General features: G+C 45.7%; 2 protein-coding genes, 2 long non-coding RNA genes and 1 pseudogene across 4 annotated transcripts; 3 read left to right on the top strand and 2 right to left on the bottom strand.

Moving 5' to 3' along the window:
• The first annotated feature begins 8894 nt into the window (after positions 1-8894).
• LOC146201900 (kinesin-like protein KIF11) lies at positions 8895-20733 on the top strand (annotated as a pseudogene).
• On the top strand, positions 14734-19498 carry LOC146201901 (uncharacterized). The gene is made up of 3 exons (XR_014703599.1): positions 14734-14754; positions 15238-15404; positions 19327-19498. It is a non-coding gene; the product is annotated as an uncharacterized LOC146201901 (long non-coding RNA).
• A 16384-nt stretch (positions 20734-37117) lies between the features above and the next one.
• LOC146201899 (uncharacterized) lies at positions 37118-46662 on the bottom strand. The gene is made up of 4 exons (XM_084599678.1): positions 46621-46662; positions 42487-42626; positions 39811-40295; positions 37118-37464 (listed from the first exon to the last, which is right to left on the bottom strand). The coding sequence occupies exons 1-4, from the start codon at positions 46660-46662 to the stop codon at positions 37118-37120; spliced, it is 1014 nt and encodes a 337-aa protein (XP_084455804.1).
• Positions 46663-51535: 4873 nt separating this feature from the next.
• On the bottom strand, positions 51536-56611 carry LOC146201898 (uncharacterized). Its single transcript, XR_014701845.1, has 3 exons — positions 56526-56611; positions 54796-54881; positions 51536-51684 (listed from the first exon to the last, which is right to left on the bottom strand). It is a non-coding gene; the product is annotated as an uncharacterized LOC146201898 (long non-coding RNA).
• A 10180-nt stretch (positions 56612-66791) lies between these two features.
• On the top strand, positions 66792-70786 carry LOC146201897 (histone H3.3A). The gene is made up of 3 exons (XM_084587840.1): positions 66792-66906; positions 67959-68271; positions 69492-70786. Exons 2-3 carry the CDS (start codon positions 67990-67992, stop codon positions 69618-69620), a joined length of 411 nt encoding a protein of 136 aa, XP_084443966.1. The 5' UTR covers positions 66792-66906; positions 67959-67989; the 3' UTR covers positions 69621-70786.
• Positions 70787-72089: the final 1303 nt, after the last annotated feature.

Genomic DNA, 72089 nt, shown 5'->3' with positions numbered 1-72089 from the left:
GCCGTCTGCCGTCGCACACGGATTGAACCCATACTGTGGGGTCCATTCCGGATCTCTCCATCTTCGACATCCTATAGCTTACGTTGACACGAACGCTTCCTCCTGCTCCGTTCGTTTTCTTTCTTTTCTCTGTGCGATTCTTCGTCTTCAACTCCCGATGGAACGTGTTGCGGACAAGGCATTTTCACGAGTAATTTCTTTGGAATGATATCCGCAAAACACCAGGAATCACTCATTTTAATGCGCCATTAGCATTTAAAATTGTACTATATTAAAAATAAATTTGAAAATAATTTGTGACTGAATATATTCTACCATATGTTTGTTTCACTCTAAGCAGGCTAACAATAGGCGTAAGTCATCACGGGCAGGGTTGAAATCAAGTGAGGTGTTATAAAAAGAAAAGGTGATAGGTGCTTCATTTTTTCAGAGTCAAGCAGCCGCCGCTCGTCGGATTAGAGAATACCGCGCGCATATAGGCAGACGTCCAGCTATTGTGGGCCTTGATTTTTAAAAAGCCTAAGCATTATTCTGTACTGAAATCAAATGAATATTCTTCGGAGTCTTGTAATGTACCCATTGGCAACTACGTAACAGATGTTTTCTTCTTTTTTTTTTTTAGTTTGCGAGGGGGCTAAAAGGACAGAACACTAGAATTTAGGTCTCAAATTTTTTTTTGCCGCAATGGTAACGACTAAAATTATCGATTCCGCAGCAGATTTGGTAATAACGCTGTAGAACGTTTTTACCTGTAACTTTTAGATCGGGGCTTGCGGCCGCTTTTATGTAGTCCGATGCTGGAAACCATGAGCAGCGACCGCGATGATGGCTTGCGGTCGACAAAAGAGACGTACCGAAAAAAAATGTACATTTCACTCGCCAGACAGTAATTACACATTTTTGCTTAGAGTAACGTCGTTTTCAGTTCCACACTCAAGGTTGTTACGGCACAATAACGCATGCCTCGTCGACGAAAGTTTTAATGGGAACTATCAATTCATTCACGGAATTTCAAACACAGTGGCGCCATCTAGAGGCAGAACCTGAAAGCATGGCTCTTGCGGAGACTATTAATAAACTCTGAAAACCCGTTCTTACAAGACCTCAGTTATAACCAGGCTTAACCAAGCTAAGCCACTGCCAATATTTTTTAACTTTAACAGTGACATGCCTTGCAAATTGGCAGGTGCATAGCACAAACACAAGTGCTTTTTTTTACTTCAAATAATTCTGGCTAACTATAGTTAGTAATTTACTTTTGGAATGCAGGGCATATTGGAAAAGTATGAATTCGGGTGCTTCGTAATATCAGAAGGAGCCGCGAATAGCAACATTTTGAAAAGACAGCTTTACTTAGTCTAAGTGCTTTCTTTCTCACAGCCTCAGTGAAGCTTGCAGAAATAGAAATGCCCACAGAAGAGCACTATTTTGAGCATTCTGCGTCCAGCAGCGCATTGCCTAGGTGCTTCTAGGTAATCGCAGCCAAATTTGCTATAAAGGCATACGTGCTGCCAAGGTGCCCGAACCATTACAGTTTTGAATACATGCGTATTCAGGTTCCACGAACTTTCTTCAAACTGTGGAAATGACATTCAAAATGAAGCTTTTAGAGACAAATTATTTGAGGTTTTTTAGGCACCCCACTGCTTTCTGGTTACAACTTTTCAGCGCCCCTTGCATTCGGTAAGTTAATTATATATTCAACTGGTTATTTTGGCTAATAATAACCACCCTGCTTTCATTAGGCAACTGCCAGATGTGCTGCTTCAGCTTGATTGCTCTGGTGTGTACCAGCATATATTTTTATTCTTACCACACACACGTATGTACAAAATTCTAGCATCCATGTCAATGGGCATAAAAGCAATAGGAGCTTGAAATCTCTTTTGCAAAGTACAATATGTCGTCAAACATTTAATTTTGTAATTTATTTAGCCAAAATATCCAAGGAAAACTTAAGCTTATAGTGAAATTCATATCCTGGATGAAATTATAACTTTGAGATGTATGATGATTGTGAAAGTACTTGTTTTCAATAGCAGCTAAGAAGTGCCTTTCACTGTAGATGCAAAAAAGAGGCAAAAAAGTGCCACTGACAGGTGGTCTAAAAGCAAATGATTGATAAAAATGCAAGTTATCATCCCTTATGCTTTCATACTGTGATATAAATGCTGTTCTTGCCGTGAAAGCTTTGGTAAAGAAAATTTTAATGTAGTTTCCTTTATGGGCCAGTGTTCACGCCCAAAGTTGATTCGCAGGACTCACACCATTACGTAACAAGTTATAGCAAGCCAATTTCAAGCTACAGTTAATAATCACAATGAAAGTAGTGACATACACTACTGCAGTATATGCTACCTGCTAGCATCTGCTTTCCTTACTTCGTTCTTAATATAATTTTTGTTATGGCCAGCTTCCTGACGATATTAAGCTGCTATTCAATCCTAGCTGTAATACTTCCGACAGGCTTTAGGTATCAAAAAGGAAGTAAAACGAGCACATCTCAAAGACATGAGGCTGTTGAACAAGTTTTCTTCAAAAAAGTGGTTCCTTACTTGTGGGAGCTCTTTGTTATGGTCAGTGGACCATATGCCTTTTAAGCAGCGAAATGGCCTTGCCAAGGGCGTTGTAGTAGGACAGTGTAACTCCAAACAGGAGGAGGAGGGAGATGAGGAGGAAAGGCAAACTCCAAACAAGCTCGGGATAAACTTACCATCAGATGTGGAGCACTATCTTCAGCAGGCTCCATGCCTGAGCCCTCAAAATATTCCAGTGCATCTACTTGCTGGTGTTTTGTCTGCAAGAGTCACACAGTACACATTTGATCAGCCTTAAAACCTGTGTATAGAAGCTGGATGGTTAGGCACCAAACAAAAAAGTCTAACCAGCGCACACTGAATCACGTGTTTGATTTTTCAAGCTCAGCTCTTGTTTCTAGTCAGCCAGCATTGAAAAATATAAAATTATGTATAGAACACAACTAATTTTTTTTACATCATCACATCACTTATTTCTAGGGCCGCGCCAATATACAAAACTTAGAATACAAACCAAAGGGGTTTGCTATTGTATTCGAGGATTTCTGAGAACTCGGCAGCGGCGCAACCAGTTCCAACGCTTCAATTTGACCCACTGAACAGCCGGCAGGTAAGGATGCGACCAGCACACCCTCTTTTTGAAGCCGTGCACGAGCTGCACGTGCCCACTCCTCGAGGGTCAGCCCACTCGCGGCGAGCGGTGTGCCACCAGTAGTAGTTAGCACTTCGCTTCAGGATGTGCGCCGCTGGCGCACGAGCGTTGTATTCACGCTTTTGGGTTACAGAGAAGCTCATCTGCTGGGATGTTCTATATATCGAATTATCGGTATACCGAATTATTTCGCGATCCCCTTCAAGTTCGATATATCCGGGTTTGAATGTACTTCCATCTTTCATTAAGCTGACTGAGGCAAATTAACCCCCTGGGCAGTTTTTCCAGAGGTCGAGTTTAAAGTGCAAGGGGGAAACCAGTTCAAAGGCGTCCTCTTCGTTTTCTTCCTGTCGCTTATCGCGTGGTCTTGTCGCATTCGAGCGCTGCTATGCTTGGCGCTGAATCTAAATCGCGCAAAGTTGGCGCGAGTTTGCTTTATCGCATACCAAAAATTCAGAATGACTCGACCACCCAGCTGCTTCCAACAACCGCTGCGGGGAAGCGCGCGGTTTTTGTTTGATTCACATTACGCTCATACCTATAGTGGCTGTCACTCGCCTCGTCGCCTTCACAGTGCTTGTAGCGTGATCTCGTTTAGGTCAACTAAGATATGCGGGAAAGCCCTTTTGCGGGATCCCGCATGGGGCTCTCGGCGGTGGTATGCCGGTCGAGGTGTCACCGGCGGAACAAGCGTTTCCGTAATAATTCCGCGTTTATAGCAAGTGTGCACCCCTGACATGCGCGTAACGGGAGGCGTGATGGTGATAGGGTAGCGTGTGTCAATAGGTCAAAATTTTAGGGCTAGGCCACTGCAGAAACTGCACTGGGAGAATGGAAAGCATCAGCACTGTAGCAACATTTCTGTAATTTTTACTTGTTCATTTTGTTAAGTTTTATTTCAATCTTTTTATTCCTCACTGTCAGTAATTATCATTAATTATTATTAGTAGTGTCATCAATTACTCTCATTCACTAATTATTATTATTATTTATCTTTACATAGCCTACTATGGTTTACAGGAAAGGCGCCGTATGTGTCGCACTTTGTGGACATCTGAACCGCCACCGTCCACATTTAGGCCTCGCCAACATAGCCCGCATTAATAAATAGAATGGCCGCGTGGTTTCGGTTCTTGAACTTCGGCCACCAGCCCGCGTCGACGGCGGCTTAATTAAAACCACGCGACGGCGAACCGTCCGAACTCAGATGCGCGCCGCTGTCAGTCGCCGACTGCGCCTCGCCGGTCATTTCTCGTCGTTCTGATGCCAGTGCAACATATTTCCCTCGCGCTATGTTCTTCCAGCTCGCCGGAACAGTCCTTGACTGCTCGTCGTTTTGTGCGATGGAGCCTCCTCACAAAACTTCGCAGCATTTTCGCGTTTCTGACCGTTTTATTTATTTTTTTTTCTGCGGCGGAGTGCATCCAATAGCCCGATCAACCGGAGGATAGGCCTTGAAGTATGCCAATTTTAACACACACGCACAACGCTCCTGTTTCTCAACACTTCAACAGAGGCGAAAAAGGTCGGTACTACAGCAGAAATACTGGCTCTGCAAGGCTATAGTGGAAGGTGCATTTTCAGGGCATGAGTTGAAAGAGAGATATCTTCGTCAGAATTCGCGCAGCAGCCGGGTTCCCAAGCTGCATTTAAGCACCGAGCACGGGGCTCTCATACAAGTACGAAGCGCGCTTTTATCTCAGGCTGCGAGCGGTTCCCTAGGCAACGAAGGTGACCGCACGAGAACGCAATTTGAGGTACTAAGCTGTAGGGCGTCAATGTTGCCGTCTCCGCGACAGTGGCAAGGACACTGGTGGACTCTTTCGCAGTATACGTCAGTTATTGTTTCGCGGCTTGTTTAAAATTTTCTCAACTCTTAACGGCACATCCTGCGTGTCTTTACGCCCTAATCAGCTTCGCCCCTGCTCACGGCGAGGCGCCTAATTGGTTAACTCGTCGCGACAAGCGGCGGGTGGCCTTACCCAGGACTCCAAATCCCTTGCAAGTTCCGAGACCTGTGTGGGCAAAGAGAAAAACAGAAAATAACGCGCTTTATTATATAACGCTCTTGCAGTGCCGGCTCGCCCGCCGTGCCTGTGTGCACGGCGCAGAGGTCTATGCGCGCTATGCGCTCGGAGCTTGTCCGCGTCGGCCGCGTTGATGAATGCAGATCCACGCGCCGCCATCGGCGGCCGCGCCCTAACGACCAGCGGCGCGTAATCCCTAATTAATGAAATGCCCCCTTTGGCCGTTGTAATCGTCAGGCGCCGTTATGACGACGAAAAATCAAAGATTTATGCAGCAAAGCGCGCACGCCGCCACGGCTCTAGCGGCAACGTCTAATGAATCGCCAAGAAGGACCCAGCGACGCAACCTGGCCACAGCTGCTGCAGGTTGCTTGCGCAGGGTGCGGTGAGCTAGAGCGCTCGGACTGCGACGCGAGAGCCGTTCTGCTCGGCAGCTCACTTCTGGTAGGATTTGCTTATGGAGACTGGAACCCGGACACTATGTGGGAGAAACTTTAAGGAAAAGTTTCATCCAGGTATCTCGGTCGTTCAGCTGAGGCACCCACCTTTGATGCAGACGCGAGTTGATAGGGTTTCTCTCACAACAGCACGGGCGTGCCGCGCTCTTTTGCCGCCTCAATGTTGGGCTGCGCCACTGACATTTCGGGTTTTAGCCCTGCGATGTGCCCCCGCTATAAGAACTTGTAAGAAATTTCGGGACATATGAGAGTTCGGCCGTTTGTGATTCCCGATTTGCTCAAATCAAAATAAAGGTAAATATCATTCATTGAGGAATGAAATATTGGGCACTCGAAAGCTAGCAATACTAAGCTAACTTCTGAATGCTTAAGGAAACTGCCCATATGCTTCGATGAATGGAAGTAATGAGAATTGACACGAAATAAGTTTTGGCAGAAAAAAAAAGTAATAAACATAAAACTGCGCAGCCCGCACTGCATGGAGTACAGAGGACTTAATCGGTATTGGCAATCAGAATCATTCACACGGCTGCTGATTTATCAGTACGCACCAAATTATCTTGCTGCGTACCTCCTGTATTCATTGCAGCTGGCACTGAAGCCACGTACTGAAATACGGTAGTAAAAACACTGAAACGATGTGAAGAGCAGTGCTTGTGCTACCACCAATTAATTGCGAAATTCAGTCGACGATATGGAACACTCTCCGAATCCTCAAAGAAGCATGATGTCTAGGGACCGTTTTGTCGCGGTGCAATCAGAACTCGGTATGAGTCCAAGTCGCCAATTGAAACACGCTCTTCGGTTTCGCGGAGCAATAAAACTTGCTCCGTATTGACCACAACAATTTGACATAAGAGATTGTGTTGTGCGGGCAGAAATATACGGGAATGGGCGAGGAAAAGGAAGAGGCCCTGGAATGATTTTTTTTTTCTTTTTGAAGGACCAGTACGCAACTGTGCCGACGCATATGTCATTTTGCACCGCGCAGATTGAACTCTCAGCTATTGGTCGGCACCTCTGTCATGCTCTTCTCCTCGTGTAGCTCTGTTGCTGTATCTAACTAAAAAATTTCCAACGCACCTATCCGTGGGCGGCGCGTGACGTCACGGGCGAAACAATACGTGCATGCCTCCTGAAGGGCTATTTTGAGGGTGAAATGACCCGACGCTGATTGGTCGCCGAGTTTTATTACGTCACGAAACTACGTCACCGGGGAGAAGCTCACAACTGTGGTAGCTCCTATAAAATAGAAATCGAATCTACAAGGGACCCGGCTTGCATCCTGAGTCAGGCACGCTACACCTAAGTCACGTACGCATGTTCGTAAGAATTGTTTAAAGCAGGACTTCTAACACGGGTGGTCCTTAATATGATGCTCGAGATAACAGAGGCGCAAATTAAAAGATTACCGATCAACCGGGTAGCCAAGTTCATGTACGCGAATTAGGGTCCAAACTCCTACTGGGACCTAAATAAGGTATGCAGTGGTGCCAGATAAATAAAGGAAGCCGCGCCGACGGGAACCATTAATTAACAATATCGAGTTTAACAATTAACAATATCGAAGTTTAAGTGGGCTTCAGTTATCTGTGTGTTCAGTTTATTGTCGGGAAGTCTGCAGGTAATGCTGCAGGGTTTTATTATGCTGCCTTACGCTATAAGGGAAATGGAAGTACTAGTATTGCCCGTGTTTTGGGCGATACGCAAGACATTACTGCATAAAAGTGGAAATCTTTTTAGCTCCCCCCCCCCCAAAAAAAAAAAAGAAAAAGTGAGCAAAATACAGAACGAGTAGTGAGTGAAGAGTATGGGATCACGAAACACACGGGTGGAGTAGGCGCGGCTATTGCATATTAAAGGAAAACCGAGGACAAATTGAATCTGGCGTGTATGACGGTTGGTTACCACTTTCTATTGACAAACTGCCCACTATCGCCGAAAACAGAGCTTTTATGATCTGGTACACTGGCCGGAAGGACGAAAATCAAAAGCTCACACCACCGTTCACAGCATGCGATCGCAGAGGCCATAATTTTCACACCATCATCATCATCGCCAGATTTATTCTTTTTTGATCTCTAAATTTACAAGTAATAAATACCTAGTTGGCTGCCGTCTTAGCGCCAAGAGAGAGAAAAAAAAACCAAAGATCGAATTTTAGGTAGGAACAAAATTTGTGTGGCGTAACGTTTTCGGCATCCCTTTAATGTAGAAAACATCCATCAGTTGATTCTGCAGACCTCGCTTCGCTCGGATTCTTTCGCCCAATCTAACCTTATGGGTTCTGTGAACATTTGCGCGTTGTGTTGACGACAGTCCTGGAATCGGGAAGGCACCGAAACGACTGTAAAAGAAACCTCATGGAGCTATCTCACCCCCGCACAGAAGGAACAATTAGGCTGCGGTGATAGCGACAGATGTGCTCGACTGTGCCTGCAGCTCTCGGTTGCGCTCAATTTAAAGCTGGCAAGAAAATCTGTCCGATAAGGAGCGAAAGGCAACTATAACAATCTAGAGCAAGTGGCGGAAGTCACGCGTTGCTCCGATCATACGAGCTAAATCCTGGCGCACGAGCGTTACAAAGGAAGTGATACGGCCGCATCTTAGCGTTATTGAGCGCTAACAACCAAAGCTGAACGAAACTTCGGGGCAATATTAAACCGCAATGGTTGAAGGGACGCTGGTGTAAAAACAGCGGAGGGTTCAAACTGAAAGCCACGAAGTTGAAGTTTGGGTTGTGCGGGGAGGCGGCAAGCAGTCACGTTTTTTTTTTTTTTTTTGAAGATTTTTTTACCAGAACTGATTCCTAATTCATAATTTATATATCATACAGCCTAAGTTCGGATCAAGTAATCCTTTCTTGTGCCTGAACTGAATTCCGACCAATCCGCTACAGTGGGTACGTGCTTGAGGAGACAAGAAGACAGATTCGAACGTTAGTGCAAATTTACAAACTTAGTTCAATCTTTTTTTTTTTTTTTTCATTTTACTTACATCTACGATCTTGTATCGTAGTTATTTTTTTTTCTTTAGCTGATAATGGATTTGTTACGGTAATCCAGTATATGCAGTGCATTTGGCTCTCCACACAGAACCATAGGTAATCCCCCCTCGTGGGTATATGCGCCGTTCACCAAGAAAGAAGAAGACGAAGAGGAAGAAGAAGAATGCGTCAGCGGCGGTGCATGTTGGTGTTCCTGCTTTTCCGCTTCGTCTGATGAGCGCCACGGCTACGAAGAAGCTGGGGAACCAGCACATTCAAGTTTTTGTACGGTGGCGGCCCCCGAACCCACTGGAGAAGAAGTGCGGCTACACAAGTGCAGTCGAGGTGGTCGCGGACAAGAGAGAGATCCTTGTAAATGACCGCGTCATTCCGGAACGTTCTCTCCGCAAGTCATTCACTTTTGACAAGGTGTTTGGACCCGAAGCAAAGCAGATCGACGTGCACCGGGCGGTCATGGGGCCCACCATAGCCCAGGTCATGATGGGCTACAACTGTACTGCGTTCGCGTATGGCCAAATGTGGTCTGGCTACACCTTCATAAAGAGTCAACGATCAAATGCGCATCTGGGCTGGGCTAATGACCAGCTTGCCGGGATTATTCCCCGCACTATGCATCAGGTCTTCGAAGAGCTCCAATCACCAGACCTCGAGTCCACTATCGAGGTCTCCTTCCTCCAGTTATACAATGGGGATCTGTTGAGTGCACACGAGGACACGTCGATACTTAAGGTTTACGAGGACTCTACTAGAAAGGGATCCGTGATAATCCAAGCCCTTGAAGAAATCACTCTGCGCAACCGTGAAGAGGTCTTCATTCTCGAGAAGGGTGCAGCTAAGCGCCAGACTGCGGCCACACTGCTCAACGCAACTTCGTCACGCAGTCACGCTGTCTTCGCAGTCATTGTCCGCATCCGCGAAATGACTGATGATGGCGATGAGTTGGTCAAAACTGGACAACTCAGCCTTGCGAGCAGCGAGAACATAGGCTGCCTTGGCGGTGTTGACCGAGGAGCCCTGAAGCAGGCAACGGCGACCAATCTCTTCTTACTTTCGGCCGTGTCATAACTTCGGTGGACAATGCAGTATGTGTGCTTTACGGGGAAAGCAATATGACGCGGCTGCTGCAGGGCTCCTTGGGCAGCCGCTCCATGACTTCCATCACTGTGACCATCTCACCCGACATGCCCAACCTTGAGAAGACCTCGAGCACCTTTACTATACGCCCACCGGGCCAAGAGCATAAACAATCGGCCAGAGGTAAACCAAAATATGACCAAAAAGGCTCTTATAAGAAGTACAGAGAGTATATAGAAAGGATGCGGATGGGCCTCGCAGCAACCATGCAGTGACAAGAATGGGATCTTTGTAGACCAGGAAAACTAGGTACAGGAACATGGAATGCAGATGGAACGGCCAGTCACAGGAGATTCTGGAGAAGGAAGCCCAGACTGGGTCTCCAACAGAAAAGCTATCGGCAGTTAATCAGCTGCAAAAAAAAAAGGCAGTTTTAGTCACATCTGAACGGTTCCTAGCAACTGCTGCTGCACTTCGGCAAAAGAAGATGAGCTAGGATGCCACTGATCAGGTGCCGTCTAAGACATGTCGATTGAGAGAGACGGCAGGCTGGCCTTGTTCGCGTCCGGAAGCTGCACTGACTACAGCTGCTGAGGAGCTTGTGTGAGTTGCTAAGTCTACAATGATCGACATTGACCTGCTGTATCATAAGCTTCAGTGAACATCTGTCATCGATCACACCAATAAGGAAAGACAGTCTGAATTCGTGGAGACTTCAAAGGACCGCTTCAGCCAGGTTGAGAGTCACTAATCTGTAATTATGGCACTGTATAATTGTTTCGATTGGATCCGCGTATATGTGCCTGTGCTGCCTATTTTTTCTTGTATAGAATATATGATGTACCCACTCTGCTCTGTGACGCCCAAACCGAGCTCTGAGGGTACTTCAAATAAACTGCATTGAATAGGTCGCCACTCGGCGTCATTTCTTAGAGGCGTTGGAAGATCATTTGCCACCATCTGCAGCAGATTCGAGGAACTGCTGTTGTGGCATATACATTTCAAAAGCCAAGGGATTTGCTGATGAAGGTGCTGCAGCCAACATGTGCACCCATTGCTACAGCCTGGACTGTGGACAATACCGTGCAACATGTTTAGGACGCTATCATGCGCTCTGATGACCCCCTGTTTCTTTTTGGTCTTTTTCTTTTCTCGACAACCTTAAACAGCTGCGTGCTGCGAGTCGGGTGGCAAGAGGTGTCGGGCAGGAATATAGGCCGCTATCTCATTTGTGGCCGTTGCGTGCAACTCCAAGCTTTTGTCTTTTTAATGTCCTTGCTCAGGTTACCTAATTCGTTTAGCAAGGTGATTATTTATCGTATAGATCAACATAACCCTGTGATTCCCAGCATTGCATGAAATGTGGATAATCTTCGTTTCTGCTCCTATAACTGTCTGCATTGCCAGTACGTTTGAAGTAATGGTCTTTTTCAGCATACTTATCAACGCAACGACAAAGTGTCAGCTGTCAGAGATGCAGGAGGCCCGTGAAATGATAAGCTGGTTTAAAAGCTGCCCCTAACCGCAAACCAGCCTGCCGTAATGTTGCATATACAGATTATAAAGCAGTTTTGAATTCACTGAATGCGCCTGCGTATTTTCACATGATTTTGTCGCCCTTGGATATTCAAAAATTTATAAAACAAATTAACGACGATTACTGTACTTCTTAATACGAAATTTGAGCGCAGCTGATGAGCTGTTTCAGCTTTCAGATAAAATTCGAGCAACACATGTATGTGCAATTACAGACAAACGGTTACGAGGGACAAAGGCGATGGTGATGCCGACGGCAATGAAGACGCGAAACCCAGAAACGGGTGCCAAAGAGCTTAATGCTTAAACGATGCCAGCGTTCTTCTTCTTGTTGTACTTGTTATTCTCCTTGTTCTTCTTCTTGTTCTTCTCCTGCTCTTTTTGTACTTCGCGGCTTTTCAGGGTCATTCATGACTGCGGCCACGGACTACGCGACGGGCTGAAACCTGGCGTTGTACAATCCACAAACACACCATTTTTCAGCGAAGGATCTCGTAAATCCGTCCCGCAGTTGTTTGGAAAATGGCCCGTGTGTGGTGGGGGTAACACCGGTAAGCCGTAGTATATCGGCGCGGCTATTGTATATAAAATGAACGCCTAGGAGAAATTGAATCTGGTGTGTATGATGGTAGGTTACCACTATCCATTGACAAACAACTCACCATCGCCGAAACGGAGCTTTTATGGTCTAGTACACCAGCCGGAAGGACGAAAATCAAAAGCTCACACCACCGTCCACATCCATAGTTGGCGATCGCAGAGTCCATAATTTTTACATCATCATCATCATCATCATCATCGTCAGATTTATTCTCTTATCACCCCCAAATTTACAAGTAATGAATACCTAGTTTGCTCCCGTCCTAGCGCTAAGAGAGAGAAAAAATGCCAACGATCGAAGTTTATGTAGGAACAAAATTTGCGGCGTAACTGTTTCAGCGTCCCTTTAAAGCAGAAAACATCCATCAGTTGATTGTGCGAAACCCTCTTCGCTCGGGTTCTTTCGCCGAATCTAACATCATGGGTTCTCTGAGTATATTCGCGTTGTGTTGACGGCAGACCTAGAGTCGGGAAGGTACCATACGAATGTGAAAAAAAAGAAAACCTTTTATGGAGCTATCTCGCCCCAGCATAGAAAGGAACACTTTGGCTGCGGCGATAGCGAGTCGTGCTCGATGGTGCCTGCTGCTCTCGGTTGCGGTCAATTTAAAGCTGGCAAGAAAAGCTGTCCGATAAGGAGCGAAAGGCAACTATAACAATCTAGAGCAAGTGGCAGAAGCCACGCGTTGCTCCGATCATACGAGATAAACCCGGGCGCACGCACCCCAGACGGCCACTGACGTCCGACGGACAACCGAACTCGGCCCCAATTCGGCGGCCGATTTCGGACGTCCGCCGGAATTCCGGCGTACGTACGAAAGCGGATTGTTGAATCCGTTCGCCCAGCGGACAGCCGCCGTACGTCCGCCACTGGATTTTCTTTTACACAGCTATAATATAGTTTGTAGTCGTCGTGCTCGTCTGAACTGCGTATAAATCAGTAATGCCGTCAAGTGTGCATTATATGATGCCAGAGCGAATCAATGCGATAGAAAGCGTTTCCATTAAACAGTTTTTTTTATTTTCCGCATGTTTCATCGTTGAATTCTTCCATCAAAAATTTTTGATTAAAAGTTAAATGACCATTAAACATTTTTCTATCATGATGCTTCGGTGAAATTTTAATCAGTGGCTGAATAGACGCAGCAAGCAGCAAGCTCAAAAAGAACGAAACCGAACCTATCCTCAAAAAAATCTGAAATGAGCCAATCCAATCCACCTGACAAGTAGAAGTTTAGTCATGGAAGATGGCTTCACGTTTCCGTGTTCCGCGTTTTCTGCGCAGTTACAAATACCTACAGCTGTAATGCACTGCTAGCATTGTTTTTGCTGTGGCTTGGTGTGGCTGGCACACTTTGTTCACCCGCCGATTCCAAAGTAAGTATTTCACCGAACTTTTGTTTCTTTAGTGGAACTTTTCGATGCACCGATGGTGCTGAGCTTTTGGGTAAGGAAACAGCTCTGTACAGCAGCCGAACGGTCGAGTGTTTTAGGCGAGACTGACAGGATGGCTCCGCGCCGATTAACTAAAGTGCAGCCTCAAATCTGAGGGCCATCTTTCTCGGCATTACTGGACGCTGCGCCAGTAAGCCGCGCAACATCTCTGTCTCTGATAAAGGAGTGCCTGCCCGAGCTTTAAAGGAGTTAATTTGTTAACCATGCGCAACGTGCTGAGTTGTAAAAACTATACGAGAAAACTTTTGCACTCCTCGAGCCTATCGTGCGACATGCCTACACTTGTGAAAACGTCGCGAGTGTTGTTTTTTTTTTTAATTGGACACCCGCTGATCTTTCTCTCTTGAGCTTTACGGCAACTACAGTTTCTAGAAGGAACGGCTGTAGCTACTAAATAACTAAAGGTTTAGTACTCTCCTTCAGCTTTGACAAACCAGGACAGCACCTTGCGCATGGTTGTTATGCATGTGGGACCGAACCGCGCAGAACAACCGGACAAGAAGATGAGAGAAAAAAAAAAGTCAGCACTTGTCTCTTTCTTGACCCGTTGTTCTGCGCTGTTCTGGCACGAATTTGACATACCGCCGCCGCGATAGACTTGGGCTGTGAGCTCTGGTGCCTGCAACGCCTTCTTTTATGCAAAACAGGCATACTGGGAGGTCATGCGAGCCGCGGGCTCAAAAAAAAAAAAAACGAGCTGAGCAAAAGTGAGATGAAAACAAAATTGTTGTTGCTTTGTCCTTACAGATATTCAAAGGCTCCTCAGAACTTCACTGCATTACTGACAGCGAGATAATGCCAAAGCTACACTAGAGCCATGCAGCACCTTATAGTGCATGATACTGAGCTTATGTCTCGCACTGAAAGCTCTTACCATGTTCTTAGATTATCATATTAAAGTAGCTTTAAACCCATGCTTGTTAATACAGTGATAGCCATAAATTGAATCTAGGGCATCATGCTCACATACAAGGCTTCTGATAACCGCTGGTAACATGATGTGGGCTATAGCAGAAACCTGTACCTGGTCATCTTACAAGCATTTGTGCAATTGATGCTTTTAATGTGTTGTAAAAGTTTTTGTGTTCTGTTTCTGTATGGGAATGCTTTCCTTATTGAAGGCTAACATTTGGCTTGCTACAGCAAAACCTGTACCTAGTCATCCTAAAAACAGCACCGCAGTTGGTGCTTTTAGTGTGTTGTAAAAGTATTTGTGTTCTGCTTCTGTATGGCAATGCTTTTCTGGTTGAAGACTAGCATGAGGCTTCCAAAAAAATTTCAGATGCCATTTGCTGTAGCCGATTTTGTAGGCCAACAGGAAGCAGCACTTTGAGCATGGAAAACTGTCATCCACGGGGAAAAAACAGCAACATCCCTTTGCATTTTCATTTCTTTGGTATGGCTAAAAGTGAGTATTGTATCATTATCTATATTATTAATATTGAATCATGATTGTCAGTGTTGAAGTTGTTTGAGCGTGATGATTTTAAACACACAGGACATCCCTTCGACATTAAGGTTTTAGCTTGTTTACATGTAGGATGTAGAACTGGTTGCAACAAACTTTATGCAGCAAATTCTTTTTACATTGTCCACCATGTTACTTTTTGTCATTGTCCATTGAAGTAAATAACCAGTATTTTACGTTTACACAGTCGTCCACTCTTAGCTTGAATGAGAATGTGTGGCATGCAGTTTGCAAAATAGCAATGCATCCGTCACAGCCATGCATCAAGGCTAAGTGGCTTGCGCGTAGAGGGACCAGCCGCTCCAGCTTCACGTCATCTGCCTCTTTGCTCCGGTGTGCAGACGTGCATTGAGGCAAAGTGGTTTATGTGTAGGGAAACCAGGAGCTTCTTTGTCACATCTGGCTGTTTGTTACGGTGTGCAGATGCGCATCGAGGCAAAATGGCTGATGTGTAGAGGGACCAGGAGCTGCTGCTTAACGTCCTTCGCCTCTTTACTACAGTGCACAGCCGTGCATTGATGCTAAGTGGCTTGTGCATGGAGGGCCCAGGAGCTGCAGCTTCACGTCTGCCTCTTCGCTCAGGTACGCAGGTGCGTATTGAAGCAAAATGGCTTATGCATAGAGGGACCAGGAGCTGCTGTGTGGCGTAGTCTGTATATTTGCTATCGTGCGTATCGAAGTACAATGGGGGGGCTCATGTATAAAGGTACCATGAGCTGCTGCGTCATGTCGTCTGCCTCTTTACTATGGTGCGCAGGCATGCATCAAGGCAAAGTGGCTTATGCGTAGAAGGACCAGGAGCTGTTGCTTCACATCTGCTATGATGCGCAGCTGCGTATTGTGGGTGGTGGTGGAAAACATTTCCATCAGATACAAATACAGGAGGTTACTCACTAGCTTACCCTGAGGGGGCCTGTCCTGAAAAAAACAAGGGGTCCCTAGTTTGGGACCCCAGTGGTGGTAGAGGGACTAGAGGCTGGTACTTCACGCTGTCTGCCTCTTCGCTACGGTGTGCGGCTGCGATGGATGCAGTGGCATCTCAAAAAGTGCATGCCACGCACTCGCATTTTCAGCCTGAGTGGACGACTGTGTACCTGCTATAGCTTTGTTATTCATGGAATAAACCTAGGCCAAGTTGGAAAAATTATAGCTCACCTCATATGTGGTCAGCAAAGAAAAGCCACTCCAGAAAATCGGATGCATTTACTGTCATAGGATTCTTATTCATATACATGCTACTGACAAGTCAGATTCTTCACCCTCAGAAATGCCAGAAAAACAACCAAGGGTGCTTCTGTAATAGTCTAGCTTGCTCTTTCTCTGCAGAGTTGAGTCAGATGTGTGTTCCATTGCTGTGGGTGGGACAGGTGTGAATCTTTGATTTTAAGCTTGCAACAAGTATGTTATTGTAGTTTAAAGGCAAAATGGTACTAATAATCGTAGCCCCCCGTGGCCTTTATCCTCTTTTAATGGTGTTGCTAGACACTGAATTATTAGTTTACTCTGCACTGTTTCTGTCTAGTTAATGTGCGGAGATGTACATATATTTATATGACTTGGAGTTGTCGACTTTGCACTTAGAAACATTGTAGCGTTATCTGATGTGTTGCTTTCATTTCTTTAATGATTTCTGTAAGGGATAGGTGGGTATGCTAGGCACCATTATTAGTCTGCTCTTTTTGGGTCACCTGTTCAATGCCCAGCTGCGGCCGTCTCCCACTTGCCCTCGGACAGGAGGCGGAGAGACGCGCACAGAGAGGCAGCTACAGCAGCTACAGTGCTTAACGGAAACGTAGGCAGAGAGGGAAAGAAGTCCCCTCTTCCGAGGACTTTGCTGTCGCACTCGAAGACGTGGGGACAGGCAATTTGTTCTCGTTGCTGTGTCATGTAGGGGGCTCATTTTTATTTAAGGAGCTTTACGAACAGTATACAACTAAGGGGTCCTTAGTACGCTGACTGGACCCATCACCCGGAGGCAGCACAGCTTTGAAACGAGCACCTCTTTTGGAAGAACTGCTTATCGTTCGAAGAAAAAACACTGTCAGATTGAAGGGTGTAAGGCCCTCTTCCTTGTTGGGGAGCCCATAAAAGTGACAATTATTCAGTGCAGGCGCGCTGAGTGGGGTCTCGTTGAGGATTCCAACCCTGGATGTCAACAATGGTGGGAGATGGCGGCGTTGAAAAACGGCAAGTGTGTAACAGTTGCGGTATGATGTGGAGCGGGAGGATGTGGGTTGGCTCTTCTGATGTGGTCCGCAATGGTGCTGACTCGGACGCCAATAATTGCAGTAATTGCCCTGTAAAAGGAGCCGCCAAGGGTGCAAGCTTTGGGCAATGGTTGCGCACGTGGGACACCGTTTTGATGGGTTCTAATTTTTTTTTTCTTTTTTTATTTCCTAGGGGAGAGAGTTTGGCATGTGACCTAGTGAGCCAATCATTTCGAGGTCCATTCTCTAAATTCCGTTTGTTGTGAAACGAATGTGTTGTCCCTTTTGCATTGCTTGTATTAGGGAGAGGGTGAAGAACCTTATGAAAGTGGAAAGACATGCCAAAATGTTTGTTAGCCAGTCATGTGGGAGTTCGTTGTCATTGGGGATGAGAAATGTGGGCGGAGTCCCGAAGTTAATGAAACGGCTCCGCGGCCTGGAGAACTCGTTCTGAGCTAGATTTTGATCTCTTTCCTCTTCGGCATAGATCATGGTCTTTGTTTCACCTGTTGTAAATACGTACATTCATGTATAAAGTTTTCAGTTCATCTTCCTCTCCGTGTGCAAGTTGTGGCCAGATGCAGTAAATTCACTATTTTCTTTTCTATATAACATCCCTTTCTGAAGATGGTGAGCTCTTTTGTCCAATCCTGTAAGAAAGCAGCAAAGTGCTCCCAAATCTTCCACAAAACTGTGTGATATCTTTAATGCTAATTGTGGCTTGGTGTCACTCAAAACATGTAGTTGAGGTAGATTTCTTCCCCCCCCCCCCCTCTTGTTCGTTCAAATGAGGACCAGCGGACACTAACTCTTGCTTTTGTAATGCCCTAGGCCCCGCCTTAAGGCAGTACTGCAATGTCAATACCATTTTTATAGCTATGGCTGTCCAACAGCACTAATGTCTTTTATACACTTCTTTTACTATTCTCTTACCCAAGTGGTGGCTTATACTGCAGGGGCAAACGTCTCTGGACAGTATGTCAGGAGATTTTGGACTAGAATCGCGATGTAAACGAATTGTGACCCTATTTTCTCTTGCACACATGAAAGAACTAACGTTCAACTTTCACATCGACAAGCATGGTCCGAGTTTCCTGGTCGATGTGAAAGTTATGTGCATTGATTGCAGTTTGTGTAGTCCACACACTTTTGTCCCCGATATTACATAGGGGCAAATTAGGCGCCTTTACAGGGGCAGTTTCTTTGGCGCCCACTACCTTCCCCATAAAAAAGCTACAGTGTTTCTTGTGAACAGCTGGCTGCATTTATAAAGACCATTATTTTTTTTTGTAATTTGTTGTGCGTAGTTGTGAAATCCATGACATACATGCACAGCTGGTTGCCAGAATTATGGAACCATATTTCAGTAACTAACATCCATGCTGCATGCTGCCGGTAATACATCAGGAGCTTGTGGTTGTCAGCTTTTAGTGTTTTGTGTAACTATAAGCCTTGCTATTGTAATGTCACATATAGCGCTGTGGGTAAACAAATAACTTTACTTTTAACTCTTGTAGAAGCATGAACTTTGCGCAGTCACTGCGGCGGGCTATGCTTCCACATTGGGCTGTAGCCACATGTCAAATGTCTATCTTTATTCTGCTGCAGCAGCTTTCAAGTTATCAGATAAGTTACTTCGTCGCAGCTGCTCTAAGGAGATGCTTTCTAGACGCTTGCAGCCTAGATGTTGATGTCGATATACCCCTGACACGCCCAGGGAATGTCTTCGGTAGAGGGTACATGGAAGCCAGCGAAATGTGCAGTTTACAGAACAAAAAGGTAACAATTTTAAATGATGTTATTATTGATCACTTCTTTTCAGAGCAGGAACAATGACTTTTGAAATCTGCCTGTTAAACCGCTCAAAATGCAGGTTTCTGCCGCCAATGCGTACCTGTGTAATACTGCAATGCTCTGGCTGTGCTTTATGTTCATATACAGCATCCTTTATGCTTAGTTTCTCTGCATGTGCACTCCATGTCTTGGGCATTGCTGAGGGCGCATAGCAGCAAGCATAACATGCCATGTTTGGTCAGAGTGGCATGTTCAAAGAGACGACATAAAAACATTAAAATACTGAATGCCAGGTTCTGGTCAAACTACGTTTGTATATTTTGTTATTCTGCATGGGTTTTGCTGCAGTTATATGGCCTTTCTATATAGTATGTGACAGTTCTGAATGGAGATGCATGCGTACAGTGCCATCTGGAAAAAAGCAATTGAGAGAAACTGGCAGTTGCCCTTGAAGATGTGTAATCAAAGTTCAGCACAGATAACTTCAATTTCATTTTCCCTTCTATTGCAGGAGGAGCCCAACCTGCTCTTTCCATCTTAGGCCTGAAAGACCAGCAACAGCTGATCGAGCAAATGCACAGGATAGTAACTGCTCCTGGAATCCCGGCCTGCGGAGGCCGCCCACAGAGAACTCGATCATCTCTCGCTAATTCCGAAATATTAGGTTTCAATAAATACCTTTTCCTCCACCACCTCCCCAAGGGAAGAGCTGTCACGGCCAAGAATAATTAAAAAAATTATTCAAGTAGATTCTTAATACTCCAGTTGGCCTGCATTTTACCATACCATTCCTTAACATCGATATTTTTTTAGTGTAGACTATTTATGCATGCAGTTTTTGCAACAAAGCAAAAAAAAATGCTTTTACAACCTCGCATGCTGGTATGCCTATGCACTTCGCATGTTTTCAGGAATGGTGCATTTGTGTAAAGGTTGGTTTGGTTGGTTTGTGGGGTTTAACGTCCCAAAGCGACTCAGGCTATGAGAGACGCCGTAGTGGAGGACTCCGGAAATTTCGACCACCTGGGGTTCTTTAACGTGCACTGACATCGCACAGCACACGGGCGCCTTGCTTTTCGCCTCCATCGAAAAGCGGCCGCCGAGGCCGGGATTCGATCCCGCACACGAGGACACGTCGATGCTTAAGGTTTACAGGGACTCTACTAGAAAGGGATCCGTGATAATCCAAGCTCTTGAAGAAATCACTCTGCGCAACCGTGAAGAGGTCTTCATTCTAGAGGAGGGTGCAGCTAAGCGCCAGACTGCGGCCACGCAGCTCAACACAACTTCGTCACGCAGTCACGCCGTCTTCGCAGTCATTGTCCGCATCCACGAAATGACTGATGATGGCGATGAGTTGGTCAAAACTGGACAGCTCAACCTGGTTGACTTTGGGGTCAGCGAGAACATAGGCTGCGTTGGCGGTGTTGACCGAGGAGCCCTTGAAGCAAGCAATGGCGACCAATCTCTTCTTACTTTCGGCCGTGTCATAACTGCTTCGGTGGACAATGCAGTATGTGTGCTTTTCAGGGAAAGCAAAGTGACGCGGCTGCTACAGGGTTCCTTGGGCAGCGGCTCCAAGACTTCCATCACTGTGACCATCTCACCCGACATGTCCAACCTTGAGGAGACCTCGAGCACCTTTACTACGCCCACCGGGCCAAGAGCATAACCGATCGGCCAGAGGTAAACCAAAAAGTGACCAAAAAGGCTCTTATTAAGGAGTACAGAGAGGGTATAGAAAGGAAGCGGAGGGACCTCGCAGCAACCATGCAGTCACAAGAATGGGATCTTTGTAGACCAGGAGAACTACAGGAACATGGAATGCAGATCATTTGGCCAGTCACAGGAGATTCTGGAGAAGGAAGCCCAGACTGCGTCTCCAACACAAAAGCTATCGGCAGTTATTCAGCTGTAAAAAAAAGCAGGTAGGTTTAGTCACGACTGAACGGTTCCTAGCAACTGCTGCGGCACTCCGGGAAAAGAAGATGACCTAGGATGCCACTGATCAGGTGCCGTCTAAGACATGGCGATTGAGAGAGACGGCAGGCTGCACTCACTGTAGCTACTGAGGAGCTTGTGTGAGTTGCTAAGACTACAATCATCGACATCGACCTGCTGTATCATAAGCTCCAGTGAACATCTGTCATCGATCACACCAATAAGGAAAGACAGTCTGAATTCGTGGAGAGTTCAAAGGACCGCTTCAGCCAGGTTGAGAGTCACTAATCAGTAATTATTGAACTGTATAATCGTTTTGATTGAATCCGCGTATATGTGCCTGTGCTGCCTATTTTTTTCTTGTATTGAATATATGATGTACCCTCTTTGCTCAGTGACGCCCAATCCGGGCTCTGAGGACAGTCCACTTGGTCAGAAAGGGGTCTTTTGGAATTTCACCGCTTATGACCTCTTGTTCCCATGAGTCCAGCCACTCACATGCAGTCTGGAGATTAGTGATATCTCTGCATCCTAGTCGAATGCCTTCTCCAGGGTAGCGGCGGTTTAGACCGTCGAACAGGTCATTCAGAAAAAGTGTGAACTTCGCTGTCGGTTCCGCATTAGCCAGCCTTGGCGCACCTCTGCGAGCATAAAACATTATTCCTTTGGCAACAGAGTTACTGAAGAGCTGTGTGGCCAGCATTACTCTCATCTTCAGCATGTTGGATGGGTTTAAATGATTGTAAGTGAGCTTGGGGCAGACTCGAAGCGCTCCAGTGTTCTTGCTGTCGGCAACAAACACAGCGTCGTATCACGACCATGTAATAAATTGGCCATCTTTGTTGAGAACTTTTTGTCGTGCAGACGGTTCCTAATGCACTTAAAGAGGTGAGGTGTGTCGGAAAAAACATGCACCTTTCTTGAAACGTCCGTTGGATGTTCAAAGCAATTAATGACATGTCCCAACGCGCCACTGATTCCGAGCTGTTTCCACATTGCGCAGTTCGTGGAAGCGCCGTCGCACAGAACTCCGTCGACAAACAAACCGGCCTTCTCTAAATGTACAATGCACTGAGTCAAAAGCTGAAAAAGGAGCGTTCCCTTTGTTGACCCTTTCGATGGAAACACATCCACTGGCTGTAAATAATTTTCACCGAAAGGCGAAAATGCAAAAACAAGGCCATGGTCTGCAAGCTCATTGCTTTGGTTGTCGCTCTCCCCATGATCAACGAGACCGGCGTAGGTCATCGTTTTCGAATTTACAGCCAATTCTTTTCTTACTTGAATTTCATCCATTATCAACATTCCTCGGCGCTGGAAAGGGATCTTCCTAGATATATTCACCTTCAAGGCCTGAAAGAAGTTATCGTCAAAACCACATTTCAGGCCCACCATGCTTATGTACTTCCTCACAGTAATAACACATGGCAAAGGCAAAATATCATTGCTTCGTAAAAAAGCGTACGAAGCAGGGCTGCGTATGTGTAGCAATGGGCACAACAGAATCAGGTCATCTGTGTATCGCCGCTTTCTCTTTGTTGCGCTCCGGGCAGCTGAAATACATTCCTCTAGAAAAGCCTCTGCGCTGGTGGCATATTCAGGGCTTGCAGTTTACCTCTGACGTCGTCTTCCTGTAATTTTCTTAGCTGTGTTCTGGTGTCCTGTATATGCTTGATCAAGAGCTTGTTGCGCTTCATAAGCCGCACTCGTGACTGCTGCAACGCTGATTTTGCACGGGGCAAAGCTTCGAGCTTCTCCTGCTGGGAAGGCGGCACGGAAAGCCTAATGCGCTTCAATGGTCGCTCCTGTTTCGCTCATGCAGCTTGGCGGTCAGCATGCAACCTAAAGGTGTCGGCGAGACCTCGGCAGTGATGACATATGACACCTCCAGGTGACAGTAATAGGCACTTGTTGTGTCTCCATTTCTTGTGGCAGTCGACGGAAGCACACTCCGGATGTACACTCAGAATGTCCTTCAAACTCGGCCCTCCCAGGCACACATTAAGGCTATCAATATCTTGGAGCATAACTTCAATTTCAGATAACGATGCGGCAACCGAATTTATACCAACAGCAGCACAACCCATAGGCCTGCCGAAGGCATACGCCTGAACTGTCAGGTCCCTTTTCACATGCAAAGTCTTTCTATTGAAATTTTGTGAAGAACCGTCCCTTTGCCTGTGTGTTACATGTGCGTCAATAAACACCATGTCCTTCACCGCTGCAGCGTCGGTGCGATGCACTGCCCACGAATGCTGAGGCAGGCAAGTGCTTCCTGCTTCGTTGAAGAGCGTTTCAAATGGTGAGGTAACCGTGACAGTTTCACAGGATGACGCAACATCGTTTTCATCAGGAGCGGTTGCCGCAGGGATAGTTGTGTCGGTGGGCAATGTTGATCCGATGCCGCTGCTGCTGCTTTGAGAGACTGAAGCTGCACGATTAGACAGTCGCTTCGCTGTCTTGTGATGACCCTTGATCCGCTTGAGAGGTAGCTCGGCGCCCCTACGAAGATAGACGGAATAGCGTCTTTTGTGAGGCCAGCTCTTCTCTTCTCGGACATTAACATGCGGCCATCGATTTCCGCTGACCACGTCTTCAATATGAAGTGGGGAGCAAAATGTATTTCGCAAACACGATCGGTTCTTTGCAGTACACGATCTTTGCGAGGTATTGCTCGCCGCCACACTTCAAGCCTTGCTTCGTCGTCCGGCGGCTTGAAAAGCGAGTAATTCTCCTTGCACGATTTGTAGCCGCTATTACAAAAGGGCACAAAACACTTCACCATGACACCGCCGCATAAAATAACTTGATCAAAGCAAGTTGCTGCAGACAAAGAACACGAATGGCGCGAAAACCGAAATAGGGCAATATAGAGTTTTAGTACTGCGTACGTAAGCATACGCAGAACCCTTGGGTACGTAGGCGGAATGCGTGCTGCTTACTGTGCATGCGTCATACGCATCACGATTCTTGCGTACTGCGTATACGTTGCTCGCGTACGCAGAAATCCCTACCTCTGCGTGCGTTCGCTGAACCGTCTGCGCGCGTTGCTGTCGCGTATGAGAAAGCTTTACAGACACGTCTGGCTATATGGCCTCGCATGATAAGCAGCCAACACGCAGCGTGTGTTCGTTTCTTTTCTTTTCATTGCAGGCGATTTGACGTTTCGCAAGAAGTAAGATCTTCTAGTTCATTTTTCTGCTCCGCAGTAGAGGGCGCGGATTGCCTTATGCGACGCATAAATTGTTTTCTATGAATGCGCTGCGCGAACGCTCGAACTTCTAGCTGGTGTATTTCGTCGCCAGGACCTCTGAAACTTGAAGCAGTAAGTACCAAGTTTCCCGTGGGCTTTACACCTATAGACCAACACCGATCTGTGACGTAAGCACGATGTGGTGGCGCTTCTATCGCCAGCGTGGTCCGACTGGGGGTGAAAAATAGGCTTAGCGCCCATAGGAATACATGGAAGCGAAATATTCCAAAGCAGTTTTCTAATTTCACGGGTCATCTGTGATGTCGTTATTCACTACAGAGCAACCATGAACGCCGTGGAACAGATCGTGAAAGTGTGAAATCTCATTACCGAGGCGAGGTATTTTTAAAACATTGCGAGTATGGGGGTGCTAGTTGAGAGGGCGACCCATAGAAATACATGTAAACACAACTTACCGCAACATTTTGCTGGGTTCAGCAGCGTTGAACCCTTCTCATTTTTTGGTGAACGTCTTGTACGAAGCCCCGACGTCATGTTGCATAACACACTACATTCTCTTGCAAGTAATGCAAGTCTGACGACTTGCGGGACCGCTCACAGCATGATAAACTGACCGCGCACAGTTGCAGACGACCATGCACCACCCGCTGTCGCTAGCAGACGCTCCGGAGCTGGAGGCGGCCGCGGTGGTTATCGCCAGCTACGCTGTCGTCTGCTGCAATGCCGCGAATCTCGTTCGGTTCATATTGTCGTATGGCGTTTGACAACTGCTTTTTAAATGTAATTCTGTCTAGCACGTATCACTGGAGCGACAGTATTATCAAGCTTATTTACCCTAAGCGGCAGCATATCAAACTGTAAACAAAACTACGCGATTCGCTACTCCCAGCTTGCCTTTTGGCGGTGTCTGGATTCATAACATAGGTTATTCGGGGAGTTTTAAAAGTAGACTGCCTCCGTAATGACGCACCATACTTTACCACACACTTCTTCAAAGCGCTGGTCAACGTTTAACAACCGGCCACCACTTCTGATGCTCTGCGAAATGAGAAAAATGCTCCGATAAGTTGTGTTTACATGTATTTCTACGAGTCGCCCTCCCAACTCGCACCCCAACATGTTTCGCGGTATTTTAAAAATACTTTGCCTCGGTAATGAGATTTCATATTTTGAAGCGCCACCGCATCGTGCTTACGTCACAGATCGGTGTTGGTCTATAGACCACATTGATTTACCAACACCGATCTGTGACGTAAGCACGAAGTGGTGGCGCTTCTATCGCCAGCGTGGTCCGACTGGGGGTGAAAAATAGGCTTAGCGCCCATAGGAATACATGGAAGCGAAAGATTTTAAAGCAGTTTTCTCATTTCACAGGCCACATATGATGTTATTTAGCACAGAGCAACCATGAACATCCTAGAGTAAATCGTGGAAGTATGAAATCTCATTACCGAGGCGAAGTATTTTTAAAAACCACGCGAAAAGTATGGGGGTGCGAGTTGAGAGGGCGACCCATAGAAATACATGTAAATACAACTTACCGCAACATTTTGCTCAGTTCAGCAGCGTTGAACACTTCTCATTTTTTGGTGAACATCTTGTACGACACCCCGACGCCATGTTGAGTGACACACTACCTTCTCTTGCAAGTAATGCAAGTCTGATGACTTGCGGGACCGCTCACAGCACGATAAACTGACCGCGCATAGTTGCAGACGGCAATGCACCACCGGCGCTGATCGCTAGCAGACGCTCCGGAGCTGGAGGCGGCCGCGGTGGGCATCGCCAGCTGCGCTGTCCTCTGCTGCAATTCGCGACTCTCGTTCGGTCTGTATTGTCGTACGGCGTTTGACAACTGCCTTTTAAACGTAATTCTGTCTAGGACGTATCACTCGAGGGACAGTATTATCAAGCTAATTTATTCCATGCGGCAGCATATCAGACTGTAAGCAAAAATGCGCGATTCACTACACCCAGCTTGCCTTTTGGCGGTGTCTGTATTCATAACGTAGGTTATTCGGGGAGTTTTAAAAGTAGACTGCCTCCGTAATGACGCACCATACTTTATCACACACTTCTTCAAAGCTCGGCCACCACTTCTGATGCTCTGCGAAATGAGAAAAATACTCGAATCCGGTAAGTTGTGTTTACATGTATTTCTACGGGTCGCCCTCCCAACTCGCACCCCCACATAATTCGCGGTATTTTTAAAATACTTCGCCTCGGTAATGAGATTTCATATTTTGACGATCTGTTCTAGGATGTTCATAGTTGATTCGTACTGATAAGGACTTCACAGGTGCCCCGTGAAATGAGAAAACTGCTTTGGAATATTTCGATTCCATGTATTCCTATGGACGTTAACCCTATTTTTCACCCCCAGTCGGATGGATGGATGAATGGAATATAGGAGCGTCCCCTTTGAAACGGGGTGGTAGCAGTAGCTATCATGCTCATTTTTCTCCCTATATCTTAATTATTGATTTAGAATGGTTAACTAAACCGTCATTCTATTTATTAAATTTTGTTCCTACATTACTTGGTCTATAGCATAGAGTTCCTTACACTAACTAGAGGGAAAGCTGAGGGCGCTGCACTTCAGCCACCATGGGCGCGCTAAGAATCATGGGCCGGTGTGCTACTTGTTGCGGGACAGTCGGTTTTTCTCGAGTACGTGGAGTGGCGTTACTGCAATGTTTTTTTGTTATCATCATCATCTGAAGGTGCGTACATAGACCGCGAAAGCCAAAGTAGCGAAGGCGCAAAAGCAGACGTCGCCAATAAATGGTTTCTGTTTCCCGAAATGCCACTAAAAACTTCCTTAAGTGATGGCACAACGATAAATATTTTCATAACATTTTTTTATTTCAAAGTTTGCCTATTAAGTGCGAAATATTGGTATTTGTGCTGCTCAAAACTAAGCCAATAGGAGAAAGGACCATCGCTTATATTGGATAAATCTCACACTGGCATTCTGTTTCTCTCTCTTTTTGCAATTTATAGTCACAATATTCAATCTTAGGACATTATTTATGGTAAAACAACGTTTATCTTTGCATTAGTTTTGGCCAAAAGTTGTAGTTCTGCACTCGGTAGCTCACCGGCCCATGATGCTTTGAGCGCCCATGGTGGCTGAACTGGCCGTCTGGAAACTCCATGTAAACTCCCATAGACGGCAGCACAGCTTTCCCTCTAGGTAAGAGTAAGAAACTCTATGGTCTATAGACCTCCTTCATGTTTGTAAACAAACAAGGCGATCGAGGTGGCGCTGCTCTCGTCAGCGATCCCACGGTAGGCAAAAAGCACGACCGCGGCCGGTGTACAGTGGCTAGCCGGGACGCGTATTTGGGTTTGCTCGGGACGGTGGCTCTGCAAGAGAGAAAACGACAGAAGAGACGAAGAAAGTCGGCTGTTCCGACTACCATCTACACCCCCAAAGGCGACGCAAGAAGCTTGAGAGAGCAGAGCCCAGCGGCCCAGGGCCCAGCGGCCCAGCGATTCAAGGCGTATGCTTTTTCAATGGGCGTTCATGTCGGCCACCGCGAGGCGGCGCAAGCTTGAGAGAGCCGAGCCAGGCCGAGCGGCCCAGCTATTCAAAGAGTATGGTTTTTCAATGGGCGTCATGTTGGCCGCGGTAGCACGCTGCTCCAGCTGGCTGACTTCCGAGGTTTCGATTTCCGTGTTTTTAACTGGTGGCGTGTGTTGTTTCGTGCGCTTTTGCGCACCTAATTAAGCTTAAATTCGTTATTCCAACCGAACTTGTGTTGCCATCGACGGATGAGTGTCCAGCTGGCGGACTTGATCAGCTATTTACGTGCTTTTAACCTGTGGCGTGTGTCGTTTAGTGCGCTTCTGCGCACCTATTTAAGCGCTTTTTTTTTTTATACCGGAAAGCTTTTCCAGCACCTGTGCTTGTTGCCATCGGCTGATGAATGCACCCCCCGAGGCGGCGCGATGCTTTGAGAGACCCCGCGGTCCAGCGATTCGAGGCGTATGCTTTTTCAATTTATTATTATTATTTTTTTTTGTGTGTGTGTGTGGTGAGCATTATTTCTCTGAGAGATTACCGAGGTAATTGTTTTAAGTGTGTACTTAGGTACGTATACATTCCCTTTTAGCGTGCATTGTATGCATGTATTTTGAAGCTTCAAAACAGCACTGACAGTGCTTACGAAACGCAATTCTGTCTGCATACATGTACTTTCAATTATTTGAATGTAAGCGTGCCTTTATAATTATTAAAAATGCAGCAGAGCGCGGCTATGCCGCGTACCTGTATTGTTTAAAACGAGTCATGCACGAACTGTTCCTTCCTTTCGATGTCATCCCAATTAAGACCACACGGGTCCCGAAATGTTTTTTTTTTTTGTTATTGTTTAGTCTGCGTTCCATTTTCACGTGTCAGTATGTTATGTACATCTGTTCCCAATCAGAGGAGCTTCCGTCTAACTGTCGGCTTCAGCCTCAACGTCGGTGGCTTAATTCCACCTGTTCTGCTTTTAGAAAGAACACCTGGTTTCAATTTCCTTACCAACTTTACTGCCCAGTCCCTGCACAGTCTTCTTCTAGCCATTCTTGCAGGACGAAGAAACACCCGAATGACATGAAATTTTCATGTGGTCAAGTGGAACGAAGTTTGGACTCTATTCAAAAGGCGTTTATTTTTGAGGAGTCAGCACAACTATTATCCTTCAGTGCCAGCCATGTGTAGAGTGTTCTGACTGAAACTTCTTGTTTCCTGAACATAAGTGGAAGCGCTCATTTTTACAGCTTATTTCCAGCCTTCTTTGCATCAAGTTAAGTGGGCAACAATTCAAGATGGTACCTCTTTATCTGCTACACAGGATGGCAAAGTGAATATTTAGTCATTTATATATTTTGGTATATACAACATTATTTAAATAAATAGCAGGTATTATTTTAAGGGGTGAAACAGAAATTTAATACAGGCAGTATGTTGCAGCATATGAATCCGTTTTGAAAAACAGAAAGTACACATTTATATACTGCATTTGCACAAACCAAGAACAAATGCAGGGGATGACAATTATGGGCCTATACAGGTGAAAGAAGTGAAAGTTTGTGGACCGCACTTATGCAGACATTATAAACCTGCTCAAAATACAAAATGTGGTGCAAACACAGTGGCCTCAACATGTCCACAGACGAAAAAAAAAACAAACTAAAAGTGGATTAAACAATTTACAGTTCGGTCTCATAACAGGCTGGCAGTTATTTAATGGGCTTTTCAAGTAAATTGTTCAAATCGCAATAAAGATATTTTTCCACATAAGTAAATAGCAGAAATCTTTTTTTGCATAATAAATGATAAATAAGGAGGGTAAAACATGACCCATGTAATACAATAAAACAATAAGTGCAGAAAGCATACAAAACATGCATATGCAAAGGTTTATAATTTGTAGTAACCTAACTAAACTGCATGACATGCACCTTTATCTTGGAACTTCAATCGCCTAACTGTGTCCTGCATCAGATGTGCCTGCCTTGGGCCGACGAACTTCCAAACCACATTCACCTACCTGAATTTCTGCTGCCTTTTGGCATTTTTCTTTCCTTAGAGTTCACTATTGCTTATTCCCTTAATAAAACATGCCTTGCCACTCGTCTTATTTTCAGGTTCAGCAACGGCATCAGTAACTCTCGTTTGTACCCAGACCCACCCTTACTGCCTCGTCTTCCTTGGCTGTACACCATGTCCTTCACTTCTACTATGCTGACCCCAATTTAATTCCCATCTGTATTGGTATCCTCACAGTTTGTCCCATATGCAAGCACTCGTGATGCAACTATAATGTAGTTTCCTCCGAAGTGATGTACTGGTAAACTGATATTCATTACCTGGTAATACCGGCCTAATGCTTTTCACTTTATTTTTCCCCCTGACTTCATATTTTCCTCTTTTGATCCAGATCTATTGCCATTACCTGCAACAATGCTGCGCTACATGTTATAAACGGTTCTTCCTTTTCGTTTCCTCAAATTCAATTCAGATTCATTGTTCTGCTTTACCTCTTTGGGTGCTCAGCCAGCTTCTTTAGTTTGTTTATTCATTTTAGTTATACACTTCAGGAGTGATGGACACAAGCTGTGCAGTATCACTAAACTAAGAATAAAAAATGGTTGTAGAGTATTTATCTACGGAGAGAAAATAAACAAGCACAGATGTTTAAACAACTCAAACTGAGAGCAGTGGAATATAGTCAGCAGAGTAATGTGTTTTTAGTTATCGCATTTGTTTTCTAAATATATTTGGTCTCGTATGAATGTGCAAGCTGAAAGTGTTTTTTCAGTCATGTCTAAATGAAGAGCGAGTGTAAACAAGACAATATTTTATGTTGTAGTATGCTCACTTCATAAATATGGTTGTGATATACAGACCAACACGGCTGGTGAAGCAGACAACAGAAATAGATGGATTATGGTAACACTTTTGAAAATACACTCATGACAGGTATTATTAATCATGACAGTAATGACAGAGGTTCTACGTATGAATCAACTATTGCCATGATCACATATTTATTTCACAATGATCAATACAAAAAGTTCCCATGCTTATTTTGGTGTCAGTGGCTGTTGGCACTCTTAGTGTAATACGTGTATATAGATATATATGTAGCAGACATTCGTGCCACTTGCCAGCGACTTGACTACCTACAGTCGCGCCGCCTCAACAACACCTGTGATCCGAGCCAAGCTCCCGAAGCCGATCTGCGCACCATGATCCGCTCTATTATACGGGAAGAGCTCCACAATGATATTTCGTCGGTGCCTGCTTTCTCACGTCCACCTGTTCAATCTCCTGAGTTGCATGGCATTATCAAGGAGGACCTTGCTTCATTCACTCGTCCCATGGCTACAGAACCACCAGCCCCTTCCTAAGTCCCTACGTATGCTGAAGTTACTGCGGCACCTCCTCGTCTTCCTGCCCATCACTGGCCTGTGTCACCCAGCCTCGCCGCCCTGTCCTCGCGACAACCGGTGTGTGGTAATTGGCGGCCTCTCCCACCTCGTCCAGTTTGTTTCTACTGCGGCATCCGCGGCCATGTTACACGCGTCTGTCGCCGATGACTGCGAGATGAGCGTGCGAGCTACAGGTACGTTTGACGTGACGACGCGTACCAGCTTACGCCTCACCAATATTACACCAACAATGACCTCCGTCGACTTCCCCTGACCTGTCTATGACAGCACGGCCATCGCTTCGCCGCTCCCCATCACCCTTTCAGCGGACTTTGTCTCCCCTTCACCCCCATCTTCAGCTCCTGCCTGCCGCACGGAAAACTAGCCTGTGCAGTTTCCGGAGGTAAAACTGCACTGTCTGCCGTCGCTCCAATTCCTCCACTGCTCCAATCGAACATGTCGACTCTATTCGTTGAAGGAAATGTACTGGAAGCTTTAATTGATACTGGTGCCGCTTTTTCCGTTATGCAGCTTGACTTGTGTTTAAAACTCTGAAAAGTGTGCACTCCTTACAACAGTCCTGCTTTACGTGCTGCAAATGGAGAGAATATTAACCCTTGTGAAGCGTGCACAGCCCGAGTCATCATTGACGGTATCTTGCACTTCATTGAGTTTGCTGTCGTATCCTCCTGTGTCCATCAACTCATCTTCGGCTGGGATTTCCTCCAAAACGCCTCAGCAGACATTAAGTGTTTCGCTCCCACTCTTGAGGTCACTGCAGGCAGCGTTGTTGCCGATAGAGAACGACCTTCCTCCCGCTTAGTTATGGTTGCCGATAACGTCCTCTATCCGGACAACGAAGATATTCTTTCTGTGACTTCTGACGCCGTCACCGATGGTGACGTCCTGAGTACACCCAGCCCTCATCTCCTGTCAAGAGGTGTTATCATCATCGTGTCCCTTCTTCGATTTTGTAGCGGTTCTCTTCTTGCTGCCTTCAACACCACATCGGAGCCCATTCTTCTGTGCCGCGGCTCTACTGTTGCATCAGTTGCTTCCGCCCAGCCTGTCGCTCTTCTTCCCATTTCCACCTCTGATCGCTCTGATTCATCCCCTGCCTCGCTCAGTGCAGCACTTCGCCACACAATCAGCACCGACCTGACAGCAGACCAGACAGACGCATTGCTCGCTATATTGAACAAGCACGCAGACCCGTTCGATGTCAATTTCGGCGCATTGGGTCAACCCGCTGCAGCAACGCATCGCATCCACACTGACGGATCAGGCATAGTTAGGCGCCAGCCATATCGTATGCCTTCAACTGAGCGCAAGGTTATTCAGGAAAATGTTCGTGACATGCTTGCACGCAACATCATATGCCCATTGTCCAGTTCTTGGTCACCGCCTGTTGTTGTTGTGCTAGTGCAAAAAAAAAAGCCGGTTCAGTTTTGTGTAGATTTCCGTGCTCTGAATAGAATCACTCACAAGGATGTGTATCCCCTCCCACGAATTGACAACGCCCTCGACTTTTTACAAGGTGCCCAATTTTTTTTCAGCCTTGACTTAAGATCAGGCTAATGGCAGATCTCCATGCATGAAGATGATAAAAGGAAGACCGCTTTTGCAACACCCAACGGTTTATACGAATTCAATGTAATGCCATTTGGACTCTGCAACACTCCTGCTACGTTCGGGCGCATGATTGACACAGTTCTCCGCGGCCTCAAATGGAAAACATGTCTCTGTTACTTAGGCGACATCATTTTCTGATCATTTTAGTCGTCTCGATAAAGTTTTGACAGCTCTTTCCAGTGCCGGCCTACAGCTAAACACGAAGGAATGCCATTTTGCATTGAAAATCTATTAGTTCTTGGCCATCTCGTAGGCAGCGAAGGAAATAAGCCTGACCCTGAACAAAATCGCTGCTGCGCTGCACTTTCCCCACCCGACTAGGGTCAAAGATCTCCGCAGTTTCCTCGGCTTGGCATCATACTTCCACAAATTCATCCGCGATTCAGCCTCTATTGCCTCACCTTTACATGCGCTTCTTCACACCGATATGCCTTTCGTCTGGTCTCTTGCTGCGAAGAAGCATTTGAAATTCTGAAGCGTGCTCCGACTTCGGGTCCTATCCTCTGCGATTTTGATGACAAAGCTCCGGCTATTTTGCACACCGACGCCACTAGCCATGGCATTGGCGCTGTCCTTCTGCAACGCCAAGACATCTCTACAGAAAATGTTGTTGCCTATGCACACCGAACTCTGACTACTGCGGAACAAAACTGCACTATTACCGAGCAAGAATGTTCATCTGGGCTGTTCAGAAGTTTCATCCTTACCTGTACGGCCGTCACTTCACGGCCATCACTGACCACCACGCCCTATGCTGATTATCCTCTTTGAAAAATTTGTCCGGTCGTCTCGGGCGGTGGATCCTCTGCCTTCAAGAGTACGACTTCACTGTCACTTACAAATCGGGCAAGAAGCACAAGGACGCCGACGCTCTCTCTCGTTGCCCTATTGCTTCGCCATCGCAACACATGTCCTCACATTCCTCTCCTGTCCCAACGGAGTCACGCGATTTAAACTCTACAGTTATCCACTCTTTATTTGAGCGCCGCCTCTATTGCTCCCATGCCAGACATAGACTGTAATCTGGCTCACCACCAGAGTGCTGACCCTTACTGTCGAAAGCTGATTGATGGTCTCACCGGTGTTATGAGACCTCCAAATGCCCGTCTTTGTTTTCGGCTCAAACATTTCAAGTTACAGAATGGCACATTATTTTGGCACAACTACAGCCCACTGGGCCACACCTGGGTTCCCGTAATTCCTTCTTCCCTGCGTCCTCAAATTCTACAAGGATTTCACAACGACCTTACCGCAGGTCACCTTAGATACCACAAAACCTACGACCGCATCAAAAGTCGTTTCCTCTGGCCTGGCCTTTCAACCTCACTATTGAAATATGTAGTGTCTTGCATCCCTTGTCAACGCTGCAAGCGGTCTACGTCGCCTCCTGCCAGTCTCTTACAACCTCTCCTATGTCCTTTCACGCCTCTCAAGTCGTCGGAATAGACTTATATGGCCCCCTGCCCTTGACTCCAGCTGGCAACTGCCGAGTCGTTACTGCCGTTGACCACCTCACCCGATACGCTGAAGTCGCACCACTTCCTTCCACCTCCGCTTCCGAAATCGTCAACTTCTTCATCCACACCATACTTCTCCACGGCGGCCCTCGCCTCCTCCTTAGCAATCGTGGTAAGTCGTTCCTCTCCACCGTCCTTGCCGCAGTGCTTCATGCTTCAGGCACAGTGCACAAAACTACATCTCCTTACCACCCTCAGACCAATGGTCTCACTGAACACTTTCATCGCACCCTTTCTGATATTCTATCCACCTATATTCACCCTCAGCACAACAACTGGGACTCTTTACTCCCCTTTGTCACCTTCGCCTACAACACTGCCGTTCAACAAACCACCACCTACTCTCCATTTTTTCTTGTTTATGGCCACCACCGTACCTTCTCACTCAAAGCATCTTTCTTCTCAGTTTCCACTCCTTCTGCCGCACCTTCCCATGAACAGTTTGTGTCTCGTATCACCCACTGCCGTGATTGTGCCCGCCTTCAAACTGAAGCCACTCAAGCTTCCAGGGAAAGCACATATGATACAACCCATCGCTCAGTGTCTTTCAGCCCTGGAGACGAAGTGCTACTCTGGACATCTACTCGCATCCCCGGCCTGTGTGAAAGGTTTCTGAGCCGTTTTATTGGCTCGTACACGGTTCTAGAACAAACTTTTCCAACTATCTCATCACACCTGCATCGCCTGTTCGCGATCACCGGTGTCGCGGCACTGACACCGAAGTAGTGCACATGTCGCGTTTTAAACACTAACTGCCGACCTTAAGCTATAATTTACGACCAGGATGGTCGCTTTCGTTTTGGAGGGGGAAGGTTGTAAGCAGTGTGAGTGAACTTCATCTTCATCTAAGTGTAATCATTATCAAGTCGTGGGAAAAAGACGAAGTGGTGATGAGCTGGGGCTAGTCAGTAGCTGCTGCTTCGGCTTATCTGAAATAGAAAGGTGAATTCGCTGGTGCGACTGTCTGCCTCACGAGATATATATATATTATAATGTAATGAGCACCTTGTTCTCCCTGCATTTGTTTGCTGATTAGCCTAATGTTTGCCATATGGGCCTTGTTTCTGAAAGCCTTGATGTCGCAGGTAGCGCCCAGCTCCCACTCTTCCTTTAAGTTGACATTCCACATGACAGCTGAGGACCACCGACAAGGGTGGTTCTGGTGAGCACCGTCAAGTGTAGGTTACACGCCACACAAATATTGAGCAAACTTGAACACTGAATAACCACTATTGTAGCTTAGTTGATAAGAGTACCAGACACTATATTCGAGGTTCACAGGTTTGTATCCCACCAGTGACCTGTGGTTGTTTTTTTTCTTTCTAATCAATTATTTACAAGATTTTATTGGTATTTCACATTTATTGACACATACACAGGCACACACACAGATCAGTTAGACTAGCTTTTTACTCGGTTAACATCTGGTTGTTTCGTTCTTCTACCTTCCAGACTGTTACCGTCATCATTGATTGATCCTTAAAGACCTTGAGCGGGCATTATTTTTGGGGAAGCAAGGACTAGTAGAGAATGTTCATTGTCGTAGATTTTTTATACAATGGAAAACAAACAAAAAGGCATGGTAACAACATTGCAATACAGTGCATAACAATAGAACAATGCAAAAACCAAATGGTCAAGGGCACCAGTGCATTCATGTCAGCATATGCTTACACATTAAGGCGGTTTATAGAAGCACAATATGCACAAAGTAGTACGCAGACAAATGACAGGTCGTATATGTTAGTAAAATTTGAGAGAGCGAACAAAGCAAAACTCACTTTTGAGGCTACGCAGACAAATGACAGGTCGTATATGTTAGTAAAATTTGAGAGAGCGAACAAAGCAAAACTCACTTTTGAGGCTACAGTAAGGTAGTTAAGAAAAATTTAAGTCAAAATGCTGCTCATTTTAATTTAGCAATTTGGACAGATATTAACAGTCTAAATTTCAAGTTCAGACATTCCTGGACTATAGATTTCGGAATCGAATTCCATTCATCAATGGCCAGTGGCAAGAGAGACCTATTGAAGGTATTTGTGTAGCCTGTTATTAACCTTTTCAAAATTGGCCAACGGGCACTGCCATATTGGAGACTGGGCTGTGCTCATAACACAGAAAAAAGCTGCGGATTCTGCGGAAGGAACCACCACCGGCCTGAATGTTTCACGTTTGGCCTCAGACCTCCTGGAGGCCAAACGTGAAACGTTCAGGCCGGTGATGGTCCCTTATTTTCATAATGTGTCACACCATATGAAGAAGATAGCAAAGAGGCATTCTATCCCTAAGCTCTGCTCCCGCACGTGCAGTGATGGGCGTCTTGGCTGCCAAATCAGGCACCGAACTACTCATGTTCTTTGCACCATTGGAGTGGTGTATTCCATCCCACTTTCCTGCGGGAAGACGTACATCGGGCAGACTGGCCGCTGTATTAATAAGCGACTGAGGGAGCATGCGCTAAATGTTAAGAAAGATGACAAAGGTGTTCATCTCGTGTCCCATATTCTTGCTTGCGAGTGTGCACCGCGATTTCATGAGACGACGATTCTTGGCAGAAGCAAAAATAAACACGCGGTTGGCACTTGAAGCTTTTCATATCAAGAAAGAAGGCGAAAACTGTATTAGCGATATTAGCTACAACCAATGGTAGCTGACGGTAACAAACTGGATTCCAAAGGCAGGAAAGCGTAGCAGGGGGAGGCAGAAAGTTAGGTGGGCAGATGAGGTTAAGAAGTTTGCAGGTGTCAAGTGGATGCAGCTAGCACAGAACTGGGTTAGTTGGAGGAATATGGGAGAGGTCCTCGCCCTACAGTGGGTATAGTCTGGCTGATGATCACGATATGTAGAATTTTTATAGCCTTTGCCTATTACCTTATAAAATGAATTGGAAGCTAATGCTGTATTTTTATTACATAGTCTTTGGGAATTATTATTTAAAAACTGTGGTGGTGAAAATTTATAAGTTGATTTGTGTATGCAACAGGTCAGATTAAATTTGCAGAACGTTTCATTTTGTTCTCCCCCTTTCCAACAGAGCAGGAGAGAGGCAAGATCAATTCACAATTGTGCACCTAACTGTAATTATGACTTGGTCCGTTATGAACACTATGCACATTAATGCTTACATGAGCACCACCGAAGCACGTCGGGTAGCTCTGCTTGAGCAGGCCAAAAGCAGCTTTGTAGCTCTCGGTGCTTTGAGAGCTGTGCAGCAGGACCGCTAGCGGCAGCGCTCCAACCACGGTCGCTGCAAGCACCAGCGTTACGCTGCTTTGGGACTCATCGCATGAGGCTGTGCTGTCGATGAATATAATCTCCTTGGCAGAAGTCAGCCCTTGCGTCCTCTTCATTATTTGGGTGACTATAAGAGCTGCCCAGCTGGTACCATCTTCAGATTTTGTGATCCTGACATCGATCCCTGCGAAAGGTGACACGTGCTTTTAACCTTGTACTATCGACTGTGTCAATGCTTCATGTGACGTAACCAGAACACTATTTTCGTACAAAATAATAGAGACCTTTCTTTAGATCCAAGCAGGGAGGTAGAAAATAAAAGCAAAATGCAATGAGAAGGCAAACATTAATTAAAAACATGAAATAAAATTGCAGTATACGACAAATGCATTTTCTAAAATATGCTATAAAGTTTGTTGCCAATGGTAATCAATACCATTTGTAGAGGTAGAGCTTGCCACTCGGAAATTGTTCTTAGAAAGTGAAACTTGAGAGCATTAGTATGCATTAAGTGTGGTGTTCATCTGTGATTATGATGACAACAATTTCTGAATTTTTCTAAACCTTTAGGTAGGTATATACAGGCCAAGAGAGATGCCTAGTATGGCATGATTTCATTGTGGAGAAAGGGTAAGGCTGACAGTCACTGAAATGAAGGAAAGCATTAGGGAGAATATATCATCTCCTAATTTGTGGTGTTGATCAATGCAATTATTTCTTTTGCCTGAAAGATAATATATTAGAGAGTAGAAATGTGTTCACAAATGACTATATGGGGAAGGCAGCAATTGTGCGAGAACCGCCTGTGCTTCTGTGATATCAGGAGCAGTAAGACCCTCTTTGGTCCCACCCTTGTTGTGTAGCAAATGGCCTCCGTTTAGGTTATTTACTTATTTTTGACCGGAAATAATGTGGTGCCTGCATTAAATTAACACATGAAAATAGAATGAAGTGTAAATAATAGGTGGTAATGAGAAATTTTATTTCGGATTCTCAAATGAAAGCAGTAGTAAATGCAGCATGAAATTATGTAAATATTCTGAGACACAAAACATTGCTGTTATACTACATGACAAACCTGTAAGCTTCAATTCCGTGTGTAAGAAAGACTCCAAAGCATAATTGCTATCTGGCTAACACTACGACCCATTACTACAGCAACAACCAGATGGGCAGGGATATTTTTGAAGCTTACTGCATTGCTAAGAAGCCGGTCACATGTGTAGCATAACAGTCTTTTGTGTTACAAGGAAATGAGATAGCCTTCATTGATAAGTGCCTTTCATTGCAGCATAATCCTTGATGTTTTGTTTTGGTTTCGCACATTTCACCGTATATACTTTCTAATAAATCTTAGTTGTTAGACAGCACCCGTGTCGTCCTCTCCTTTCTCTGTCCTTTGTCTATTTTGCACTTTTCCACAATGTGAACTACTTTTAACCCACCCAATACAGTTTACTGTTTATCATGGCTTTCCACACATAATTTTTAAAACCGATTTTTAATAGGGCGCCCTTGCTCAGCAGATATGCGTATATAATTGAGGGCTTTGTAGAGCTGTGCATGTAACAAAAGTCAGAAGTCTCTGGAATCATGGAAAACACGCAGAGGAATTTCTTTTTTTATTTTGATAGTGTGGTTGATTGAATTGGGAAGTTTTTCATAAATGATATTTTAGATGTCGGATCATTAAACAGGACACAAAAAAGACGAAATAATTACTGTTTGTGCTATCCAGGAGTAAGGTTTCACTGCTGGCAAACAGTTATCAAGCTAATGACTGCAAACACCTTTTATAGGCTATTGTACACTTTCTTTTATGCCTTGTTTGCACCGTATCATTCTTATGGTGCATTCACCCTTTTTTTCACCTTCATATCACGAGATTTTGCATTTCACTTAGTATAAGCCATGTTCACCTTATCCAGCAAGTAACATGGCAATCATATGGTGTCTATGAGGCTGTGAGAAATTCATGGTTTTGAATCTTAGCCATTCAATCTTTTTTCTGGGGTATTTTATGTGACGCAGTACAAACACAGACATGTCACTTTATATTGCTCCTGCCAACTTAACATGTTATACCCACTATCAACTCTCACAGGCTAGATGCATGCTCATGACAAGTTTAAGATATGAAAATATTCACTGCAGCTTGTAACGCTAAAACATTAAATACCACATGAAATCAGTGGGATTTGTCTACATTGCATTTTCATGCACCAGGCCTATTACTATGTTAGCGGCTCCTGTGGCAGGCACAATGTTCACGAGACAGAGAACTGACTGTTTGGCCTGCAAATCTCAAAGTTCCAGGTATTGAAAAGTGGAGACTAACATGGCCATTGCTCCGAAGCTTTATGGTTAAAGCCTGACGTGGCCTCTAGAAGGGAAAAGAAAACTGTAATGCAACATCAGATGTCGGCCTTTCCAGGCTGCAACAACGTTATGGATTTATGCCCTGAGGCTATAAAATCGCAAAAAAAAAATTTCTCCATCACATAGTACTGTTGAGCATATTGCAACTTACCGTTATGAAGATAGGCTGGTGCCTTTTCAGCCAGCTTAGTCAAAGGATCTGCAGTACTGCCAAAGTGTTCCTTCCGCCAGACCCGGTACCAGTTGTAGACTGTGTTGGCACTCGGGTTTACAGCACCACTCGCCAGTTTTTCTAGCCCGTCATCCTCTACTTCCAGCTTTCGTTGGTGTAGTGCTATGGCCTCTGCTGGGCTGTGGCCATCATTAAAGTAGGAATGAAATGCTGCCTGAGTGTCAGACGTGCTCCGCAGCAACCGCAGGCCATCCGCGCAGTCAGTAGCATGATTATGGTCATCCATGACCCTGATGACAGCAGGCAGCGGCACAGTTCGCTTCAAGAAGCCATCCCTCTTCTTTGTGTCCTTTGTGACTTTCTTGACTTTTATGTCAACGAAGGCTGGGCAGTTTGTAGCGTTCCGGCCAGCAGTCTTGTTGCGACTGCTATGCTGGCATCTCCACCTTTTGTGGAATACAATCCTAGGGAAAAAATGGGGGGCTATAAGAATGGCTTCAAAATAGTCACAAGCAAAAGCTATGGGAAGTATGGTTTGACATGCTTTAGCAAGGTTGTAGAGGGGGTTTGCATTAGGGGGATGCTCAAGCTTCACCTTAAGAGGTAAAAAGCAAAGCCTCAATTGCCTGCGAAGTTCTCGGCGAATAACCATGCATTACACCAGTGTTGAGTGCTTTATGGTACGGTTAAAAAATATTCTTATAGCAGCTGTCCATAGGCCACTATTAGGATACAAAACCCAATTTTTTGAATCAATGAAAACTTTGTTGTCAAGCCTCCATTCAATGCAAGGAGCCTTCTTAGTTATGGGTGATGTGAATATCAATATGCTTGGTGAAGATTCATCTTCTGAGTGCCTAGAAACCATACTTCGCGCTTCCACTTGTTCGAATATAATTTCCTTGCCTACCCATGTTACCGATACCGGTGCCACACTTCTAGATATCTGCATTACCAATTGTACATTGTGACCAGTGCTTATCAGGTGTGCTTTCCCTTTATATCAGTGACCACATCCCAGTTTTTACATGTATCCCGACATGTATTAATGACGTGCAATTTGCCTCTTTCACCGAAACTGGTCATGTACGCTGATGACACAAATATTTTTTTCTCCGCACAAACCTTTACCAAATTGAACACTGTCATAAATAGTTATTTGAGCAAACTTTGAATGTTAAAAATCCTAAATGTATTATTTCGAGCCTCATAACAAAGTCTGTGACACTGAGCTAGTCCTACACTTTCAAGGTGCAGCATTGCAGTGTGTGACTTCAGAAAAAATTGTAGGCGTCTGGTTTGAAGAAACCATGTCGTGGAACACACATGCTAGCAAGTTGGCGATAGAATTAAGCAAAACAGTTGGCTGTCTCTATAAGCTGAGAGGATTACTTCCAGTAAAGCTCAAAAAAGCAATATGTTTTGCTAATTTCTACTCTAGTCTTTCATATTGCATTTTAGTTTGAGGAGCTACAACCATCCATAATTATAATAAACTAGAGCGGCTACAAAAAAAGGTGCTACGAATTCTTGACAACTTTTATGGAAACCCTAGCCAGCTATTTACTGATCGCTTGTTTACTAAACATCATATGCTTAAAGCAACTAAATTATATGATTACAAACTGTCTTTCTATATGCATAAATGTACCCCTCCAAATGATACACACATCCCTTGCATGCTTACAGCTTACGTAGGGAAGTAAAACCAGTGCCACATACACGAAAAAAAATTATGGCCGGGCCACTCTTGACTACCGCATACCATCACTTTATAATAAAGCCCACATTGACTTTACTGCTCCACCTAGCTACGAATCAACAAATTTTATGATGAGGCAATGAATATTACTGTGATGTTCGTATTCATTTATGATATCTGATGTGTGTATAATTCTTTAGGAAGTGTAAACGCTGCTTTTGCTCTCATGTTCATATCCATTTTTATTGTGCTGTGAAATGCACTGCGAGATGCTGCCTGTAGGCCCAGTCAAGCTGTCTGTGGTAGCTTTTTCCATGGGGGACTTGTAGGTTGGAAATAAATTGGAAAGTAGAATGCCCCACCACTTTTTATTATGCTTTTTATATATTTTTACTTTAAGTGTGTTTTGGGGGAAAGTAAGGTGCAGGTTTTCGGTGGGCATCTGCACCAGGTCATACTGCCGTTTCATTCTGCGATTGTTAATAATAATAAGTGGTTTATGGGAAAAGAAAGTTGCAGTATTTGTCTTTTTCTGTGGACACCTAAAAATAAAGATTAGTTTTTGGCGTAAGAAAAGTGCGGTATGTCCACTCAAGGTCATTTGGATGATGCCAGGCGAATTCAAAGTTGCATCCCAAGAAGTAGAGCTTACAATCTAAAAATATAAATTTACATTCCAGCATAACTAAGCAGACTTTTGTTTCAATTCATATATTAGAAAAATGATACATTGAAATTACACTATACTCATTTATTCTTCATTTAAGAAGCCACATTAACTTGTGCATTATGATGCTGGGCCATCAACAAATTGAATGCACAGATACTATCACACAAAATGAAACAACCAAAAACTTTCAGTTCAGTAGAGAGAACATTGGGTGTAAGCAAAATTAGTTAATCAAGAGAAAACTACAAGGAACGAGCACATGCCAAGTCAGGTAGTAAAATACCTTTTAGGATCGGCCACTTCCCAGTCGACTACCCACGACGTACTCGTAGCATTGCTGTAGCTGCTCAGCCACTCGTACGCGTCCCCATCAGTGTTGAGGGCGACACGAAAGCATTTGACGTTCTCTTCTGCTGCAGCGCACTACGACAATGAAGCCGGTAATGCAGGCAAAAAGTTCAGCAGAAGCCAAGAGCGCGCGTACGGCGCTACACGAACGAAAAATTCAGCAGCAGCCCGAAGCGTGCACAGTTCAGCAGAAGCCAAGAGCGCGCGTACGGCGCTACACGAACGAAAAATTCAGCAGCAGCCCGAAGCGTGCACACGCGACGTTACCCGGCAGGTAGGCAGTGAAGCGCACAAACGACGTTACAGGGCAAAAAACGTTCAGCAGCAGAACGTCCAGAAGCGCGGCGACAAAAGGCGCGCGCGCGCAACACCCAACAAGCGAGAGGTGCAGGGAGCAGGACGTCCAGAAGCGCGGCGACAAAAGGGGCGCGCGCGCAGCACCCAATGAGCGAGAGGTGCGGGGAGTGATAGCCGCTGGCCGGAACAGCCCGCTTTCTTCGTCTCTTCTGTCATTTGTCTCTCGCGGAGCCACCGTCCCAAGCAAACCCAAATACGCAGCCGGGACACTGTGGCCGAGCTTGTCAAGGCAGTGTTATTGTGATTTGCAGGCGCCTTCTAGGCAGACGAAGTGACCATGTGCTAGTATTTCGTGAGCCTCAGCGATGAGAACAGAAGCGATACACTGAAAAACTCTACGTACACGGCGTGCAGCGTACGGACCCGCACGCCGTACCGATGGGGATTGGGTTCAAGGCGCACAAGAGAAGCGTTGCTGCCAGCCGAGGAAAATGAGCGACGTTGGCATCTATTTTCTGTTTTCTCCCAGAAAATTATGCATGGAACGCATCGAGAGTTACAAAGTTTCGGATGCTTACAACTACTTTGAGTCGAGTAAGCTGACGGCGATTTTTCTCGCTCATAAATAGCGCTCGTACCGCGTACGAATAGTCCGCTCGAAGCATCATAGCATAATCGGAGGATTCTTCACACCGAGCGGCAAATGAGCGTTCTTGGTAAGCACGAAGCACCTCGCTAGCGTCGAGCGGCTGTATGGTTAAGATGATTTAGGTCAGTGTGGCAACGGTAGCCTTGACACCGCACGGTTTGCGTATCATTGCGTTATTGGTTGAGATCAGAACGCTGCGCATCTGTTATATTTGCTTTGTTCGTGGGCGGCTGTCGTCGATAAAGGTAGCAATTTTATTACGGGTAGTCGCGCTGTTAGCTTGCATTACAATTACGAGCTGCAGCGGCCACTGTGGTTCCGTGAGTTCCGGTAAAAACGTCCCAGGAACAAATGGCCCCGGATAAAACCTCTCCAAACAGATGCAATGAAACGTACTGCAACGTCGAGCTTTCCCCTTGCCTGGTGCTTGGCTTATCAGCGATGAATTACGCTCATTGTAATCAACTTTCACTGTTTTTATCTTACATTGTGTTCATTGTTTTAGCGAACATTATGTATATTTTGAACCCCGCCGTTTTATTTATTTTTTTTTTTACGTTCTGTAGTTCTGTTTACTAAAAACGTAGACTGAGTTTCCTTGTGTCTAGCCGTCATAATGTATGCTACAGTGCTTTTTTCTACCCGTCCGCTTGAAATTTGCAAAACATGGCACTGATGCCGTGTGTTCGCAAAGAAAAAGAAAAAAAACGTTATGGCGCCGAAATTTGTGCTGTCGAGGGCAAACACGTCTCTCGAATGTGTAATATTAGCCGGGTGATTAGACCTATATTAAAGAGCGATATTTCCCAGTTTGGAAACTGGGAACTATGCACTGTATAATACTCGCTGGATGTTATAGTGGTGGGGCTTTTTTTTTTTTTTTGCAATGCTTTCTCGCCAAGCCTTCTCCAGTTCCTGTAAACCTGTAAAACACCCAGGGCATACTGCCCAAACAATAGTTGCATCTATTCTAAAAAAAAAGAAAAAAAAAAGGCGTCCAATAAGATGTTCAATTTTTCGCGGAGTGAGTTCCGGGCAGATTTTCAGCCAATTTCTTCGGTGACATTTTTTCCTAGGGGCCGCTTCCTGATAGGACCTTTCTGGACGATTATTCCGGGGCTATATATTTCAGGGACCTTTTTTTCGGGACTGTATCTTCTGAGGAACTCTTTTCTGGGGCCGTTTTTACCTTCACCCGTGATTCCGTAGTTAGGGCGGCCCAGTTCGGTCTCGGCCACTGTGACCGCGTTTCAATGTAGGATAAACCCCACAACTCGCATTCACAATCAGCCGCTGTGAATACAAATAAAAGCGCTCGGCATAAATACAAAATGCAGCTCCAATCCAAATCAGTAGCTGTCAACGTGAAGTGGCAATCTTCATCAGGAAGTAGATTAAAATAATTTGGAGTGAACGCGGCGAAGTTTAGCCATGCAATATGGTACATCACGGATCGAGGAGTGCTACACAGATCACTTGCGTAGCAGCTCACTGCGCTTACATACACAGCGAAAAAACGGGTTTGAGGAACAGTTTACAAAGGTAAAACATCTACGCATGCTCCAACAAAGAAACGCGCAGGTACGTATGTTACCTGCGCACCCGCGCCCGCACTAGCACTAAAACAGTACCAAGATCCCATCACGCGTCGTAAAAAGGCCGAACTCGAGATATTCGCGACCTTTGATCCGGTAGACCGCTCTGGCGTAAAGGTGAATAAGTTTCAGCTTAGCCGTGACGAAGTATTTGCCACATATTCGATGAGCAGGCGTCGGTATCCAGCCTTGGCGCTCACCGCGGCGGCCCACCACTGTTTACGGCGACCATTGTCGGCAAGAAACCTATGCAAGCTTACTAAACTTCCTCTTGTGTGTCTTTCAACACGTCATATCGACGCGATTAGTCGGCATGGTGCTCTGCATTCCCCGGCAGCAGCAAGCCATCGCACAATCACGGTAGGCAAAGCGACTGAAGCGTGTTTTTGCCTACCACGCGAAAGTCACTAACGACGACAGCGCCACCGCATTTTTGTGACGTAGCCGGAGTGAAGGAGGTCTATAGCATAGAGTTCCTTACACTAACTAGAGGGAAAGCTGAGGGCGCTGCACTTCAGCCACCATGGGCGCGCTAAGAATCATGGGCCGGTGTGCTACTTGTTGCGGGACAGTCGGTTTTTCTCGGGTACGTGGAGTGGCGTTACTGCAATGTTTCTTTTTTGTTATCATCATCATCTGAAGGTGCGTACATAGACCGCGAAAGCCATAGTAGCGAAGGCGCAAAAGCAGACGTCGCCAATAAATGTTTTTTGTTTCCCGAAACGCCACTAAAAACTTCCTTAAGTGATTGCACAACGATAAATATTTTCATAACATTTTTTTTGTTTCAAAGTGTGCCTATTAACTGTGAAATATTGGTATTTGTGCTGCTCAAAACTAAGCCAATAGGAGAAAGGGTCATCGCTTATATTGGATAAATCTCACACTGGCATTCTGTTTCTCTCTCTTTTTGCAATTTATAGTCACAATATTCAATCTTAGGACATTATTTACGGTAGAACAACGTTTATCTTTGCATTACTTTTAGCCAAAAGTTGTAGTTCTGCACTCGGTAGCTCTCCGGCCCATGATGCTTTGAGCGCCCATGGTGGCTGAACTGGCCGTCTGGAAACTCCATGTAAACTCCCATAGACGGCAGCCCAGCTTTCCCTCTAGGTAAGAGTAAGAAACTCTATGGTCTATAGGGAGCTTGCATGAAACGATGCATGCTGGGTATAATCCGCCATGATGTTGTCGCTGGCAGCAGACGGCGGGAAGCGCAGCCAGGCTGAATGGAGCGAATGCCTTGTCATTTTCGACGGTCCACCGAGCAAACAAGCGGCTTTTCATGCGCTGTCCTTACGTGCGTGCAAGATCTTGTAAGATATCAGTGAGGAACGTACGCGTCGACGCTGTGCCCGAAAAATCGGGCGCGCTGAAGAAAGGCAAAGCAGTGCGGCGCGGACCTGTCCACGCTAGGCGCAGACGACTGGCTGTACTATGCGTCTGGACCTGTGGCCGCCCGTCGACATTGCCGCATCGCCGACATTCATGACTTCTAGTTCTGGCGAGTAGTTTGATACTTTGCCGGACTAGCGTCGGTCTCCGAGTGTTGGCCCATGCGAGCCATTCGAGTCGGCAACGCTAGAGGGATCCTTTGCCTTACCGCACTCGTGCATACGTACTTTTGGAATTGTGAAGAACCCGCAGTCGGCCTGTCTGATCGCGCCAGCATCGTCTGCGCGCACTACGCGACCATGCAAACGAGTGTGAGTGACGTGCTGCGTCGTCTGCTGCCAGCGACAACATCATGGCGGATTACACCCAGCATGCACATGGCGGAAGTAGAATGCTGGCGAAGGCTGGGCCCAAAAGCGGTTTAGCGGTACCGCAGCATAGTCACAGGTCGGGGGGCCAACCACTCAGATTAGGAAATTATACTACTACAAATTAAAAAGTATCAATCAACATACACAGAATAGGCATTTTGATAGCTTCGCTTTGGAATGAGGTAAGGTATTTTATAAAGACATTCAATTTTTTAAAAAAATCTTGCAACACTCTGATCGCCCCACCCCCTTGATTTTGCATTGGCCAGGCGGCGCTGCCAGAGGTAACCAAGGCAACGGAGATAACGAAGCTGACGAAGCACGAAACTGTTTCTTATCGCTGTCTGCTGCTCGTCTGCTGTGGTGCGGGCCTTGGTACGCCCGGGAAAGCGTAATTTAGTTCGCAGGTCTGAAAATGTCCCTTTTGCGAAGATTTCGACGTCCTTGCTGGTCGCTGCTCTGTCGCCGTTTGGTGAGATTTAATATCCCCCTGCAGCCGTGTTTTTTTTGGTTTCGTCCCCTTCGTCGTGCGGGCAGTGCGAAGTCTTTTTGCAGCATTGTATTGCAGCGCTTAGCGTTTTATCGCAAGATGAGCCCGCACAAAGTGAGGAAGCGATGCTCTGTGGCACGTTGCGACAGCGTGGACTCAACCGTCGGGTGCTTACCGCTTCCCGGCTGACTTTCACCAATGAGCAGATCTGGAGGTTGCACATAGACTCAATGTATGCTTTAATGCTCCTGTGTTAAGCACGTTTGTTGATGCTAAAGCTGTCTGGACTCGTGCAACCTTGAAATAGCCTTGAAAACTGCTGTATACTTTCTGCCGAAGCATTTAAATGTGAAGAATGATCCCAGTGCTCTATGCTCCTCGTATGTTTTGATGCACCTACTAATTCATGACATTTTTATTTCAACTGCAGCTGTCATAGCTTTGTTTTCTGTACATGCATGTTCCTTATCTGGTGATGTTTTGTGGCAGGCACTTCAAGCCTTTTCCATGCCTCGGCTGTGATCACATTGAGATGATAGCCCGCTTAAACAGCGCTACTGTTTGTGCTGTCTGCGACATGCATTTTTATTGTGATTTGTTGCTGTGTTTTATTGGTTGATGCAATACACTATGGATATGAAAACCATAATTGTTCACTTGGTACACTCTGTTGCAAACTGGGCACGACTGCCCCGTTGCACCAGTGTTTCTGGACCGCACATTACTGTGCTGAGGGACAAAGTAAATGGCCAAATTACTTGCATGACTTGCAGCAGTATTTGTGTTATGAATTTGCATGCGTGGTCTCTATTTGGAAGTGTTGCTGCCTTTCTATGCCGCTACCTTTGCCAACCACTTTCATTGTGCCTGGAGCAACTGCTTATAAACAAGGGCGTAAATAACAAAAACTCGAGTTCTTTTAGATGGCAAAGGTTGGCGCGCGCTGAAAGGCAACAACCTTCAAAAGATGCAGGCTAGTCAATGCAACGCGGCGGTTTTTTTAAATTCACTTGTTTATAATTCGCGCCAAAGTAAACGTAAGCGTGACGTCATTTGACGTCACCGCCCCCCCCCCCCCCCATTTTCATTCGTCGCTGGAGCTCATGAGCCGCCATGTTTTGTACGTATAGGCGTCTATGGAGCCTTCGCTACCATAATACATATACCTTGCATGCATGCATCGCTTCATGCAAGTTCCCTATAGACAAACGCCGTATTCACAAACAAATGGAGCGCTCGCGACCCCGCCGCAGACTGGGGGTGAAATGTATAGGCTTGCCACCCATGAGAATATGTGGAAGCGAAAGATTTCAAAGCCATTTTATGTCTTCACGGGGGCACCTATGATTTTGTTTTTGATATAGAGCAACTACAAACATCCTAGAAGAAACTGTGAAAATATGAAATGCCATTTCAAAGGCGGAGTATCTATATAACGCTGCGTGACTTATAGGGGTACGAGCTGGTAGGGCCCTTAGAAAACATGTAAACACAACTTACCGCAGTATCTTTCTTGTTTAGTACAGTACCAATGAAGGCTGCTTATCATTAAATGTTGGCGAGTGCTTTGAATAAATGTGTGACAAAGTATGCTGAGTCATTCCGCGGGTAATCTATCTTTAAACGCCGCTAAAATATGTGTTGTGAAGCCGTACATACCTCACACACGCTCGCTATGCGCTGGGTGCTTCTCCCAATCGCGGAAGCTTCTCGTATACAGCTGCCGTATGTACTAAATTTTCTTAATACCTTTTATTGAAAGTAAGCAGCCTATAGACAAAACTACATTCAAAAGGCATTTTTAAACTTCGAAAGGAAACGGTCCATTGTAGCGGACGGCGGCGCAGCCGACGCTCTATTCGATCGCAGACGACGCCGGCGACTGCGAATGACATTCGTATTAGCAGACGGACTGTTCGTCGTCTGCTGTTGTGCACGGTTCGTTTTTCGTGCCGAGCGATGACTACTTTTCGCTTAAAAGCTTGTATCATTTGAGCGGCCGCCTTTAAAGGGGCCCAAAACAGCCTTAGCGATACAGTTTCCCTATGCCTAGTATGTGAAAGAATGTCGATGTAAGATAACCTTCCCGCAAAAATTTTTTAAATGCGGCATTTGGAAGCAGAGTTATTTGCAATCAAATTTTGAATATCTGCGCCTTCGCGGCTTTCCTCCTCTTTTCAACTTTTTAGCGCGCGCAAAGGCTGGCCCTCCTCCAAGGCCTCGCCCACTGACACGTCACAACTGACGCATCTCCGCTTTTACTTTTTTTGCTTAGCGCCACACGCCGCAACTTCCGTTTTGTCGCGCTTGCTTGCCGACGCGCCGCCGGGGGCCTCTTGTCGTCTGCTTCATCGTCATTGCCCTTCGGCAAGAACTCGCAAGTTTTGTTGCCACGCTATACATCCCTGGCGTTGACCTCACCTTTGATTTTGTGTTACGTCGTGTGCGCGACGGGTGCAGAACAGTTCTGGGCTAGACTGGTCACTCTCTTGAGTTCGCGAAGGCAGTTATCGAAGCGCTGAATTGTTGTTGACGGGACATGAGCGGGAGGTTGTTACAGTGTGCAGTCCCTGGCTGCGAAGGTATTGCTAGTGACGGCAGGAAAAACATTCTGCATCAAGTGCTTCAAAACGCCAACCTCCGGAAACAGTGGCTACAGATCATCGGATAGCCAGCATCGGTGAAGACAGCGTTTATCTACGTTTGGTTTACCCGGATATGTGGTTCGCGATTTGGGGATCCCAACAAGACTGAGTCTGCGTGAAGGAGCGGTACCAACGCTGTTTCTTCCAACCCTGCCGGTAAGTGTAAAATGAAAAGATTGTGATAATATTAGCTTTAGACGCGTTATCACAGTACAGAGTGGATTGTTTTTTTTGTTTTTTTTTTTGTTTTTTTTAACTCAGGCGATCTTGCTCGGCGTTGTGGCATGCATATAGCAAGATTTGTCATGATCACTGTGAACTACACTGCTCAAAATAAACCAGTGGCGAGCTTACGATGGGATTTTATTTTTTTTTTTAATGTTATGCTAGTCGACCCCACGCACCAATGCACCCATATAAGCCGTATACTATCGTCGGGGTTCAGCAGCGGATTCTTCAGCGGCGTGTACTTGTGGGGGTCGAGTCCCATCTCGGTACTCATTCGCCGAAGTCGCTTTTCAAGCTCGGGGTCCATAATATCCGTACCGCAGCAAGGGCATGAGATCTTAGCGAAAGACTAGAAATTTAGAATCGAGATCGCAGAGAGCGGTCTTCCGGGCGTTGCGGAGGGAAACTTTCTCGTGCACCTTGCCCGAACCTTGAAACCTCCGTGTTTAGGTTCCTCTTGCTTTTGACTATATGATGCCCCTTCGTGAAAGATAACGATCGATTGTAAAGAAAAAAAAAAAGAAGGAAGGGGATGAGGAGAAGGGGACTGCGTAGTTGTGCGCTGTCATGTAGTTTGTCAGCCGCGGTTCGGCGTCAGCTGACTGCAACGACGAACACGCGCGCCGACAGGAAGCAAAAAAACTCTGTTCGGTGCCCGATTATTATCGCAGCATGACTCCCGCCCTGTAGCTTTTTTTTTTCTTTTTTATTTTTTTAACGCCGTGTGGTGTTTGTACAGAGCGCACCCTGAAATGTCGCGCGGATGGAGCCGCGTCCAAGTTTACCAACCGAGGCGGCCAGGAATTAGAAACACGTGAAAACCGAGATAGGCGTTGATAAGAAGAAAGAAAAGAAAGTCAGGAATGAAGAGATGGAAACAGAAAAAAAAAAGTGCCAAGAGGCTTTACCCTTCAGAAGGAGGGGGGGGGGGGGGGGGTCGCGAATGAAACGTTATCACTCGCGTGAACTGGCTTAGTCGCTCAAAGTTGTGCCTCTTTATCCCTAAGCGATCAGCTGCCGATCGGAAGTGTAAGAGTTGGTTTTGACAGGAGCATAGACAGGAGTTAACACAACTTAACACAACTAGATTTTTCCTGCGGAAAGGGGGGGGGGGGATTAACCGCAACAAGGGAAGAGGACTTCTCCAAATGGCTCACCGACAGCAATAAGAGCAAGAGCCTTCTCCGGTTACTAACGGAAAAGAATTTGCACGGGTTCTTATAATATGCCTTATGGCAAGCTTGCGTAATAAAAAAAGAAAGAACAGCGCGCGCATGCAGTAGTGCAACGATCGAGTGACACAGTTCGGCACAATGTTACAAGTGGCTCACAAATGCACATTTATTTTTGTCCCAGCTTTTCCAGGAACAGCGGGTGCAGATCATCAGCCAGCTGGATGGAATGGAAGTGGACCTCGCAGGAGATGGGCGTTGCGACTCCCCGGGCTACAGCGCCAAGTACTGCACGTACAACGTTGTTATCATTCAGACTGACCATATTCTACAATGGGAAAAGGTAAGAATAGGAGAGGTAAGGCAATGCTGCGATATGAAAATTGGCAAGCTGCAATTCATATTAACTGTGTGAAGTCAGCTGCAGTGCCCAATAGTGTGAGCATGGGGCCTGGCCTCAACTTAACGAGTCTCAGTGCAGTCTTTAACAAAAGGCGACAATTTCTGCATATTATTAGGAGAAATTATTTTCAGCCTCACCAAGAGTGCCCTTGGCAAGTGCTGCTTGCATGTCTATACATAAAAAGAATCAAATTAATCATTATACAATACAAACAATTGAAATACAAAATGTTTTATCGTTGCAAACTATTGGTGAAGAGAGGTACATTTGCTGACATATATTATTATGTAATGAGTTTTTAATTTCATCTTTCTACAGACCACCACCCAGCTATCTGGACATATTGCAAGAGCAGCAAATTGCCCATACAGCACTACTTTGATGCTTGGTGCATTACTAAAGATGCATGCAGTTGCTTGCTTTAATAATTAGGGCGAATACATGGTAATAACAACATTCTATACTGCATTTAAGAAGTTGGAAGCTGTGAGCAGGTCAAAGGGCCGTGAAGCAATAGAACCATGGATCCAGACAATCACAAGTCTATGTTGCTGCCCTGGGCCAGGGTAATGGTGACCTGATCATCAGCATGTAGCAGCCTGTTGAACCACATACGCGATAAGCGTGATGGCCATGATAGACCATACATCAAATGCCTGCATTAGCTCCTTGCAAACAGGCAATGGATGAGCAGAGGTAATCTGTTTTGTATAGTTTTTTTTTTGTAAAGTTTTCACTTTGATGTTGTTTGGAAGGTGCACGGCTCACACTTGTGGCATTTGTCAACCAATGATAAATTTAAGAGATAGGTAATGCAAATAGAACTTCACAGAAAAAACTTTGTATACATTCGCACAGAACAGGAAGTTCACATATGACATAGCTGAGAAAGAAACCCTTAATGAAGTGAAGAAACAAAATAATGTAAATGTGAGTGCTGAGACTGCAAGATATTTTAATACTGAGGCAGCTTAGTTATAGTATGGAACACAAATACAATGGGATTTTCCATACTGTCCTATACTGACAATTTTAAAGAAGACAAAGTGTAGCATGTTTGCTCGACAACATCTTAGATTTCTTTTCACCGTAATGTAGTAGTACAAGACCTGGGGTGTTTTTGAGAATATGATGCTAAAACTGTTTTCAGCTGCAATGCAGCAGCTGTAAGGAGGTTCAGCATCTACGATTGACTAGAACACATACCAACACTGCAACTCATCAGCCAAATATTTATATATATTTTTTTATGTATATATTTTTAACAGATTCATGTGCTTTCAAGAAGCTGAACTCCATTCTGAAGAACTCCCAGTTTTTGATTGACACTCGACAACTGTCTCCCAAAACCCAAACATCTTCCCTTGAATCTTTTCACAACTTTGTCATCAAGTTTGCTCCCAAATCAATTGCATACTCGGATGGTGGGATGCAAGTAAGGTTTGTTGAATGAAAGAGAAGACTAAGACATTATTTTTCCCTCCAGTGTGACTATGTAGTCCAACTTTTCTGCAAGGCATGTGCAAACAATAAGTCCTTGCATGAAGCTTTTAATGTATGTACATAATATTGTCATTATAAAAGGAACAGAGACCATAGGAAATAGAACACAGTGCGAAAAAGAAAACCAGAAGTTCATATCATTTGTTCCATTTCCTTTCGCTCCTTTTGATTCTTCAACTTGCTAAGCAGCCCATTGGAACTTGCAACTAAGCAGATTGCTTTTAGTTCGTGCTATGGAATAGCCCTGGAGGGCTGAAAAATTGCTTTGTGACCAATTTCAAGCACCTCAAAACAGTCATTCTCATGGTCTAGTGCTGAGGTTTAGAGAAAAAAAGTTCAAAGGTTTTTTTTTTGGTTTTTTTAATGTGAGGAGGGGGAAGCTGCTGTGTTACTGGGCGCATTTGGTGTCTTCTTTTTATGGAAGTTGGGCTTGACTTCAGTCTCTTTAGTGCAGTGCTTGATCTGGAGCTCTCATGTTATCAGGCCAGGTAAAATGACACCCTACAATTGCGATTCACAGGAGTCGATCCTAACATCTGCCAAAAAAAAGTGCCCAACACGTAACTCAATCACAACTTCTGCATAAAGTAGGCACTCAATGCACCTTATGAGCCAGCTGCCACAATACTTCCATCCTGATAGTAAATACACTGCTGTAAAATTAGCTGAACTTATTTTGTGTCTTTCTTTTCGAAACTTGGAACACTTCCATGTGAAAGGTAGTTATCATACATTTGGAGGAGACTGCAGTGCACACTTCTGACATTCAAGGATGCTTCATATAATATGGTAAAAACATATTTGGTAGAATGGTAGCAGTAGCCATTCTGTAATCTCCTTCCATGGAAAAAGTGAGACAGGAGGCTATAGACATACTGCACAGGCCACCAAGGGTCCTCATTGAAAGTCATTGCTGTTATATTAGAATAGGCAGATGGGATGAGATAAAGAACAGTGCACCAGGAATACATACAGACAGAAATGACATGAGCTGAGACACTGCAATGACACAAAGTTGAGGGCAAGCATGGAGGGCTGGCTGGAAAAACACCTCGTCTCTCTTTTGTGCTCCTCATCTTAGTGCAGTCCCAAAGAACTGGAAGTTATCAGCGCAAGTTTCCGACCCCTCTAGAACCATCTCGAATGTCCCGAAGCTAATGTATTGAAACTGAAAGAATGCTCAAGGTTCACTTGATCACTTGGACTAATAATGATCCCTAGAATACAACAGCAGGGAGAACACGGGTGATCCACGATATGAAGTTGTATAGCCCATGTCATACATTCATTTTGCTGCTTGAAGATCATTGCATCACATTCTTAATTTGATATAAAGGTGCTGGGTATAGAAGCTAAATAGAAGCAATCTCTGCTGCAGTGATGTGAATATAATGCATAATGGTTTCTTATAGTAGCCTCTACTTGGCATAATTTTGCTAGTACGCAACAAGAAACATTTTTTTCCAAAGTATGAGAAATTCATTCATATTTACCTTCTTTTTAGGTCACATCTGGCTGTTATTCATTTCAATGAAAATTCTTCTAAGCTCCAGGCAAAGAAAAAGAAAGGAGAGGACGGCTGGAAAGTGAAAATGGCAAAATCAAGAAAAGGCCATTTCAGTGCCGCTCCAGTGAAAATGGAGCATACTTTTTGTAAGTTAAAACTTTGTTTTACTTATATTATTACACAAAAAACTAAGTGAACTGTTGTAATCACGATGACTATTTCACGCAGCGTACGTCCAGAGGCTCCTCCAGGATGCGGAAAAACGGTCTCAGGGCTCTTCACACACAGACACAGCTGCAAGCATAGCTTCAGAGCGCCACCTTATGACTGATGCCTATGAAAGACCGTCAAAAGAAGAACTAATTGCTGCACACAGGCACAGATTTGTGCTTCATCATGACTATTCAATTGCACAGCACAACTGTCAGTATACTTAACCCAAATGCTCAACAGACTGGCATCAGCGAGGCACAGCATTGGCCGCTGGAGCCAAAACAATTGTTTCAATATGTTTGCTGCGACTAACAATAACTGGAGCGCAGTTTCATATGGCTTTTTTTGTCGTAGTGAGTGCAGTCTTGTACCCATGTCTGTGTGTTTCGCTTCTGGCTGCGGCCAAGCAAACGTGCACACAAAACATGTTGCTGTTTGCTTATCCCGGCAACTCAACATGGTGTGCGATCGCTTGCAGGCCCTTCAAGTATTGAATCAAAGCTGCCGCTTGAAACAAAAAGAAAAGACAGAGCAACTGTGGGTTCAGGGTGTGTGTAAAGCTAGATAGCGAATAATTATGCCGATCAGAGTAGTTCAGCTTCTTGAGGTCAAGCTGGAAGTAAATGGAAGTAATTAAAGTGAGCCGACTTCACAAGTGACCATGTCACATCTCTCTTTTCACAGGCTCGCTGTTCCGCATCCACAGTTTACAAGACAACAGTGTACTTGCGCTTATTATTATTATTATGTGCGCGATATAATACTGTGTTCTTAGCGGTAATTTATACTGCTGAGCGACTAAGAAAGCACAACGCTTCGCTGCGGAGAGGTTTTTTTTTTTTTTTTTTAATAACGTCAATTGTTTACCCTCAGGACATAATGGAATATGCTCTAGGACTTATCTAGAGAAATTCTGTAGGCCTTCTCTCGAAATAAAGTTGTTTTCTTTGTTTCTTCGGTGCCTCCTCATCACTGCACGTCATGTGAAACCTTGCAAGGGGCAGATACAGCATGCGAATGCTAATACGTGTTTACCGCGGCGTCTTGTATCTCACCGGCCTAACCGCTCAGTAGTGGTGAAACTGCACACGGAGCTTTGATATTGCGGTAACTTTTATTTGCTCGCAGTAAGTTAGGTAAGGGCGCTTAATTCGCTGCTGCTGCGTACAATGCGAACCCGCAATCTGCGCCAGTATCGGGGGCCGAAAGCTGCCAACGCCGGAACATGATACCACGGGTTCGCGCATCGCGCACGGCCAAGCCAGGTAGGTACAGTTGTCTTAGCTAATTTACTATAAGGCAAATGTTTATAACCTACAAACTTACTACGAGGCAAAATGCAACCTCCGTGAGTAGTTTCACGCAATCAAGTCAACGGTTAAGACGGTAGGATTTTAATAGCCGCCACAGTAACGATGCATCACAACAATGACTAACTCATTGCACCTGTGAAACCGTCGCTTATCTATGCGCCATGTTCAACCTAGTAAACACATTACTTACCAGCGTATGTTGTCGCCTTGACTTGATCCGAGGTGCGTATTTTGGTTTGGTGGACACAGGAACGGAGCAGCGGTTGCCTCCGAAATTTAAGGCGCAGTGGATTGGGGCCCGACATTTAAAGCACCGACTTAATGTTGTAAACCTGTAAGCCGACTTCGAAGTTCATTTCGCATGGGTGACACAAGAAACGAGAACATTCACAGGCGGAAAGTGCCCCGCAAGTACACTGCAAGGAACTGAAACGAGATCGCCGCTCGCGACCGCGCCGCGATTGCCGTGGTGCCTGCGCGAAGGGCAAAGATGCGCGCGTGCGCGCGCGCATCTTTGTCAACCAATGATAAATTTGTCAACCAACGATAAATTTAAGAGATAGGTAATGCAAATAGAACTTCACAGAAAAAACTTTGTATACATTCGCACAGAACAGGAAGTTCACATATGACATAGCTGAGAAAGAAACCCTTAATGAAGTGAAGAAACAAAATAATGTAAATGTGAGTGCTGAGACTGCAAGATATTTTAATACTGAGGCAGCTTAGTTATAGTATGGAACACAAATACAATGGGATTTTCCATACTGTCCTATACTGACAATTTTAAAGAAGACAAAGTGTAGCATGTTTGCTCGACAACATCTTAGATTTCTTTTCACCGTAATATAGTAGTACAAGACCTGGGGTGTTTTTGAGAATATGATGCTAAAACTGTTTTCAGCTGCAATGCAGCAGCTGTAAGGAGGTTCAGCATCTACGATTGACTAGAACACACACCAACACTGCAACTCATCAGCCAAATATTTATATATATTTTTTTATGTATATATTTTTAACAGATTCATGTGCTTTCAAGAAGCTGAACTCCATTCTGAAGAACTCCCAGTTTTTGATTGACACTCGACAACTGTCTCCCAAAACCCAAACATCTTCCCTTGAATCTTTTCACAACTTTGTCATCAAGTTTGCTCCCAAATCAATTGCATACTCGGATGGTGGGATGCAAGTAAGGTTTGTTGAATGAAAGAGAAGACTAAGACATTATTTTTCCCTCCAGTGTGACTATGTAGTCCAACGTTTCTGCAAGGCATGTGCAAACAATAAGTCCTTGCATGAAGCTTTTAATGTATGTACATAATATTGTCATTATAAAAGGAACAGAGACCATAGGAAATAGAACACAGTGCGAAAAAGAAAACCAGAAGTTCATATCATTTGTTCCATTTCCTTTCGCTCCTTTTGATTCTTCAACTTGCTAAGCAGCCCATTGGAACTTGCAACTAAGCAGATTGCTTTTAGTTCGTGCTATGGAATAGCCCTGGAGGGCTGAAAAATTGCTTTGTGACCAATTTCAAGCACCTCAAAACAGTCATTCTCATGGTCTAGTGCTGAGGTTTAGAGAAAAAAAGTTCAAAGGTTTTTTTTTTTTGGTTTTTTTTAATGTGAGGAGGGGGAAGCTGCTGTGTTACTGGGCGCATTTGGTGTCTTCTTTTTATGGAAGTTGGGCTTGACTTCAGTCTCTTTAGTGCAGTGCTTGATCTGGAGCTCTCATGTTATCAGGCCAGGTAAAATGACACCCTACAATTGCGATTCACAGGAGTCGATCCTAATATCTGCCAAAAAAAAGTGCCCAACACGTAACTCAATCACAACTTCTGCATAAAGTAGGCACTCAATGCACCTTATGAGCCAGCTGCCACAATACTTCCATCCTGATAGTAAATACACTGCTGTAAAATTAGCTGAACTTATTTTGTGTCTTTCTTTTCGAAACTTGGAACACTTCCATGTGAAAGGTAGTTATCATACATTTGGAGGAGACTGCAGTGCACACTTCTGACATTCAAGGATGCTTCATATAATATGGTAAAAACATATTTGGTAGAATGGTAGCAGTAGCCATTCTGTAATCCCCTTCCATGGAAAAAGTGAGACAGGAGGCTATAGACATACTGCACAGGCCACCAAGGGTCCTCATTGAAAGTCATTGCTGTTATATTAGAATAGGCAGATGGGATGAGATAAAGAACAGTGCACCAGGAATACATACAGACAGAAATGACATGAGCTGAGACACTGCAATGACACAAAGTTGAGGGCTAGCATGGAGGGCTGGCTGGAAAAACACCTCGTCTCTCTTTTGTGCTCCTCATCTTAGTGCAGTCCCAAAGAACTGGAAGTTATCAGCGCAAGTTTCCGACCCCTCTAGAACCATCTCGAATGTCCCGAAGCTAATGTATTGAAACTGAAAGAATGCTCAAGGTTCACTTGATCACTTGGACTAATAATGATCCCTAGAATACAACAGCAGGGAGAACACGGGTGATCCACGATATGAAGTTGTATAGCCCATGTCATACATTCATTTTGCTGCTTGAAGATCATTGCATCACATTCTTAATTTGATATAAAGGTGCTGGATATAGAAGCTAAATAGAAGCAATCTCTGCTGCAGTGATGTGAATATAATGCATAATGGTTTCTTATAGTAGCCTCTACTTGGCATAATTTTGCTAGTACGCAACAAGAAACATTTTTTTCCAAAGTATGAGAAATTCATTCATATTTACCTTCTTTTTAGGTCACATCTGGCTGTTATTCATTTCAATGAAAATTCTTCTAAGCTCCAGGCAAAGAAAAAGAAAGGAGAGGACGGCTGGAAAGTGAAAATGGCAAAATCAAGAAAAGGCCATTTCAGTGCCGCTCCAGTGAAAATGGAGCATACTTTTTGTAAGTTAAAACTTTGTTTTACTTATATTATTACACAAAAAACTAAGTGAACTGTTGTAATCACGATGACTATTTCACGCAGCGTACGTCCAGAGGCTCCTCCAGGATGCGGAAAAACGGTCTCAGGGCTCTTCACACACAGACACAGCTGCAAGCATAGCTTCAGAGCGCCACCTTATGACTGATGCCTATGAAAGACCGTCAAAAGAAGAACTAATTGCTGCACACAGGCACAGATTTGGGCTTCATCATGACTATTCAATTGCACAGCACAACTGTCAGTATACTTAACCCAAATGCTCAACAGACTGGCATCAGCGAGGCACAGCATTGGCCGCTGGAGCCAAAACAATTGTTTCAATATGTTTGCTGCGACTAACAATAACTGGAGCGCAGTTTCATATGGCTTTTTTTGTCGTAGTGAGTGCAGTCTTGTACCCATGTCTGTGTGTTTCGCTTCTGGCTGCGGCCAAGCAAACGTGCACACAAAACATGTTGCTGTTTGCTTATCCCGGCAACTCAACATGGTGTGCGACCGCTTGCAGGCCCTTCAAGTATTGAATCAAAGCTGCCGCTTGAAACAAAAAGAAAAGACAGAGCAACTGTGGGTTCAGGGTGTGTGTAAAGCTAGATAGCGAATAATTATGCCGATCAGAGTTGTTCAGCTTCTTGAGGTCAAGCTGGAAGTAAATGGAAGTAATTAAAGTGAGCCGACTTCACAAGTGACCATGTCACATCTCTCTTTTCACAGGCTCGCTGTTCCGCATCCGTTAAGGTCCACAGTTTACAAGACAACAGTGTACTTGCGCTTATTATTATTATTATGTGCGCGATATAATACTGTGTTCTTAGCGGCAATTTATACTGCTGAGCGACTAAGAAAGCACAACGCTTCGCTGCGGAGAGGTTTTTTTTTTTTTTTTTTTTAATAACGTCAATTGTTTACCCTCAGGACATAATGGAATATGCTCTAGGACTTATCTAGAGAAATTCTGTAGGCCTTCTCTCGAAATAAAGTTGTTTTCTTTGTTTCTTCGGTGCCTCCTCATCACTGCACGTCATGTGAAACCTTGCAAGGGGCAGATACAGCATGCGAATGCTAATACGTGTTTACCGCGGCGTCTTGTATCTCACCGGCCTAACCGCTCAGTAGTGGTGAAACTGCACACGGAGCTTTGATATTGCGGTAACTTTTATTTGCTCGCAGTAAGTTAGGTAAGGGCGCTTAATTCGCTGCTGCTGCGTACAATGCGAACCCGCAATCTGCGCCAGTATCGGGGGCCGAAAGCTGCCAACGCCGGCACATGATACCACGGGTTCGCGCATCGCGCACGGCCAAGCCAGGTAGGTACAGTTGTCTTAGCTAATTTACTATAAGGCAAATGTTTATAACCTACAAACTTACTACGAGGCAAAATGCAACCTCCGTGAGTAGTTTCACGCAATCAAGTCAACGGTTAAGACGGTAGGATTTTAATAGCCGCCACAGTAACGATGCATCACAACAATGACTAACTCATTGCACCTGTGAAACCATCGCTTATCTGTGCGCTATGTTCAACCTAGTAAACACATTACTTACCAGCGTATGTTGTCGCCTTGACTTGATCCGAGGTGCGTATTTTGGTTTGGTGGACACAGGAACGGAGCAGCGGTTGCCTCCGAAATTTTGCTACACTACGTAAGGCGCAGTGGATTGGGGCCCGACATTTAAAGCACCGACTTAATGTTGTAAACCTGTAAGCCGACTTCGAAGTTCATTTCGCATGGGTGACACAAGAAACGAGAACATTCACAGGCGGAAAGTGCCCCGCAAGTACACTGCAAGGAACTGAAACGAGATCGCCGCTCGCGACCGCGCCGCGATTGCCGTGGTGCCTGCGCGAAGGGCAAAGATGCGCGCGTGCGCGCGCGAGACCGGAAGTGCAGGAAAAAAAAGCTTTGAAAAAATGTTTCTGTCTACAAAACATCCTAATTTTCTTTCCTGATAATTAAAAGTTAAGCGTATTTCGATTTTTCTGGCATAAGCGATAGTTTAATGGCTGTGTGACGTCGCAAAGAAGCAGACCAATAGTCATTCGAAAACGCATGCACGTAGCAGCGTTGCACAGAGGAGGAGGAGGACTGGCAAAAGTCGAAGGAAAGAACGTGCCAACTTTCGAATGAGATTGTGGGACCTGCACTGCACGTAGACGTGTATTATTGCGTTCAAATGTGTATCGCAGCATAATCTAGCGACTGAGATAGTTTGTGAGGAGTGCTCGGGAGGTGTTTGTGGGCCCCTTTAACCACATCCGCCCACTTACTTTCTGCCGCCCCCTGCTACACTTTCCTTCCCTTGCAATCCAGTTTGTTACTTTAAGCGAGCATCGGTTATCCCCTCTTCGCACTACATGTCCTGCCCATGCCCATTTCTTCTTCTTAATTTCCACTAGAATTTCCACCTGGGCCCTTTACTCTCGTTTAATATAGATTAATAGCCTGCCTTCCACACTAATACCTACCATCTGCCTTTTCGCGGATGACTGTGTACTCTATCGCCCTATAACATCAACAACACTTTTTGTCCTTCAAAATGACCTCAATAGCATACATCAATGGTGCTCAACATGGCTAATGGCTTTAAATACTCCCGCCGGGGTGGCGCAGTGGTTACGGCGCTCGACTACTGTTCCCAAGGATGCGGGATCGAATCCCGGCCTCGGCGGCAGCTTTTCGATGGAGGCGAAAAGCAAGGCGCCCGTGTGCTGTGCGATGTCAGCGCACGTTAAAGAACCCCAGGTGGTCGAAATTTCCGGAGTCCTCCACTACGGCGTCTCTCATAGCCTGAGTTGCTTTGGGACGTTAAACCCAACTAACCAAACCAACCAAACCAAACCAAACCAGCTTTAAATACTACAAAGACAGTAGTACTTTCTTTCCACCGCCGCCAAAATCATACTCCGCCTGCTTATGAAATTAATAACTCTGCCATTACTTCCACTAACTTTTTTAAATACCTTGGTATTAACCTCACCAGTGATTTATCATTGACTTAACAAGTCAACCACATAATAAATTCATCTAATTGAACGATTGGCTACCTTCGTAACCAGCGCATGGCTCCTTCTTAAAATTATTAACTGACAAAACACTTATGTGACTTAAAGTTGAATAAGCCAGCGCAATCTTTGATCTGTACCAAATTAACCTTATCACAGCTCTAGAATCTGTGCAGCACTCTGCTGCTCACTTCATCCTTTCAAAGTACTGATGATACTCTCGCATATCTGATTAAAGCTTAAACTACAACTTCCTTCTCTTTTTTTCCATTGCCGATTTTCAATCCTCTGCCTTTCACGTTTTTTCATAGTTCACTCTGTGACAGCCAGCCCATACAATCGGTACGTCGAACATCCCCACAGGCCCTTCTAAAAGCATCATCTCGCGTCGTGTCCACACTACTGCATTCAGAAGTCTATTTTTTTTGTGCACACAGCTCGCAACTGGAATGGCCAACCAGCAGCCATGCGTTAATCTCTGACCCTGCTCATTTCAAGACTGCCATCGAAGAAGCTACGCCATATTTGTAATCACCACAAAACAGCCACTGTAAACTGCCGTTAAAGCACCCACCTTCCATGTAATGTCACACATGGGGACTTTTGAGGTTCTATTAAATAATGAAATTTAACAGACAATTTTGAGCCACATGAACCATGCAGGAACTTAAAGCTGCTGCTTGCTCATTTTACTACTCCAACTCATAGCCAGGCTTGTGACAGATTGTTTGGTTTGGTTTATGGGCTTAACATCCCAAAGTGACAAGCTGTGAGACTGGAGGGATCTGGAAATTTCAACCAGCTGGGGTTCTTTAACATGCACCGACACAACACAGAACATGGGCTCCTGGCTTTTCTCCTCCATCAAAAAGTGGCCGCTGCGGCCATGATATGATTATGCACCCTTGGGCACAGCAGCCGAACACCTGGACCACAACATCACCAGGACGGGATGCTTGCAAAAGAGTCCACTTGAATTAAAAATAGGCGGGAGCAACGGTAATGCAGTTTCTGCATGCATCATGCAACCTCAAACCATCTGCAGTGTCACAGCAGTCGCTCCGCTGCTGCAACCCTCCGCCTTTAAGCCATTAACGCAATAGCATTAATGGCTTTACCCTGCAACTCAAGTTGCGATCCTTTCGTTTGCACATTCTAATACCCTACACATCTTAATTAGGATACACTTGCAAGCTACCACATAATGGGAAAGCCACCCGGCATCGATATAAAGCCTCACTGTAAATAATCTTTTCAAATGTGCCCAGGTGGCCAAGGGGTAGCACACCTTACTCGAGATGCGAGGGTCCCAGTGGGTTCAATTGCAACTGCGCTACGGCTCCTGCTAACTTGGGTTTTGTCCTGTGGCCTCGTTACGTCACATTAACCACCAATCAACCGGTGCCTAGTCATATGTCATCTTCCGACTACCACCTACCAAAGAGATGCTGGAGAAAGGTGCCTTTGACTCTACTGTATTGAAAAGGAATAGGGAAGGGATGATATGGATATGCAGACACCAAAGCTGTTCTCTGAAGGAGAAAACTCTGCAGCCCTTTCCTCTACAGAAACAACCGAGAAAATAGAGTATGGCTGGCCCCTCATCCAGACGTCAGAGAGAGACCACTTTGGCTTGCCAGTTATCTTGAAGTCAGAGATTACAACAATAGCATATAGAGGCACTTTGAGGCCAGGGCCCAAACGGGCTGCAAAAATCTAAGCCCAAACCCCTCGCCCCAGAATGTGACTGGCAGATGTACTGACCAATTGGGACAGGGCTTCGACAGCATTACGTGAACAGGGTCTATGGCCTGGATAACATAACAGGAAGTGAAGCAACGCGCACAGACAAAAAGTGAACGGGACAGGTGCCCAAAATACAACCAAATGGCTGTTCCTGTCTAGCCTCGTCTGCTCAAACACTGATTATGTTAGGAGCACACAGCAAGAGGTTACAAATGAATGCCACCCCCAATGGCTTACACACTACAGCTATAGTGCTCTATTCTAGAGCACTATACTACAGCCAAGCAGAACAGATGCCAAGGTATAGCTATAACTGCGGCTTCCAGGAAAGCGATCACAGTTTCCAAGGCAGCTAAAGCGCCCTTCTCAAATGCGGGCGAGGAAACATCAACGGCCACGCTGCACAGCCTGTTAGCCACCGTGGTTGCAAAAAAAAAGCACAATTATTCGCTCCGCAGATGCGCCTGTCCAGCAGCGGCTTTCGCTTTTTGACAGATTTACACGCCGGAAGTGCTTTCTCTACCACCGAGCCGGTGGCAGAGAGGGCGGACTTGGAGCGGGGACCATAGAGTGTGCCAAATCTTACACAGAAATTCTGCAGCATTATAGACTCAGTAGACGGGTGGCTGCTGCGCCAGCCCCTACCCTAAATTTCAGGCAGGCCGTCGCCTGGCGTCGCCTTCAGACTGGGACATTTCCGCACCCGCTCCTGGTGAGCCATATGCTCCCAGGAGAAAGATCTGAATTGTGTGCAAACTGTGACTCGAGAGGGACCCTCGAACACATCCTCTGGGACTGCCCCTTTTCTCCCGGGAGGGGTCTAAATCTGACGCCGCAACTCTGGGAGACCATGCTGCGCTGCTCGGACCCTGAGCTCCAGCTAGCCGCCATCCAGCTGGCCTGGGACGCCGCCGGCCAACAACGTCTGCCGGCCTGCGTCTGAGGCGGGGCACCCGCCATCCATCCCAAGCGACGGAGGGCCGGAGCCTCTTCATCCGCTGGAATCAATAAAAAGTTCTGCTCTCTCTCTCTTCTTTCCCTTCCAGGCGGCACATCATAGTTCCCGCCATTGCTTTGTGACGCGAACGGTTAACACGCAGGTCGAACTCAACCGCAGTCTACCGTGACAACGCATCTACTCAACAATAAAGGATGTCTCGTATTCTATTTCGTTTACGAGGGCGGGAAAAACTGCTGGAGTCTGCACGACTGACTGAAGGTAGCAGGACGCAGCGCCGACCACGCGCACATACAGAGACGTCGTCATGCATGGGCATTATTTACACTGTTCCCAAAACAGCGTCCACGCGCATCGACTAGCAAACGCCACTAGGGCAACGACACACAACGTATGCTCTCAAACCGTAGCCGCAACCGCACGACGTCAGTTCGAGTACAGGTAAAACCGGGATCAGCTGCTACTGCTCGCTTTCCAGAATATACGGCTTGACAACACTGCAGGCACAAAGTTAAACCAATATACGGCCAGTTTCACTGAATGAAATTTAAAAGGCAGAACTGGGACACAAAGCTTGCTCACGTGATTCAAGGGGTCGAATTTTCGCGCTCCTAAGGACACCGCCTTTCCGCGCTAGATAGCGGCGGCAGTCCGCAGGCATAGAAAGTCCGCTCCAATGCACCTGTTTTCACGCGCGCAGCGATGTTACGCAAGAGTTATCGCATTACACAACATCGATATCGCTGTTAACGGCAATGACAACCGCTGCATACCGCTGTTTACTCACGTTGCCTAGGCAGCGTCGCTCATTCGAACGCGCTGCCGTTCATTGCGTTTCAGGCCCGCACCTATGCCCGCACCGTACAGCCCGAAGCAGCACCGCAGCATTCTTCTCAGTTTTGAGAACAAAAAAGTGAATACAATATACGCTTTATTTTTACAACTATATCTGAATGCATTCTTTATTTTTATTAAATTAAACCGAAAGTATAAATGGGTGTATCCTAGATGGCGGGTGTGTCGATTTGACCTAGTTTACCGGACAGGGTTCACTGTGCGTTGTGTTTTTTGTCATCCGAGTTATCGAGTAGCTTTTCTTCGAATTTCAGCTACGCTGCTGCTGAACTGAATTTCTAGTTGCTTGCACAGCTTGGATAGTTTCAAGGTGCGTTCCGGTTAAGTCGAACCTGTTGGCATCCGGCAAGTGGCGTGTGTTACTTTTCAAATCTGCCTTGCAGTTAGGTACGTGCGAGTAGCTGTTTTGCTTGCGCAGGGAACGCTTGGTTCAACCCTCATAAGTAACGATGTTCTGCGTTCGTTTCTGACGCAAATCAGAGCAAGTGTCTGTGCGTTGGTTTGTTAAAATGTGCTGTTTATTGCTCTTTGTCACATTCAAACCGGCATGGTTTCCGTTGACCACTTGCGGAAGTAGGTAAAACAAAGTCTCGACGCGCTAGTCAAACGGTTACCAACTGAGTTCTTGTTAAAAGTAACGGCTTTCTGCAACATTCAGTGTCTGTGTTGTACGTTTCAAATGGCCAGACTTCGTTCATTGCCAAAAAAAACTAGCCTAACCGACGCCGGGCTTTCCAAAATGCGACCATTTTCGACATCCACAAGGCTTCTGGAGAGACCAATCACTATCTCCCGCGGTCAATGAAACGGCCAATGGCAAGCCAGCTTGTCGGAGCCAATAGAAAGAGACATGACGTCAGATTCGGCCAGTAGCGATGTTCAGAAGCGATGACGTCGTTTCTGTGTCATGCTGATTTTTACCTTTGTTTATTTTTGAGCGGGTTTCTCACTCCCCCATCATTGCAACTGTCCGGTCTGGTCTGCACGCCTGCTTGTTGTGTTGTGTTTAGCGCTGCTACGAGTCTCGACGTGAAAGTTCTTCGGATATTTGGCATCAGGTTTGTGGAGTCTTTCGTGTGTACGAACCTGCGCTTCTATTTCCGCGTTTTCGTTGTCGCGTGGTGAAGCGTAAGCTGACTGCGATATGCCCGCGTTGCTGCCACGTCTGCCCTAGCTGTGTCGGGGTCGTGTTCATTGTTCCCGCTCTCTCAAAATACCCGAGGCAGCCATTTTGAAACAAAGCTGCTTTCGGCTCGTTCTTCGCATTCGCGTCGTCGGCTCTCGTTTTTGGACCTAGCATCCTGCAGCTGCCGCGGTGAGTTGCTGCCTTTGCACATCACCTCACGAGAGCCGTCTAAGGGATAGTCGAACGAGACTAGTTTCCCGTTTGCAGCCCATAAGGCATCCATTTCATCCGGTTTAGCAAGCCTCGTCTGTGCCGATGGCAGGTCCGCTAGGCCTAACTTGCCCCCCCCCCCCCCCTATCGTCGCCTGTGGCCAGGCTTCGCTCGCTCTCGCCTATTCTAAAGGCGGGCGGCTAAATTTTGCGCCAGAGCTCGTTGTGCCGGTCATTTCGCATCCCCGCGCTCTACATTTGAGCACGTTGTGAATATTGGAGCTGTGTTTGCAAACATCTCATTTTAGTTGGCGGGAATCCGCCGCGCGCGTAGCTAACGGCGTAGCGCACTGGCTTCTTCCAGCTCCCTTGAGAGGGAAGTTCCGGCTCAGTGCTGTAAGGGCCCGACTAGGTAATCCTTTGTTGACGCCTGGTCTACCTACTGCGACTTCTGCACTTGGTCTTCCTAATCCTTGTTGGGGGAGGGGGGGGGGGGAATAGATATTGGTCTCTCAGAGCCTTCGGGCTGGGCGCGTGTGTATCTAGCGACTTGTTGCACATGCGTGTATCTCGTCGCATTTCCACGATCTGGACGCAGTCGTGGGCAGTGCACACTGCTGCAACATGCGAAATTAGTCGAAATTTCCGAAGCCCTCCACCGGGCGAACCTTCGTAGATGTCGGGACGTTAAACCTGTGCTCCTAAATTGTCACGACCCCCGTTGAAGAATCGCAGCGTGTTTCATGACACGTGTTGGGCGCGTTTGTTTTGCAGGTGACATTGCTGACACTTCTCCCGATCAGCAATGGCCCGTACTAAGCAGACCGCTCGTAAGTCTACCGGTGGCAAAGCCCCACGTAAGCAGCTGGCCACAAAGGCTGCCCGCAAGAGCGCCCCTTCAACGGGCGGAGTCAAGAAACCCCACCGTTACCGTCCTGGTACCGTAGCCTTGCGTGAAATTCGTCGCTACCAGAAGTCAACGGAGTTGCTCATCCGCAAGCTTCCCTTCCAGCGCCTTGTGCGTGAAATCGCACAGGACTTCAAAACGGACCTCCGCTTCCAGAGCGCCGCCATTGGTGCCCTGCAGGTTAGACTCATTCTTCTAGAGACGCGAAAAAATAGAGGTTACAAAGTATTCAGACATCTTACGCGTTGGAATTAGTGTAATACAAGAAAAATGGGGGGGGGGGGGGGGTGTAGTTATGAGCGCTCGATTTTCATTACTAAGTGTCAAGCTATTTCTTTGGCAGTAGAAGTATTGAAAACCGCATCATTTATACACTCGGCGTTATAATAGCATTACACCATAGAGATGCCACAGAGCCTTTAATTAGAAACGGTACATAATAGCTACAGAAACAGAGGTATGTTCAATTAAATTTTGTTGGGTAGCAAGTTATGTTGGAATCAGCAGCAGTGAGAGCTGATGCATGCGCCGTGGGTCATGTTAAAAGTACAGCCAGGCGACATAGCTGAGAGTAAAGAAGTCTTCATGGAACAACGAAATAACTACACCTTTTCAAACCGATCATCAAAGAATAGAATCATTCTGGAGCTAACTGCAGAGCATTCAGTTTCGAGCCCAATTGTGTGACCTGTGTAGAGGGTTGAAAAACAAAGATTTATAAGATAGCTTCAGACTTCTAAATGAAGTGCAAAGATTGGTTTGATATCCTGTCCAATATTGGGGTGACCTTTTCAGGACAAGACTGTGGTGCGAGTGCAGAGACTTTACATAGGTGCAGGCTTGATGCAGAACTAGTGGGCCTTTGCCGACGACTGCATTAAAATTCTGTGGACATGCCTCTGTCCGATGCTAAGCATTACCACGTGCCATTTCATGGCCTCACGGCAAAAGGCCTACATGATGCATTATGGTGTCCAGCCGGGTTGACAGGGGCTTTGCAGCACTCTGGAATTACTGTGTGTCTGTGCAGAAAGTTTCGGTGAACACTGCTGGAAACTGCACCCTTGCTTTGCTTTGTGGCCTCATGGACCACCTCATGGAGGCGCACCATTCATCCACCACAACCAATACGGGGAAGGGGAGGTATAGACGTGAAAGATGAAGTTGCAGGAATATGAAGTCAGTATAGTGTGAAACAAAATCATATATCATGCAGGCCTATGGTTCTTGCTGTGCTAGCACTGTTCACTTCTCTGTATCGCAACTTGGTTTGCTGCTGGCCCCATTTCAGGGTCCTGCAGGGTGTTGCTACACATTAACTAGCAGGTTGCCTAATTAACCTGAGCTTACGTCGTCCCTGGTAGCACAATGTGAGCCATCTTTTCGTCTCCCCCTTGCAGGAGGCCAGTGAGGCGTACCTGGTTGGACTGTTTGAAGACACCAACTTGTGTGCTATCCATGCCAAACGGGTGACCATTATGCCAAAGGACATCCAGCTGGCCAGACGGATCCGTGGAGAGCGCGCCTAGACGCATCGCCACCACTTCAGGGACACACGCACTCCTCTCTCTTCGTCCCGCTCGCTGTCCCTGCTCTACCACATCATTTTCATTGTGCGCGCGTGCTCTCCCCTGCCTCTCTGTCTCGTCCAGCTCTCCCCCGTCGCGGAAAACGACCGCTGCCTGTCCTGCTGCTGCATTGGGATCGTACCTGTGCGCATTCGGCCCGTGTGTGTGGTGTGAAGTCCTTACGGGCACACTGCTACCGGTGTCCAGTGTGTGGATTGCCAGGGAGGCTGGTTGTCTCAAGGTGGTGCACTGTCAGCCTAGCAGGGACGTTACACCGTGTGCAGCGTGGAGCATGACAGTGCATGTGGACCGTTTTCCAGTGCGCCAGGCATCTTTGGTGTCGCGTGCAGTGACTTTTTTTTTCGCGCTAAATACCACTTCTTCTGTCTCTGAATAATTCTTTCCTTTACAACTTGGCAGAGTACCTTTTCCCACATCTGCCTTTTCTTTTAATTATTTGCTCTTCTCCATTTCATTGTTCGCATCATTGTGAAGTGTTCTTGCATCGACTGGTACTGTGCGGCCTGTTGTGCTACAAAGAGCTACCATTGCACATGGCAAATCCTCATCACGTGCACAACCAGTTGACGAGGAAGGGGGTGCAAACTGGTTACAGGTTAAAGCCGGTGTTGGAATTATGGGGCTGAGAGTAGGCCTCTGTCTTCAGCACATAACTGGTCGCACCCCCCTTCCTCTCCAAACATGCATAGAACACGTACTTAAGTGTTACAGGTTGTTCGAAAGCAAAGCCAGCTTTATTCTTTCCACACACCATGTTCAGGGTTGGAGGTGTCCTTGTGCAACATGTTAGGGATGGTCTAAAGTAGGCTGTTGGCCGTGGTTGAATCTGCTTATTCAAGGCGGTTTGCTACACGGCCAAGGAGTGGGCTTGGTTACGTGCACTCTGAAGAGCTGGTGCACAAGGATGCTTCAAACCTGCAGGTGTGTGTGCTCACATATTGCTTTGTTCAGAAAACTTTTCGTCGACCACTGCCACATGCGACAGACGCAAAGCAGCTTTGTGCGTTTTGGTTCTCTACAGTTTATTGCCCTGTAAACTCCTTTGTTGGAACTTGATGGTGCTGCATAGCAAGACCTTTGCAGAGAGATTGTTCTCTTCGTGATTTTATTTTTTTTTAATTTTGTGTTCATGCTGATGTGTATCTCACCTTGTTGTACAAGTGAGTCACCCGAGCAGGGGGCTACTACCAACCACTGTGGTTCAGTGTTTTTCAGTGAGTGTGTTTCATGTATATTATCACGTCACCACCATACACACACCTTCTTGCATATGTAGCAGTAGTTTCGTAAAGCGACGGGTCATAGTGTTTCTCAAAAGTCTGGTCTTCACGATAAATAAATGGCAGAAAAAGATTGGAATAAAGTGCATCACATTCCAATGCATTTGTAGTCATTCATTCCTCAGTCCTCGAAGGCAAATGCCTTTATAGCTATAGCTGTGTTGTCAGCAAAAGTCTCTTTTGCAGCGACTCTGGTTAAGACGTCATGAAGGTCTTGACTAGTCACAGAGCACCACCACAGTATGCCTGAATGCGTGCCCTATATGGCCTTCTGCCAATGATTATTCATTAGTGGTAGTTGTGCAATAAATTAATTTTTAATTGTCAATTACTAAACTGACAATTGTGTAATGAGCTAATGCCGTCCACACTGGGATACAGTATGCGTGAATGCATGCTTTGTCATATGCCAATCAATGAATTACTAATAAGACTAATTACCAAGTGAGAATTGTTTAATCACTGTCTCCTTAAATGCCCATATGGATATCAGTAACCACTGTCTAATGAATGTCTAGTTGAATATCAAATTAATAATCAGTGGCAGTTGTGTAATTAATGCCGTGCACCTGGTAAAATAGTATAGCAGAATGCAGCTTTCTGGATTTTGCATTTGATCACTTTTATCGCCAAATTGTCCTCTGATTTTTATTCTGCTTTGTCTATAATCATGAACTTTTGAGCCTGATGAGATGCAGTAAATCTGCCCTGTAGAAAAATTCCCTGCCGACTGCTGAGGCCATTTTAGGTCTACATTTGCTTTTGAATTGGGAAGCCTGCTTTGCCAGGAAAAAGCTGGGAAAGCAACATTAAAAACAATGGAGAAAAGAATCTTTCCCCATCTCTTGTCTCCACCTCTAGAATACAGCAAATTTCGTTGATTCGAACTCTTGGCTTATTTGAAGTTTCTATTCTGGGGTTCTTGCATCTTTTTTGTGTTTGATGTAGTTTCAAGTGAAGGTCAATGAATTGACCGTCCAGCAAAACCCCAAGGCAGAGCAAAAATTGCCACTTCGGTACGGCGAGCGGCCGATTGCTTCTCAGGTAGCAGGGTGGTCATCAGGCATCGAAACGTATTTCGTGCTCTCTTAGACCAGGTCGTTTGCGCTAGCGCTCGCTTGATCGCTGC

Source organism: Amblyomma maculatum, chromosome 1 (assembly GCF_055883805.1).
Source record: "Amblyomma maculatum isolate TAMU_Amacu chromosome 1, ASM5588380v1, whole genome shotgun sequence".
Classification (NCBI taxonomy): domain Eukaryota; kingdom Metazoa; phylum Arthropoda; class Arachnida; order Ixodida; family Ixodidae; genus Amblyomma; species Amblyomma maculatum.
This window is presented reverse-complemented; position numbering and strand designations above follow the sequence as displayed.

Coding starts and splice junctions, on each gene's coding strand:
- LOC146201899 (XM_084599678.1), bottom strand. CDS start 46,662: ATGGCTCGCATGGGCCAACACTCGGAGACCGACGCTAGTCCG. Junction 40,296..42,486: donor GAAGTGGCCGATCCTAAAAG/GTATTTTACTAC, acceptor TTTTTTCCCTAG/GATTGTATTCCACAAAAGGT. Junction 37,465..39,810: donor ACCAGCCTATCTTCATAACG/GTAAGTTGCAAT, acceptor CACCTTTCGCAG/GGATCGATGTCAGGATCACA.
- LOC146201897 (XM_084587840.1), top strand. CDS start 67,990: ATGGCCCGTACTAAGCAGACCGCTCGTAAGTCTACCGGTGGCAAAGCC. Junction 68,272..69,491: donor CCGCCATTGGTGCCCTGCAG/GTTAGACTCATT, acceptor TCCCCCTTGCAG/GAGGCCAGTGAGGCGTACCT.